General features: G+C 37.9%; 1 protein-coding gene across 2 annotated transcripts; it reads right to left on the bottom strand.

Annotated features, from left to right (window-relative positions):
- Positions 1-24373: 24373 nt before the first annotated feature.
- On the bottom strand, positions 24374-64075 carry PAPSS1 (3'-phosphoadenosine 5'-phosphosulfate synthase 1). Of its 2 annotated transcripts, none has more exons than XM_038135686.1 (12): positions 64016-64075; positions 56498-56612; positions 53216-53451; positions 51698-51836; positions 49480-49598; positions 44721-44834; positions 42687-42798; positions 39549-39754; positions 37332-37467; positions 35687-35955; positions 33712-33941; positions 24374-25405 (listed from the first exon to the last, which is right to left on the bottom strand). In XM_038135686.1, exons 1-12 carry the CDS (start codon positions 64073-64075, stop codon positions 25267-25269), a joined length of 1875 nt encoding a protein of 624 aa, XP_037991614.1. In that variant the 3' UTR covers positions 24374-25266. The 2 variants fall into 2 exon arrangements, with proteins under 2 accessions (XP_037991614.1, XP_037991615.1); XM_038135687.1 differs by lacking the exon at positions 64016-64075 and adding an exon at positions 63985-64007 and having other exon boundaries at positions 24904-25405.
- Positions 64076-72089: the final 8014 nt, after the last annotated feature.

Below are 72089 nucleotides of genomic sequence, written 5' to 3'. Positions count from 1 at the left end.
TTCAAGGGAGCAAAGAAACATAAAAAACACACCCACACAAAGTATCACAGTAGATAAGAATGTTTTCTATCTCAATTTTATACTTAATAATTGAAACCACAAAAAATATGAAATATTATACTGATTTGGGAAATATTCTGAATATTAAAAAAAGAAGATATAATTTACAAAAATATTTTTAAATTGATTTGTAAATAACAAAATAAATATGGAAGGGGAATGGTAGATAACTCAGTACAGCTGTGTAAAAAATAATTGATAACACCAACGGTCAGCTGGAAGAAGGATTTTTCAAATGGAGTTAATGTTATTGTGTAAGTATATTGCAACAGTGCCTGGAAGACCTGCTGAGAACATTGCCCTAATGTATTAGGAGTTGTGGAAAAATAAAATAAAACAAAACAAAGCAAAACAAACAGCTTGAGCTTTGTCCCCAAAGACTTCTTTCTCTGAGAGCAAAGCAGGAAAGCATGGCATAAAGTTACATCATGTCAAGGACCAAAGGGGTGGTCCTCTGCTGTTAGTTATGTAAAAATCACAGCTGTTAGCAATGTGCTATTATACTGAGCCCTTTACAATTAGACTACTGGGAAAATATAATTAAATGGGAGAGAAATTTAGATATTATAATTACAAAGAAATCAATAATAATTAAAATATTAAAAGTAGGGCCTGATTAAAAGGCCTTTTCAATTACTGACAGTGAAAACATGGAAAATGGAACTGAAAGAAATATCAGCAATATTTTTCAAAGGCAGAGAGAATACAATTACATATTATTAACATGAATGTAATGTCACCTACCCTCGAGGGTAAATATCTACAGTATGAGCACATCATAAAGTGATTGCATTTTTTTTTGCTTGTACAACAAGATCAACTTCTTCATGTCCAAGAGTAGGAAATGATAATCACTTTACCAGATAGGTAACATTTCCTCATATGACTTCATCACTGGAATAAAGAAGAAAGCACCAAAATGTTACAGAATCTGCCTCAATCCACACAACATCAAGTAGAACTTACATTAATAGAAATTTGCATTTTTCACACCCTACTATAGATTCCTTTCATTGTGCCTATGTGTATAAAAGCAGGTACCAAGAAGCTTTGCTTAGTTGTCTATTATACAAACAACATATAATTATTTAATGCCTAAGTAGTTTTAACTCACTTTGAAAAGAGCTGTTTTGCTTTTGGAATTTTGTTCATCATAGACTTAGACACTGGTTTAAACAGAGATGTTTGTTTTGAGTTTTACTGTCATTGCAGTTTTTACCCCTTTTAAGCCAGGTCCTTTTTTTTCTGCCAGAATGTGCAATTATTTATAAAGTAGAAGAGCCTGACTTAAACTTGTATCCTCAGTACTGAATTCCCAAGGGGGGATCACAGTTAGACACTGGAGGGTAATTAAACCAACAACATTGCAGCAAGTGCTTGCTTATCTTGTACTTGTCAGAACATATATAACCCAGCTTTCCTCTCTGCCAGGAGCCCTTAAAGCTCTGAAAAATAGGAACCTCCTGCTTCAGCTGATTGTTTAGCAAATTGTTCTTGTAATACATCTGAGAGCAGTTCTTTTGACTGCAGATAGAGATTATTTTTAGAATTTTTAAAAACACAAACCACTAACAGAATTTTTTTATACAACAGTTTACTATTGGCTAGTTGAGTGTCTTTATGCAAAGTCCATTCCAACAAAAAGAGCACAGTTTATTCCAACAGTTTGGATCAGGACTGACTGAAAATAAAAGATGATTATTTGCTGAATTGCCAGTGGTACAAAACACTTCAGTGAGGTCCATGCTCTGATATAATCTTTCATGAATACAATGAACTATCCTACCAAAGTTGCCATTCTGATGCAAGCATGTTATAAAATGGAAAACCTGTAAGAAACAACTCTGAAGTCGACATCAAAGAAATGGGGAGGAGATTTTTTAGTGTTGAGTTTTACCAAAAGATGTCCTTTCCTCCAGTCTTCACTAAGAGGAACCACAGTGGAATTTTTTTCAGAGAAAGCAGGATTGTAACTGCTCTTAGGATCCATAACAAGTTAAAAATGAGTGGGGATTATCTGCCTTGTCTCAAACACTGACAAGACTATTGATGGCTTTCTGGGTTGTGTTGTCATAGATAGTGTTGTCAAATTTCTGAAGAGCACTTCAGTATCTGATAAACTTTTTGATATTTTAATCTACTCTTCATGTCCTTCATGAATACTGTGAAGTAATAATTATTAGGCAAATGGATTAGAAAGCAAAGTATCTGGGATTAATTCTGACCTTCAGTCGCTTGCTGTGCATCGTCAGTAAATGACTTTTTTTCCTCTATTTCTCACTCATTCAGTTCAACCACTGATGAATGTTAAAAAACATTTACCACTCTTAAATGTGTTTCTATGGCAGGGTTTTAGTTTTTCACTGGTCATCCACATTGCATTGTTATACAGTGACACTTTTGGAGACGGCTCTGAATTTCCATAAGGTTGTTTATGATTTTCTCTGCTTAAACATGAGTCCCATATTCCAACATGAGTCATTGAAGACTGGGTACTGATATGATATTCACCACTACTTCACACTTAGAAATGTAATTAAATAGAGTCTAGAAGAGTTAAAAATTATCCATTGAGGAGTCAGAAATAGTATAGTAATTTATTCTCTGCATCAATTTTGACAGAGATGTCTTTTAATTCAACTCCATAAAGACATGATTATTTGTATTATACCATTCACTAACAGCTACAGGAAAGTCATGTTTGGTTTACAATAAAACTTAACATTTAAAATAGAGATGAAAAGATTCCTTCTAGAGAAAAGATCAACAGACAAATAATGCAAGGCTAGGAACAATGAAACCAGAAGGAGCTAGAAGCCAACGAAGGAGTGGATTCACCAAAAAGGCAGAAGCAGTAGCTGTGGTGGAATAGAGAAGCATGAGGTCTCCAGGCTGTGGAAGAGCTGGAACCCACTCAGCTGGACACCTCTGAATATCAGTCACAGCTCCTTGGTCCAGATCACACGGGAAGGAGGCAGCAAAGCCAACGGTGGAGATGCACCAGTAGCACCACCATTCTTCCGAGACACAGTCTAGCTCTTAACCATAAGAGAGCCCATATTTTGGAGGTTGGATTTACTATATTTAGAATAAGAGCAGTATACAAAAACCACTGAGAGAAGAAGCACAAGTGGTAGGACACAGATGCAGCTCCCTCCCTCCCCTTGCAGCAATCATGACTGCTGTCAGAAAGTTTGGGCGTCTTTTGTTTTGGGACTTCAATTTAGTTGGGGAGGGTGGAGGTTGAAGGGATGGTTGTGAGTTGTTGATTTGTTTTTTAACTAATGCATCTGATCCAGAAGACTTCAAGCATTAAAAAGTACAAGAATTCTGTTCCAGATATCATATTTCCTCTGCCAAAAATAAAAAAATTACACTCATTATCAATGAGTGACCACATCAAGAAAATAAACCACTGTGGAAGGTTACTTCAAGTTTTAAGACGGTCTCAAGTTTGTTAAAAACCAAATTAGTACTATCAATGGTATTTTCTCAATTGCTTTTTTATGTGACTACTTTCCGGGTTCCACCCAACATCAGAATCTGGCAAAGATGTTGAAATAAAGCCAGAAGGACACTTTTTAATGCTCTTTCCAGCTCCCATTGAGCTTCTGGCATGCAACTTGCTCAGCTGTCTGTGGGATGAGAAGAAGAAAGTGGCAGTGAAAAGAGTACAGGCATGACAGCTATTGGTCAAAGACAGCTCAACAAGGAGACCATTTATGGCATTCAAAGCACCAGACAGAAGTGGAAAAGAAAATTGCATCCTAGTCTGGCACAGTCATGCTAGATGTGATCATTCTGATTTTACCCATTGTTCTATAGCATGAACCTGCATAAGACCAAAGATTTTGGTTGTTTTGTGAAATGAATGTGTCCATAATTGACATTTAGAAGACACATTAGCGAAGGCCCATCTTGGAAATATTCATAAAGCTGAATCTGCATGGTGCTGAGTGCTTTAGCAGCCCTTGAGTTCACTGTCAGTCAAAAATCTCCAGTGCTGCTTTGGAGCAAGAAGGGCAGAGAATTTGCTTGGAAACTGGTAATAATCTGACACAGCTGTTATGCAACAGCTCATAAGTGGCTTCTGACTGCTCCAAGGAAAGTTGGTAGATAATTATTTAGAATGAACACGTAAGGGAACAATAGAATCATAAAAAAGGCTAAGATAAAAATAAAATAATAAAACAATATGCATACAGTTGTTCAACACAGTTGAGCCCTGGTACAAAACACACTTGATGTTCCCTTTCCTGTAAAAATAAGAATACAGGTGAAAGGAGTTATCTCTCGAGTACAGTGAGCTTATAGTGGAAAAGGAAGTAGCAAAATATTCATTCCCTCTTGACTTACAAGTTCAAGAATCTAGAAACTCAGTTGTCCAGCAACATAAGTAAATCTTCCTCAAATCTAAGCTCCTTCTTCTGCCCACAGATCAAGATAGTAGTTTAATATCCTTTCTCCTTCTCCATGGGAACCATACCATGCCCTCTTGCAAGCTCTTCTTTACAGAAGAAGCTCGTAACAAGAGAAACTGGATTTATGCTTAAACCTTGTGTGACAGACAAGATCATTATTTTCTTTTATTTTTTCTACATTTCATTGTCCCTCTAAGAAATTAGGTGGACAACATGAAGAGGAGTGTAAAAGACCGTGCTTGGCAGACACAAGGCAGGATTAGTGGAAGAAGACCAGAGGGATTATAAGATGCAGCAGGCCAAAGAGTTGCAGCACAAAACTTCATATAAGGGACAGAGACACTGAATTGACAATGGGAGGGACAAGCCTGTAAAAACAGAACAGACAAAAGAACTGAGAGGGAGTGGGAGCAGGGGAAACCTTTAAACCTGTCATGCCTCTTCTTACCAACCATCTTTCATTTACCCAAAAAGTCATTTACTCTGTTTTTATTAGTTAGGGTTTTTTTTTATTTTATTGTAGTAAGACCCTGCCTTGGTCTTAAAAGCATGTGAGTCCATTTAATGGCAATCATAGGAGGTCTAAGGCAATCTTTGGTGACAAAGTGTTTTCTTACAGTTTGCAAGGATAACTTCCTTACGTGTGAGAAAGGCTACAATGAGAAAACAATCAAGTAAATGTTATTTTTCCTAAGTTTTTTTCTGAAGTTCATTTTTTCTTATCTTTTTTCCCTTTTTTTTTTTTTTTTTTGCTATCTACAGATATAAATTAACGAAGAGATGGTAACTCCCATTGAACAGATGTTCCCCACAGCTGAGGAAAGTGAAGAAGTACAAAGATAAATAACTTTGTTGAATTATAGGAGGGGGGGAGAGTTCATCTGGATTTTTTTTCCCAAGATATATCTCTCAAAATGTCCAGATTTTTTTCCATGTGTTAGTTTTAACATTGCAACACACAATTCACATCAGAGTCATGAGGTTTTGTTTTTTTTTTTTAATAAACCCTTTTGTTCTTCCCTTTTCTCCCCCAGGGTTCATAGAATAATTCAGACAGGATCTCTGAAGTTCATCTGATTCCCTGCTCATAGCAGGTTACTCAGAACCCTGTCCAGGGGAATTTCCAATATCCCCAAGGATGGATATTTCACCTCCTTTCTAAGCAACAAGTTTAAAAACTTGATTACTCCTTGCTGTGAATATGATTTTTGCTAATACCTAACAACTTCATTTGTTGCCACTTGTATCTGCTGCCTCTCAGTTCTTGCTATGAACCTGTTTGTCTTCTCTAAACCCTCCCATCAGGTAGCTCTGGACAGACACAAGGTCTCCCTTTAGCCTTCACAAAGGCTGAACAAAGCCAGCTCTCTACTCTTGTGCTTCATGTGCTACAGTTCTCTGATGATACTGGTGGCCCTCCCATGGGCTCCTTCCAGTGCCTGGCCACACTTGCTTCATGTTCTCCTTCATGTTTCCTAGGAATCTCAGGTCCTTTTTTGGAATAGTTGTCACTTAACCTTAAAGCAACAACAACAACAACAACAAACAAAACAAAACAAAACAAAAAACAAAACAAAAAAAAATCGTCATTTTAGGTAGGCACCCTTGTGAAAGATCCTACTGTTTTTCTTTAGCAGGGTCTTATAATTCTGTCAGCCCTCTTCCAGAAAAGCTTATATCTGGTCTGAAATTGTAGAGAGCTGACTGGGCAAAGATCCAGAGAGTCTCAAAAATGCCCTTAGAATACAAAAACTACAGTAACAGCACTCCTGCATGTGTTATTTGGGCTATTCTACCATAAACTGGCATGATGAGTAATAAATCAGGTATCTTTACTTTCAGTTCAATATCATGTCTTAATAATCATATTTCTATGGAAAACTGAATTGATTCAATGTGATTAATAAATAAGGACAAAAATTTAATTTGTTTCATTTACAAATAACTTTGGGCTGAAACAAAACTACTTAAAATGTTGATTTAAAAGGTCAGCTGAGCAATACTTATTATAGCCAAGGGACTTTTAGCTTACATAATAGCAAGACACAGGAGGAATTTATAAAGAAATTCTTTTGACAGAAAGGCCTTCTGGGGAAAAAATTATGCTATCCTCAACATACATGAAAAAAAGAAGTATCTATTATTAAAATATTTAAGCAACCTTTACAATGTATTTTTAAACATTTTCATCTTACATGTTGAAGATTTACATTCCTATGTTCACTTATTCAATTTTGCATGCCATAGATAAGTAAGTCTTCCCAGAGTTAACTCGCATAAAAAACTATGATACTTGTAGTAAAAGTAATGGAGCCAGGTGGTGTTCATAGGAATCTTCGACTTCCTCCCACAACTGTACCTAGCACTGCTTATCAAAATTAATCAAATCACCACCTCAGGCCTTGTTCTGAGGGTAAACAACAGCACAGTTTTCTTTCAGGCATGGAAAGAAAATAGAGGAATTCAAGAAGTTTATAAATCAGAAATGTACTTTGCATTTGTTTTTCATTACAGGATGCCTTATTACCATTACATTTTCTTATCTTGCCATGTTTTCTTCTTGTATGATACTTAAAGGCTGTAAGGTCTGGAAGCAGACTGCTTCCCATTTCACTGTGAAGCACAGTGGTCATTTCAGCAGGCATGTGCAATGGATGGCAGCAATAAAATAACCCCTGAGATCTTTGAGATTCTTATCACCCTCAATAATGGAATGTAATAACAGCACACTTTGGACCATAAGATTTTAAGAAGTTATTTTCATTTCAGTCAACTGAAGGCATCAGTAGGTATGACAACCCATACATCTGAAGGGACTCCCCAATATACAGAACACAGAGAAGAGGTATTTTAAGTTCTTGGACATCAAAAGTATGCAATAGTTTACCTGGATTTTACATAGATTTTTCTTCTTTTTTGTATTTTAGACATTTTTAATGCATCCCAAGACTCCACATTTTTAAGATTACAGTCTGTGGCAAAATAAGTTTCTTTTTCAGAATTAACAGCACATTTAAACATCCATAGTATTCTATACAGAACAGTTGGTACCAGTTTGTGTGTGAGACAACTGTCTAATGGCGGCATCAAAATCCATTCTTCAGAACCCTCAGGATTTTGATAAAGGGCTGTAATTGGGGATTTATTCAATTTGCAGTGTTAGGCTAGCCATGGAAATTACTCAGTTCCTTGTAAACAATGATTTCAAAGCAAAAAAAAAAAAAAAAAGCTTTTGGTTTCAATGGTTTCATCAGTCGGGAAAGGTAGTCTGACCCCAGCAAGGACAGGAATTACTTTTTTTACTAATCTCTGTCTTGCACCTACTTTATACTGCTACTGCTCTCTGTAATAATATCACACTGGCATAACAGAGCACATATATCCCAGGATTTTTATATAAATGTTTACTTTCCACTCATTTTCCTACCACCAGATTACAGTGGCCTAGGTAGGGGCTGGACCGTGTGGCTACAGCAACTCTACTATTCCAAAAGACCCCTGGATGTGCACTTTTAACTTGGGTTATTCCTTCTGAAAGAGAAGTAACTTACCATGAGGTAGTAGAGGTAAGAACTTGCACACATACACAATTTCCAGGGGCCAGCTTGTTCTCTCTCTGTGATAAAGTCATTCTGCTACCAGTCTGTGAGTTTGCACCACTGACCTCTGGGAGTGAATCAACGCTTTCCTTTTGAAAACACTGTACCCCAGAACTTGTCAGGCAGCAGTTCCACAGAAAACCATTAGTAAGAACAGTATGTTAAGAGGGCACTATTTGATATAAAACATTCAAGGATTTTGATATTTTTTTCACCCACAATGGAGAATCATTTGCAGTTTATGAGCAAGGATTTTCCAAAAATGAAGAGTTACAACCCTCTCCAAGCAACAAAACAACACAGCACTCAGGGCTGGCAGCCACCATGATAAATTTCAGCTGGGTAAAATTAGAAATGCCTCACATGTGGGAGCTTTGGAATTGACATTTGCCTAGTAAAAACGCTAAAATTCTATATAAAACACTTGTTCTGAGAGGTTTTAAAGTACCTCACTACCAAAGACATTTATTTCCATCTTTGCAAACTACAGTGAACCTGAATTTTTTCTTCAAGGCTTGGATTCATACTTTGTTACAAGAAACACTAATTTTCCTAACAGTTTTTTTGTGTTTTGGGTTTTCTTAATTTGCAGTTACATTTTCTGTTAGGATTAGGTAAACATCCAACCTAGAATTACCTTCCATCTTCATGTATTTCTTGCTGAAAAATCAAAGCATGCCTCTTCTAGGTTCTCTTGTTTCTCTGATATTCACAGCAAATGGTTGCTGACAATAGACACTGGAAAACAGCAAAAATTGCAGGTGATATCTTTCAAACACAAAGCCAAAGCAGTGTATTAGAACCATCCACACACGTGCATTTCACACTTGCCAAACAGAAGTGCAGAACGGATATTACTGTTTAATAATATGCACATTTTCAAACATCTAACAAGCCATTACCAACATTGGTGGGTAACAAAAATTTAAACTTAACAATGGTAAGCAGCATTATCTTTTGAATAAAATGGAGCTAAAACACAGTTTAGCAGTTTTAACCGTGAAATGAGGTCTCACTAGAACACTCTGCCTGCCTGCTGTTTATGACTTCCATATTCCAAGAGTTTTTCTGTAATGAAGCCACAAAACCACCAGGCATTTACCCCCATTGGCTTTTCTGGAGTTCATAGATGCATAATCAGGAAATAAGTTGTTCCACTTTTTACATCAGTATCCTACTTATGCTCCCCGTCAGCCTTATAGGGAAGAAAAATTTGGTCACATCTCAATGCTGCTGCAAGTCTTGTTCCTTTGTCACTGCAGTCAGAGTGACAAATGCAATCTGGGAACTTCTCATTCAGGACAAATTTTAGCAGACATGAATATTTTCTGCAGGGTCCTTCCTGTGGATCTGCTCTATGCCATTGAATAGCTCCACCTCATACCTACAGTATTTCACCTGGATTCTCCTACATCAATCCTTGTTTTGTCTAAAGCACCTTCCAAAGGCTTGTGGCCTTTTTATGAAACAAAGGAAAAAGAAATCATAGCATCTCTAGGTAATCTAAGTCATAATCATGCTAACTAAAAAATATGCATTCCTATTTCTCATTTTAATTTCTTTGACCAACTGGTGCTGTGTTTCTCTCTAGATCAGGATCTCTGTTCCTTCACAACTTTAACATAATTTGGGCATAACTCAGTTTCTTTTTGAATTAATTGAATGAATTACAGAGCATTTAAAATGTACTTCCAATTCATGTTTGCCATTTTTAAATTTATTTTGATCTTATTTTGATTTTTTAAAAAATTTTTCTCTCCTTTGCTAACCCGTGATAGAATCTAATGCCAGTCTTCATGGTTCTGTGGAATACCAGAATCCCACCCCCCATCCTAACACTGCTCCTGGTGCCTGTTCATAGAAGTTAACAACTGAAGCAGCCAATACAGTCACACTGCAAATAAAGTTGCAACATTTTTCTCACTACAACACAATAATAGATTTTAGTGATCACACTCTACAGCATTTGCATGCTATATTGATCATCCCATTATTTGAACCACAGTGCTTATGAGGCAGAAAAATAAACAGACAGAAAAAAAAAATCCAACAACATAAACCCATAAGATGAGCCTCATTGTGCTTGGCAACTATCAATTATGAAATGCTAAGGACTTCACAAGAGTTTTCTGAAACATAAGAATCTTGCATTTTGTCATTACTCTGTGGAGAAGGAAGGTCAGCTTTATTTTTTAGAAGGCAAAAATCTAAACCAGGGTTATGAAATAAATTACTAAAACTCATAGTTTTGCATGACAGTATATTTCATTTATTCTGAGAAACTTATCTCTCCCAAGCTCTTCATGAAGGTACAAAAGTCTTGATACTAATATCAGCTAAAAGACAAGCTAGAGCAATGGCGTTTAAAAAATAAACCCAAAACACCGCACTCCTCAATTGCCTTCCCTATAATTTTTAGCAATAGATAGAATTAATATCTTATAATCACTTCCATATTCTGCTGCCTTGAGCAATACAGGTGCCCAAAATGCAGATGAAACTTCAAGTTCATACATACTTTCAAAGGTCATGTGTTTTGGGGTTGTTCCTTTTTTCTCCTTTCTAGTAATCTAAAAGACCCTTGGCTATAAATTGTTCCTTCTAGCAACCACATGCCAGGATTTTGCTGGCTATTTTTATTCATTAATACCAGCTGCCTCACAGTGCCTGGATGTAACAGCAAAAATATGTATATATGTTTTAGCCATATGGCAAAAACTGATGAAGACCTTTTATGTAGGATAATCCATATACCCAGAGTGTATGAATCTCTTGTGCAAAGGCCAGACTAAAAGGCCTGTTCTCCACTTGAACCTTCAAGGACTCACATCACTACAAGTTTCTGAGCCAAATCCAAAAGTGCCTGTTTGTAATGCTCCCATGAAGTCAGAAGAACAACTCCAGCTTCCATCAGTGTGTATTTTCTGCTCAAGCGGTGAGCAGAAACTTCTGTCCAGAGGTAGAATTTACCATTGCACTTAAACATAAAAAAACACAGGCTTCTTTCTAACAACCATTTGTCATGATACACTTTGGTTCCAAAAGTGTTCTGCAGCTATCGTTGCTAAACAAATGAAGTTCACTTTGAGATTATCTAATACCAAAGTTTAACACATAGATTAAAATTAAAGTAGATGAGATAGTTGCAAAAATCATGTATTCAAAGCACAGGTTCTAAGAATCTAAAGTATTAAACAGAGTCAAGGACATTAAATGCTAGCACATGATCAAGTACAGAATGCTTTACTTCAGCTCGTAATAAGTTTGCACAAAAGAACAAGCTTTGTACCTCTTAACCACAATAGTCCTGAACACAGAATCATAGCTGCACATCAGAACAAAATAAAAGATCAAATTAGAGAAGCAAATGTGACTGACAAAAGAGTAACAAGAAAAGATGATGAAAAAAGTAATGGACGGGTTTATTCAGAGGTACTAGTGGGATCCTAAGATAAACTTATTCCTGGAAACTACGTTAATTTCTTTTTCAAAAGGTTACAGACTATTCTACATGACTTTTCTTTCCATTATGAACTTCCATTTCAGTTAATAGATTATTTTTTATTCATGACATTTATATTACGCAACAGTAGATCAGGATTTTTTTTGTATGCACAAGTGCATATATTCATGAGTTTTCTTTCATATCAGTCTACCGTTTCCTCCTTTACTACTGCCTCCAGGTATAAAACATTTCTTGTTAATATACCCTACATAATCTCTAGTATAGGAGAAAAGGACATTCTAGCCTTATGAAGTCTTGAGTATTCATTTGTGCTGCAACTTAATTAAAAAAACAGACACTGAGAAAACTCTTGTATCATCTGGGACATATTGTCTTCAAGATTTTCCATTTCTAAGCGTGGGACAAAGTTACACCTACTTGAAAGTCAATTACAGAATCATCAGATCATTAAGGTCGGAAAAAACATCCAAGATCATCAAGTCCAACTTTTGACTGAACACCACCATGTCAACTAAGCCATAGGACTAAGTGCTGTGTCCAGTTGTTCATCAAACACTTCCAGGAATGGCGACTCCACCACTTCCCTGGGCAGCCATTCCAATGCTTGACAATCCTTTCAGTGGATAAATTCCTGCAGAACTCCTCTGTGTTATAGACTAGAATTATTCCCTTTAAATGACACCAAACTGAATTGTAACAGATGATTAAAGGAAAGTTAACTGTATGCATTTTCCTCACCATACTCTCAGTGAATATCAAGCTAATTCAAACCAGGATTCTTCTACTCTGTGTAGAAGAGGAAAAAGTGGTAAGAGCTTTGCTTGAAGCATTTATGAAATCCTGAACAATAATAAAACCTAATAGTGGTGAAAGATTTTTACTTTTGGCTTAGCAGGGAAAGCTTTTCTCAGTGGTATTATCTATTCTCTCTGTGTCATTGTACATGCATCATGAAGTTAAAACGAACTATTGCAAACCCACATTGAGTGTGCTTCTCTGAGCTGGGATGATGTTCTCTTGAATTCTAAAAATTTTCCCTTATGTGTCAAATGTTGGCTTTGCTCTGTAGTGGTCATATTAAGAGGCCTAGGAGGTTTGTCAAGCTAACTTTGACAACTGAAGAGAGTAACCTGAAAGTGCTTAAAATACTATTCTGCATAATCCCTTAATATCCAAGGAACATTCCAACCCTGGAAAAGATACTGTTTGCCCTCCTTCACTGATTTTCATTCTACTGGTTTGCAATACTCCAAGCTTAGTTGCCTAGCAAATATCTTTCCCAGCGGTTAGCAAAGAATGACAGGATCTGAAAATTCATGTTTTACTGTTTCTGCCAAAGACTATGGCATCTGTCCTCTGCACAAAATATCTAGACTAACCAACCACTTGGCTGAGCAATATGGCATCCAGCTCATTCTTCCATAGCTGTGTTAGCCTGCAATCCTAACAGGGATAATCAAGTGGCTTTGTCACTGAAGAAAACAGATGAATTTCCACAGAAACATATGTTGTGGTTAAGACACTTTCTCTCTTTTCCCAATCTCTCTCTCCCTCTATCTCTCTACATGGATACACAAACACTTAAAAATACCTTGGTATTCCTTGAATGGGAACAACATTCAAAGAAAAAAAATGCTGCTCAGTTATCACTTCATGTAAAAAAAATATTAAAAGGCAGAGCTTTATTTTAAAAGAAGGTCTCTTGTATTTCTCAATATGTGATTTCTTTTAAATAACAGCACTAGAACTCTACAGAACTAATTCTGCAAACCAAAAAGCATCAGTAGCAAACTCAGCTCTTAAGCATAAATTAGGATAAAACTCGTCTAGTAACATGATTTAACCATACTTAGTACATCTTGCTCACCCATCAGGCATCTTGTCCAGTGGAAACAGACCAGCATATCTAGTGCACTTTTCCAATAAATGAGAAAAACATCACAACATCAAAAAATTCATGCAAACTTAGTTTGAAAATTGCTTCTAAAAATGGCTGAATATTTATGTCTGGTTTTAATGTTAATTGAAGTGGTTAAGCCACAAGTAAAATAGTTTGGTTCATGGGCGATAACTATAGTTTAGTAGAAATCCAGAGAAACCAATAAACCAAAATTGATGGAGGTTAGTTTGACAAGTTCTCCTGAGAAGCAATCAAAAGCCCTATCAAACTTTAGAAAGATGAGTCTAGTCTAATATTATCCCCCTTGTGCTCTGATGAAATTGAACCCTATAAAACTACATACCCTAAAAATGAAAATGCTGATTTTTTGTTTAGGACTTACAGTGAGAAAAGAATTATTAATTTAATGCACTATTTTCTTTATGACAGAAGTACCCTAATTTCATTACACTGAATGTATGCTTCTGTCAGAAGGAAATGAAACAAAACACAAAAAAAGCACACATAAGATACCTCCTTCTTCAGAAGATAAAATGGAGAGTAAAAAGGACCATGTTGCAAAAGATCTACTCTGATAAATATGACACTTCATGACTGTCTCCATAAAACAAAGCTCAAATAAGCCTGTAATTAAATACTATTCAGTTCCTGCTTTTATATTTGGGCAAAAGATCAGAGCAAATGCAAATAAGCATGTCACATATGAATAGCAGGTCTGGTTGGTATTTAATTTTGAGGAAGATTGATACAGTCCTGCTTATTCAGCAGAACTTTGCAAAGAGAAGATATTTATTCTTCTACAGAATAGAATAATTGTTCAATTCTCTATTCAATAGAGAATGTTCAATTTTACTAACTAAGACAGAAAGGGAAAAAGAAATCCCTCAGCAACCACTAAGTTTTCAACAATATTCTAATCCTCCAATTAAGTCAGTCTAATATACAAGACAGCAAGGCTTGTTCAGCAATGTCAGGAAAACACCAAGTACTGACTCCTGCAGTGAAACCACAATGCACTTTCTTTGCACTTACAGAATTACTTTTCCAGGGACAAGATTCACCTCTGAACATAAGAGGGCATCTGCCAGCACTGGCTGCCACAGAAAGTCCAAATGGCTTGAAAGCCTCCCAAAGCAAGAACATGCTTAAACAGCTGTTCCCGTAGTAGCCTGTTTTCACAGAAATCCATGTAGCATTTTGCACTTCACCCATTAAATTAATCCCAGAGCACGAGCACTAAGGGCAGATCTGCTGTTAGCCCACTGGGAATGACATCTTCTAATTAGTGTAAGGTCAACAGCCCTCAGAGAGGCTCTGACAGAGCCCAGAGACATGCTCATGTGTAATAACCATCAATGTGCAGATTAAGTGTTGTGTTTTCAGGCCGGGTTGAAAACAGTCATGGTACTAGAGACAAAGGAAAAATCTGAAGCATTAAGAAATTTACCACTTTACAAATGCACTTTTCTGTCTTCCCACAATTTAAAAATGTTATTAATTAAAACAAATTTAGTAGCTCTTGGATAACTGAAAATCATTTTTAAAGCAATTAATGGTGATACTTAGTTCTTTGAGCAAGATTAATCTTTCAGCTTTTATGCAATCATCTCTTTAATAAAGAAATCTGATTGAGACAAATATCAGTGAAAACACAAAATTCTCTTAGTATTTTGTCTGTATTGATTTGAAGTTTTTATGCTTTCCCATCCCCTGCACTCACTGCAGGATTGGCATGTTTCTACTTGGAAAAGAGAGAGCTTCTCTTTTGCTCTTTGTTTCCAGTGAAGCCTGTAAAAAACAAAGACTTTTTGCCTATTCCCCAGGTTTTGCATCAGTACCACAGATGGTGTTAGAACAGTTCTGTGAACATTTTGAAAATGAATTACTACTAGATGCAGGTTAATTATGTCATACTGCCAACAAAAAGTCCTTCCTCATTACCATGATTATTTATCATTTTACCTTGAAATACTGAGGAATCATGGCCTTTATGTCAGGTTAGTAGCATACAAGATTTAATCACTTTGATCTATGTTGCTCATCAGAGAAGTATTAGAGAAAACAAAATACAGAACAATGAAGAGATGAGGTCAAAAAATGAAGTATGTATTATTTAGAGACATTAAGAGAAAAAGGTAATTCAGAGCTCCTCACTTTCTTCAGTTCAACTGCTTCCATGTCACTTGAGCTTGTAGCATGTTTCCTCATTTTTGAGGAGAAACCACTCTCATTGTTGTACCAACAAAAGGAATGGCAAGAATAAAAAAACTACAAATAAATGCAGTGTTCTGCTCCCAGATCTGGCACAAGTTCTTTCAGCCGGCTTCAACTATGCCTTGCCGCTAGGTGTTCCACAGATAGAATCTTTTATAACCAGAGCTAGAAGCAATGGAATTAGAGCAGTCACAAGTATTGCAACTGTCTTTACTATGTGGCCACATCAAAAGAGCAGTTTCTGCTGAATATGGAAATATCCCAGGATATCTGGAGCTAAAGCTGTTGAAGAAACTAAGGTTTACTGGGTTTGTTTGGGAGGGAAATACCTTTCTTCACACTAGCTCCTATGACACTGTGTTTTGTACTTGTAACTTAAACAGCATTGTTAGCACACCAGTTGCTGTTTCTCAGCAAGTAGGCTGTTGACTGGAAGCTGGGACATAAAAAACAGCAGCAGAAGCAGAGAGAGATGGTAAACTAGGACATTTTGGTTTATACTACAGTATCTTGTTTTCAGCTCCACATATATGACAAAGGAGAGGGGGAAACCACACGCCCAAACCACAGACCACAAAAAACATGCTCCAGAAATAATAAAAATAGCAAAGCTCACTGAAAAGCATGCTCAGGAAACCCAAAAATTCTGACTGTGAGAGAGACTCAGCAATTGCCACAGTTAGGAAGCAGATGAGCCCAAAGAGAAGCAGTTCCTGGAGCCCCTACAGTCCAGGTAAAGTCAAAGTATGAAAGGTCAAGGCCATCAGGTCCAAGACCAATAATCTCAAAGCAGCCAAGATTAATGCACAACCACATGGCAGACAATGCTTGCTTTTCTAAAGAGAAAGGCAAATAGAAAAACATTAATACTCTACATTTTCTTCTTACACAGACAAGGCTCAAGATATTGTGTAGATAAGACTATTCTAGATGAATATTCTACCAGAGAAATAGAGGTATTTACTTTGGCTCCAACTCAGTAGGTAGTGCACAAGAGATCCAGTCCCAGAGTACGGGGTCTCAGTTCCTCTTTACAAACGTGCTAACCCCTCAAAGACTGCCTACTCAATTTATAATACTTTTTTTTCCTCTTTATTCTTGTTTCTTTGACATCTGTACTTTGTAATTTTACATAGACAAAATTAATGACAACTTGTTAACTGTTCTTGTAGAGCAATGGTTTAAAACTTGTGAGCTGCACTTCCCCGAAGGGTTCATAGACCACCATTAAAAGATGACAGGCTGACTGATGTTTACTAAAACAAACAAAAACCCCCACGTAAACAAAAAAACCCCTACACATCTGTAATAGTCTGCAAACAAAACAGAGACTGTATGTTCCTTTTATATTGACCCTGACCAACATCAGAAACTCCATTGTCACAGAACACCCTCCAGTTCTTTCTCTCAGTTTGCACAGTTGACTGATGAAACTGCATGAGTTCCCTTTTAAACTGTGATGTTTCCCTCAAAACATCCAAGCTGAGAAAATTTTCGGACTGAAACAATGATAGTATCTTATGAGAGAAGGAAGAAAATGATTCAAGAGGGGAATATACGCTGTTACAATATCTGTGAATGTACGATGTTTCGTTAAAACTACACGCGGAGATGGAGCAGACATTGAAAATTCCACAGGAATCATGAAATGCATAATAAATTCATACTGCAAAAAGTCCTCTTCCATCTGGAATTCTTGACATTAGTGGTAGTCTCCCTGGGGAGTATACACAGTCAAAACTCTGGGTTTTAGCGGGCAGACCCTCTTTAATTTGTACTGATCATTTTGTAAGCTGCATTTTTGTCTTTATTTGGCTTGTTAAGATAAGTCTGTTTCTTTGGAAAACCCAATTGTGTCACATTTTAAAAAAAAAACCAGTGGCTTATTCCTTTTCTGTCAAAATAAAAGCTCTATCTAGGTCAACATTCTGTTGCAGACTAAAAGAGAAAAGCTCAGGAGGCTCTCAATACAGTCAGATCAAATTTTTAACAGGCAGACAGATCTTTCTTGAATTTACACTGATGAACATCAGACATGTCTTCCAGATTTTTAAAGTCAGAAAGTGAACATGGAAAAGAATCTACTTCCTCAAGGTCCACAGACATGTAGGATAATAATCAAACCAAGACTGCATAGAGAGGCTGAATTTTCTTTCATTACTTACATGGTTACATAGGAAAATCTCAAATGAGGAATTACTGCATACAGGTGAAAAAAATCATATTTATTTGTTTGCTTGTTTGAAACTGTTTAGCACAGGATTGGTCTAGATTGACCAGTATTTTCAGTTCTTTGCCAGTTCTCATTCAGCAAGTTCTCAAACTGAAGACAATGCAAATGGTTGAATAAGAGAGAGGGAAAAACATTGGTCCCCTATCAAGGAGGAACATTTGCATAAATCAGAACTTCTGTGTTTCATTTTTCAAGGAAATTAAAAATGTGCACATGTTTTAGGTAGAACATGCTTCTTTAAATTTGCATTTGAACCTTAATTGTGATTATAGGAAAAGCACAATATTCTTTTGAAGTGCTGGTTGCTCTCACCCCACCAGTGGGGAGGTTAGGGGTGTACAAAAAGCTGTGAGCAGACACAGCCAGGACAGCTGACCCCAGCTGATCCAAGGAATATCCCATACCATACAGCAGCGTGCTAAGCATAAAAAGAAAGCTGGGGGAAGAAAAAGGAAGGAGGCTTACATTCACAGTGATAGTGGTTTTCTTCCCAAGAACCCATTACACAGGATGGAGTCCTGCTTTCCTGGGAATGGCTGAACACCTGCCTGTCCATAAGAAGCAGTGAATGAATTCCTTGTTTTCTCTGCTTGTGTGTGTGGCTTTTGCTCTAGCTATTAAACTGTCTTTACCTCAACACACAAATTTTCTCACTTTTACCCTTCTGATTCTCTCGCCCATCCAGACATGGGGGAAGTGAGTGAGCAGCTGTGTAAGGCTTTAGTTGCCAGCTGGGGTTAAACCACATGCTACAAGATGTGGGTTTTTATTGTCAGTGCTTGAATAAGGTTATCCTGGATTTCTCCACCACCAAATCACCGTCTTTAAATACACTTTTCTCCAGCCCGTAAAGTATTTGAAAAGAAATCCTCACAACACGAATGAATCCCTGAACCCAAGGCTAATACAAAAAAAGGAAAGAGTTAGAGTTGTTGTAATAGTTGATGAAAATTCCCCAATCTCTACATGAGATTGATGTTTAGAAGACAATTTTGTACAGAAGGGAAAATGATCAAACGACAATAAGCAAAATAGCCAAGAATAATTACTGAGAAAAACTTTAAAACTTAAATGTTCTTTGCAAATCCATTTCATGGCAGAGCTCAGAGTGTCCATGTATTTAAAAATACTCACAGCAAATCAGAAAAACTATGAAGAATCACTGCTATTCTGAGTGTCTCTAACTACCAAGTAAGGAATACACATTTTCTGTTTTCAGGAAGAGGGAGTAATTTTCCTTGAAGAAATTAGGAACAAAGGAGTTATAAATAACTGTCTCTAATGAAGAAGTGTCAATAATACTTAGCATTTTGCACTGTACTTATGATGTTGGCTCTGATGATATGTTTATGGCTCTGCTGTCACATAGTATGATAGGAAATTTTTGCTCATAAACTGAAACACTGTATCTTTCAGACAGTTTATATTTAAACTAGGATGCAGTAATAACACTAAACTTTTTCCTAGTGGAAAGTTAAACATGAACTTGCCTCATAATTGCCTTCATTGTCTGGAAACAATTGAATCAAATCATTAAAATATTGTTTTTCACAGGTCGTAGATGAACTATAAACAAGGCAGAATTCAATAACACATGAGCAATCCTGCAAATAACCTTCCATTGACTAATCAAGTACAGTTTTCCATTCTACAGCAAGCAGCCCATTTGAACCCAATCTTTAAGGGTAAAGGAGTTTCTTCTGCTTCCACTTAAGTCTTTGAGAGAACTGTCGATGAAATCAAATTAATAAAACAAAGCCTAAATAATTTCTCATTCTCTAAGGAGCACTATTGAAATCAGAGAAATGTTTCCATGTTAAGAGTAGGTTTATCCTGAAAAAACTGTCAGATTTTGTAATAAATAAAATGTATCAACAATGTTCAGGGAACATTTACACATGGATACTGGTGTCTCTCATCTGTCTCATCACAATTGTTGCAATGAACTTTACTGTCAAGCATTACAAAAATAATTGATTTAGACCCCAGCAATTCAGGCACAAGTCATCTGGGTAGAAAGCCTGGGGATCTGCAGGTGCTCAGCAATATATAAAAATTCACAGCTTGGACTGGAAGGGTTTTTTTTATATGCACCATAACTGCTGCAATGAGATGAAAATAAATGGATATGGCCAAAATATTTGTATTCCTCTCATATAATGAAATTTATAATGATGAACATAGGACTCCACAGAAAAAAAACAGCTTTGCTTGCAGAAGATAAAAGCAAAATTTGGGCACTATTTCCAGCCGAGTAAAGTTTATACTGAAACTGATATATTTTCCTCACTTTATACATAAACAGGTATCACTCTTCAAAGCATTGTATAGATGGATTTTAACATGACAGTCGGGTGACTACTCTTTTACTGGATCCAAGACTACTTGAGTTTTATGGCATATAAAATCTCTGTACTCTCTGCTTAAAGTTGGAGCCACTAACAGTCTAAGAATTCCAGATGTGGCTTTAAAGCTGTGTTTTCTAGCTTTCAGTGCAGTTGCCTTTCCCCCTCAACTTCAAAATTATATCAAGATGAGGTTTGTAGGGCAAACAGTTCTGGAAACACTGAATGCATGATTCTGGCTCATGAGCATACATAACCTCCATAGAGAAGAAAAAAAGTGATTTTAATAAAGACTAAATAATGAAAAGGGATACAGGTAAAAAAAATTAATACCACAAGAACAGACACAGAGCTTGAAGGAAAAACAAAGAAACCCCTTCAATGGACACTTCAAAAGCCTAGTAAAAATCCAGCTATATTCAAAAAGTTTTTTGTGAATGAAAAAGCTAATTTAAAAGAGGCACTGCTAGTCCAGCCCTCAGGCTTTCTTCAAGGCAAAAACAACACAAATGAGCAAAAACTTTTGCACAGTCACCCTTTAAAATCACATGTTTACCTGGCACTTGTTTAGCTGCTATCAAGGAACTCTCATATCCATATAATTGGAAATTTAAATTTCCCCTTAGCAGTCTAGCTTCTCAGCTCCATCTGTAAAAAACCAAGCATAGGGGAAAAAAAATGGAACCAGAGTCACTCTTCTCTTTAATAGCAATTAAATCAAGAATTTTGGTAAGTAAGTTTCAAAGATCAAATCAAAGACAAACAAAATACTTATTCTGAGCTGTCAGTTGCTTTCATTGCAGTGTTTAATTTGGCCAACTCACTCCAGGCTGAAGTCCCTGGCTTTTTACAGGTGATGGTGAAGGGATTCTATGTCAGGTTTGAGTAGAATACCATCTCTACACATTTCTTACAAAGATTCTAACACCACAGGAAATCTCATTCCTATAGACATACATACAAAGTTAGATGAAGATCCAGTTTCCATCTTCTTTCTTCCCTATCAATTCTCCCATATTAAGTGAAGGATTAGTTTTACCTTTCCCTGTTTTTGGAGATGGTGCCATAGATGATGTAACAGATCTTCTGACTCACAGGGAAGCAGAGATGAGAGTTTTTTCTGTGCTCCTACAATCTCTAGCATGATAACTGTAAGGTTCATGGCTAGAGATAAAAGTAATGTTAAAAGTTACACACACACACACACTTGTTGAAGCTGTCAGCATTTACAGGGAAAGGCTGTAATACACTGGTTAGCACCTTTAAACACTTGGGGAGGAAAAATAATCTGGACTACACTGTTAATATTTGTTTATGACGCTCAGAGTAACTTTTATTCTTTATCTAGCATGGAAAGACAGGAAGTTTCATGCTTTGAATGACCCACTTATGAAACTTATTAAAATTAGGGAAATATGAAATGCAAGAGAGGGTCAAATTCAGGCAAATTACAGTACTGACTACATAGGTCATGGCCTTGTCTATTTCCACGACCACTATGCCAAGACAGCCTCTCATTTCTTTCCCCTTCTGATTTCTACTGCATTATTTGAGATGTAGAAGCTTGATTAGCTCCAAACTGCATCTGAAAAACAACTTGGGACCTAGTCTGCATTCTCCATTTTGTATCTCTAATGCACTACTGAATTGCTAGTGCTTAGATTCCCTATTGAAAGAAAAAAATCAGAAATCAGCCTCCACGGCATTTATCTACTATTTTTACATCACAACCTGTAGATCTTTATGTGAAAAGTTACCCTGAATATTCATATCAGTCAAAAAAAAGGCATAAAAGAATTCACAAAGGAAAAAAAATGAATTCTCAGACATGAAGTCCTTTAGAAAAAGTTTCTATTTTCTTTAGTTGCTTATGGGACTGCAGGAATTACTTCACCTAGGAGATGCAGTAATTTTGTACTATTTATTTTAAGGTTTAGGGTTTGGTAATCTCCACCTACCTTGTTCATGTTGTAATTTGAAAAGCTGACTATGTTTGTATAAGCCTTACGGATCAAGAGTGTTACTACTTTCATAGATCACTTGCCCAATACACCAGAATGATCCTCTGGAAGAGAATAATCATCTCAAAACTGTACAAAAAGTACAGGATAATTGCCATAAAATATCCTGTACAACAGTAGCAGGTAAAGAACCATTTATAAGGTAAATTAATGTAGAGGCAGAAAATATGAGGCAGGGGGAACACTTTGACATTTCTCATCTTAATGAACAGGGTAAAAGTCTTTGTGACTGCTGAATAACTTTTAGAAAGATTACATGCTTGGAAGTTGGATTTTGTTGCTCTTTGTAACAGCACACCTATACAACTGCTTAGATACATGATTCTCATACATAGCACTATTTTTCCAGTTTAAAAAAATTGTTTTAGGAAATGAAGAAGCAAGACCATGTAGCTTTTTATTTTTCCAGCTGCAAAATTAGGTCCTGCTTACATTGATCAAATGTAATCCTATAAAATGTAGTCCTATCCTCATATGAGATCACATAGTGATCCATGGATCACATTATTTCTGTTGCATGGCGTGTCCTGATGTCACTGCTCTTTGGTGCCAGAGCAGGTGGGAAGGCACGTGTTTGGTGCAACCACTCTCACCTCATTAGTTCTGCTGCTGCCTCTGGAGAACCCCAGCTGCTGTCTCAGAAGCACCTCAAATGCCCTAGCACCCTTAATGAAGCTGAACCTACTGCTGAAAGCAGAATGTTAGGACTTGTCACTGAGAGAAGGCAGGGAAAAGCTAAAGAGAGACACTGGCAAAAGAATAATTTTTGGTAGGATAGGCCTTTCTTGTAAGGATGGCTTCCTCAAGTATGAACTCTACAGTGAAAACTCATATAATACAGGAAAATATTGCTGTATAGAGCATGTCTTGCCTACAAATTGATCAGATGCTCCTGTTCCAAATTAGCATTATGCTGGGAATACTGTGGCTTTAAGTTCACAAAAGACTGCAGCTTCTTTAATACAGAGCCCTCCAAGAAATGTTTTGCAGAAGCACTATAACAACAACGTGAGTTACGTCTAGAAAACGAGATCTGCTTGTTAGCACTGTGTTAATCTGCTTGAAGGCATTCCTGCTTCTAAATTCACTTCACAGGATGATTCAAATTCACTTTCATCACTTCCATTTGTTTTCCAGGCTTTATATAGCATTTTAAAAACATAAACTTCTGTAGACATTCACCTGTGTTTGCTATTCTGTCAAAATATTATCTTTCATCACAGCTAGCAAAAGAATCAAACCTGACAGCAAAGAGCTCAAACTGCAACTTCCAACAGCAAATCCCATTTTAGCAGCTGACAACTCTAGTTCACCTTCATGGTTAAACTTGAAGTTTTGCATGAACAGCTGCACATGGATGAACAGACTCTTCTGGATTTTATTCATCCTATTTATTGATACAACCTAAAAAGAAAGCCAAGTTTGAAGAAAATCTGTTCAGTGATTCTGAAGAAATAAGCTTGACACTACTAAAACCCAGTCTTAAGCAATTGTGGTTTGCTAAGAAACAAGCCTCTCATTTTTTCCCAATTCCACCTTACTGTCTATTAGAGGAAAGAATTCCACTAAAAAATACATTCTACATCTCTTCAGAGACAGAGGAAGAAAAGAGGTCAGCCTCAAAGAATTTGTCTTAAATGCTACTGTGAACAAGTAAACAAAGACTGCAAGTAGCATTCATCCTATTCATTACACAGATCCCCTCATCACAACCTTCCTGGCATCAAAAAAATCTAGATGAACACACGCCTCATCCAGTATCAACATTCTAACAACAATTTTGAGCTGGTTCTTCCTATATACAGTGTTTAACAAGAAAAAAGTAAGTTTCTGTGACAAGGTTATGCCATAGTTTCTAGCTAATAGAGGTTATGACTGTTCCACTGATTACCTGCAAATGCTTGAAAAGACACCAATAGGTCAGTGTTACTTTACACATGAAGAAGTGTTTTACTTCTAATTTCTTATGTTTCTTCAGGATTTTTGAAGAATCCTAAAAGAACATGTGCTTTGTCTTTAAAGCAAGCAAAGCTGCCTCACAAGATTACTCTTTGGAGACCTTGAAAAATAGACAGAAAATTAATATCTGAACAAAGCATTTTTACCACAGGAAATGCCAAAATCTAAGGATTTTCTTTATTTTTCTTGCAATAATTAAATGTGAAATTAAGTGTGGGCTATCATGCTTTTAAAAAAGTTTTAGTAGGCTTATTAAGTATATCGGGACTCAAAAAAGTTACATCAAATGAAATAAAACATACCTTACTGACACCTATGGCAGCAAGCATATACAAAAACAATATGTGAATTTGTTAACAATTGAAACTGAAAATTAGATATTTTCTTTTATTCATTACTTGGCCATCTTGACAGGTCCAAAGCAGAAGAGAATCAACGTACAACTCAATAAACTCCAAAATTAAACAAAGAAAGCAAAATTTTAATTATGCTACATAAAAAAACCCTTCTGCTTTTTGATTACATATAGTCAGAAATAAATTTTAAGTGCTTCCGGAGATTATAATGATGAGATAAAGATGAAGACACTTTTACAGATATTTTGAAACATTCGTTACTTTTTTGATTTATAGATAATCTATCCATAGTTAAAGGATTAACTCTTACATTTTCTCCTACAAACTACTAAAACCAGACACTACCCAGCAGCTTAAATAACATATGAAAAAGCTGCATCTATTTAACAGCTGCAGAACTCAGGACAGAGGCAGTAAAATATAAAAAAAAAAATACAGGAGTTAAAAATCCTACTGCAAGAATATTAACTGTAATAAAAGAGAAGACATTAAAACCAGCAGCTAGTTAGGTGCCAGGACATAATAGAACCCATAAGGGCAGGCAAAGAATGATGCTAAGTTAGGAAGAAAGAGTCTGTTTTCAGAGAACTTCCTGACAGACACCACAACAAAGCAACATCAATGGTGACTGTGTGGTCCCCTTCTCGTAAATAAATCAGGCGTCAAAGGTTGATCTGCAGTTAATAAGAGGCCTAAGCCTTCTCCAAGGATTTGTAGTATTCTGTCAGCACAGTCCAAGCCTTGGGAGCCATGAAGCCTTCCGGTGGGTTTTGTCCTTCCCGAGCCAGCCTGCGCATGCGGGTCCCCGATATAAAATCAAAGTCTTCATGGCTGAGAGAGTAGGGGTGGAGGAAAAGGGAGGGAAAAAAGAACATACTTTAAAATCAGGCAAAGTTGCTCATATTCCTTTTACTTTCTTGATACTTTATACATTTTTTCTTGGGAGCATAATGCTCTATAGCAGCTGTCATTTCAAGGCCAGCAAATGCCAGTAAATCTCAATATAAATCCTCTACAATATTCAGCTTTGGTAACTCCTGAGGTTTTAGCAGCATGGTGCAACTGAGCCCCTGTGGACTGAATTCAGTCTGGGCTCCCATTGAGCCTGGCTTGCCCTCTGTGAGGAAACAAACTCCTGTTGAAGGAGAACCATCTACTCTGCCTACTGTCTGAGCCCTCTGCCAAGGCAACAGCACCCATCCTGATTTACACCTTGCCTTGGCAGAGCAGGAGACCAGCCTGATGAGCTGGCTGAATGTTTCTGTGCTGGTTCAAGGAGGTCATTTCAGAGCCACTTGAGAATGTGTAAAAAAAAATTGTACATCTTAGTGAGGGACTGTTTGGAGAACAGAGAAAATAAAAGCCTCAGAATCTAGAGGCAACGTTCCCAGCTGTGCCTCTGCAAGACACTGAGCACACATATACATATTTATGCATATCAATAGCATGGCATATACAATTCAAAATAAAGAGAAAAGCAATGGAATAATAAAAATACCTTCCCCATAAGATACCTTTCCCCTAAAAAACAAAATTCAGTTGGACAAATGCAAAACTGAACACAGATCAGGATTGTTTACCCTTGTTAACTTAAGATTGTAAATTATTATTAACTTCTCAGGTATGTAGTCATAAGCAGCAAAAGCTCCACAAATTAAATTACTCCTCACAGGACTGAAAAAGTAAAAGCAAGACAAGAATGCCAGAGTTCTATCAAATGCTCCAAGGGAAAAAAATATGTATTTCTAAATTAAATATGCAATTTTACTAATGCCATTCACTCAATTTGCAACATGTATGCATTACTCATTCTTCACTTGTCTGTTTGAAATAAAAACCAAGTATTGATCTCAGATGTACATGCCTTAGACAGAGACAGGAGCCAAGTGTGCACATCAGAGGGCAGAACTTGGCTCTAAGTGCTGGTCTGTGCTCAGTAGGGTATGGAAGTTAGCAAGATGCAGAAAGCATTCCACAGTTCCCTTTCACAATAACACTAGCCCCATAACTTTTTGATTTGGACTGTATGCATTTACACACCAGCACTGTCATACATGCTCTTTTCTTGTTGCTCTAAATTTGGGACTGTGGGTTCCTGAAGTGTCACAAGACAAAAAAACCCTACTGTGCTTTAGTCCTGCAAAATATAAATCACATAAAAATGAATATTTAAACTTGGTGTAGCTCCATGGGAGAAAAAGTTGGCACTGCTATTTATAACATCTGAAAATTTTATTCCTTAGCAGAGAGATGTCTGCTGTTCACTAACACTGCCTGAAGGTAACTTGAGTGCTTTGCAAAGAATTATTTATATAAAATATATGTGGGGAAGTGATAAATCTGGTTAATTCTGTCAAAAAATACCAAATCTTCAGATGATCAGGAAGAGAAGAATAAAGCAAGTACCATGAAGTGTCTCCATGTGCATTTTCTCCACATGAAAGTTGGAGCATTTTAAAAAAAAAAAGATGCTTTATTTCCACTTGTTTCTTAAGTTTTCAGAAAAGCACTCAACTTTGTCCCATTCCCTGGAAGTGAAATAATGGTACCAAACTACTACATTTAGATATGTCATAGAGGTTTGCTTCAATAACACATACAACTCCTTTAGCTGCTTCTTATCCCTAGTTGCACAAAAAGCAGGTAAGAAGCAGAGATACCAAGGAAGAGAGAAACATGAAGCTAAAGAGATCTATAGAAACTACAAAAAAATGAAACAAAGAAAGTGAGTGAGCTTCCTATCAGAAACAGAGTACATTCAGCATGACATAATACTTCTAGAAATGTTTCCAAAATGCTATTAAAAATTAAAAATGTACTAATGATGTCCTCACGTTATCCTGAAGGTCTATTTTGAAAGGGTTTTTCTTCAAAAAAAAATTACTTCAATTAGTAATTGCTAAAGTAACTCAAATGGAGCCTTGGCAATATACACACAACACGACAGTATTTTTTGCCTTTTTAAAAAATTATTGCATTTACAAATTTCAATAAAATTTCAGAAACTGAGATTCCTGCTAAGGAGAAAAACCTTATCAGTACTGTGACCACTGTGACATGACGTGACTCACAAGCATTTTGAAATAAAACCTATCAGTATGAGTAATTTGCTTTAGTAAGAGATAGTAAAAGGCGTCACCAAGAAATTTCATTCAGAGTGAATTTTGAGGACATTAAGAGTTACTCTTTATAAGGTGGATTTGAGTGCAACATGAGAGGGGGAAACATTTGACCATTAAAGATGCTATAAAAAAAGTCATTCAAATTCCATTCTTGTCAGATTTGAAATGACCCTCAATGAAACTTACTACAAGCCTTTTCTGAGTATGGCATTTAAGTGCCTTTGAAAATTTTACTCAGTAGCTGCTGGAATCAGCTTTCTTTTAGCCAAACTGGATGCTACTAAATACTTGTAACATTGACTTGACTTTTTACTGCCAACTGAGTTTGACTGGTACTAACACAATACTTTGTGCCACTGTAAGTAAAAGCATTCTCCAAAAAGAAAGAGGAAAAGAAGGCAGAAAGAGAACCACAACAAAAATTTGTCAACAGAAAAACAGTCCTGAAACATTTCACATTGAGGACTGGTATTTGCTCTGTGGCATAGCATCTACTACACTCACAGTGTGGAAAAAACCATACCTACACACACTGTGAAACTTTCTTACTTATGAAGGACAGGGATTTCGGAGACCTTACAAGTCCTGTGACAAAAAAAGGACACCGTTAGCGTGCAAGTAGGAAGTGACTGCCACAGGCCTACAGGGAACCTCCTGTGCTGGACCTCTGAGGTGTCAATACAGTGCATTGATACAGTAACTGGAGAGAACATTTCTTCTGCTTCAGCATTATTCCCTACGAATTTAATCTAAGTATAGACAACATTACATAGTAGATTTTTCATCTGGGAGCACTAAAGATCAGTCATAATCTTGGGAACCCTGACCTCTTCTCAAGTATGCGCAAATGATCTTCTAGGAATTCCCATTCTCTGTGAAGGGCAATGTCTGGTGCTCTCAAGGTCTTAAAGAATTACTCTTGAATACAAGACTCATGATAAAAGTACAGACCATTCATTAACAGTTTCGCTTTTTTTTTTCTTTTTTTAGGCAAATAGAAGAATAGGGAAATAAAACAATAACATGACTTATTCACCCTGGTTTGTCTTCAAAACAACTGTGATGTTCTACTCAGCTAATAGACTTCAAACTAATTTCTGGGACAATTCAGTCTCCTTATCTGGGATCCAATTCTAACCTTAAACCCTTTCCAGAAGGACTTTCTCTGAATTTAAATCTGCCTTTGCAGCATCAAGTCATGACTTACACTGTAACTCTTACAGGAAGTCTACATTGTACCTTGGGAATCAATGTCCCATGATGCCGACTGAACCAGCTAGTGCCAGCTAGGTTTAAATCCCAACCAGCCAGGAACAAACTGTTTGTGAAATTAGAACACAATATTGTGATTAATATCAACATATGAAAGCAAATCCTTTCCTAATTCCTTTCTGACTGGCAGGAGGGTTTAAGTCTCCTGGCCTGATGCAGAGCTTCAGTGTATCCTACGTTATGTACTAATGGCAATTGAAAAAACATATTTTACATAACTAAAATGTAAGTGTGCTCATTGCAGCCTCTTACTACCACTTTAGAAAACAAATTTGAGAAGAGTATGTACTTAGTTGGAACAGCTCCCCTATAAGTATGATTTTATAGTATTAAAGCAATAATGGCAACCATATTAAGGTCCCGGGAAAAAAAGATATAAAGTTAAAATCTCTCTCCTTCACAGATACCCATGCCTCCTTTACATTTTATAGATAGCATGAACAATCTGCTCCAGTCACATTACTTATGGGTTTCTTTTAGCCAAAATGTTCTCTTTGGTTTTCTTTCAGGAAAAAAAAAAAAAAGTAATTTAATTCCAGACACTGTTGTGGCTTTTTTAATTGCCAGACTAATTTCCTTTCTTAATTGAGTTTTTTCTCAGCAGCAGTCTGTGGCTGCATTTTATAGGACTGATCTTCCATAAAGAATTGGGAATCTCTGCTCACAAAACCAACTTCTATTATTAAGCTACCAATCCAAAATTACACTTGTCTGTGGTAACTGTTTGTGAGGCCTTTTTGGCTGAAGAAGCACACTAACTGATTTTCTGAAGGAATTTCAGGAATTTTCTGAAGGAATTGGGTAAGCATTTTTTTTAAAGGGGGGGTGGGTAGTGGTGTTATTTGTTGGTTTCTTGGTTCTTTGGTTGTTTTCTTTACACTTCACTAGTTGTTCACAGGTCAGATGTTCATTTTTAATTACTCCATTTTAACTAGAGTTCTTCCAATAAACTTTTTTGAAACACATTTGGATATATTCAATTACAGATCAAAAATTTTTTGAAATCTAAAAGTGAAAAAACTGACAAGGACTGTAACAATATTCATGCTAGCTTTTATATGCATTAATTCAGAATTCTATGCAAGTGGAAATGTTCAAGCTTCCCACACAGAAACTCAGATAGACTTTCTATCTGACTTGAGCAACAGCAAAAACGGCAATTTTATTTTTATTATCTTCATTTTGACTAAAGGGAAAAGAAAATTAAATTAGCTCTACCTGTGCTGCTATACATCACTTCAAATGCATCCTCAAATCACTCTCCTAGATCTAAGTTTCAGACAAATTGTTTTTCAAGAAATAAGTTTCAAGAGTTCAGGTTCATGAGGTGCTAAACCTAGTTCTAAGATGTCCAAGAAAAAAATGTAAAATTGTGCTGGCTTCATGATGTAAAACATGAATATAATTCCAAGTCATTGGTTGTTCATATGGCTTAATATTCTGAAGAGTAACTTTATTTAAACAATTTATAAAAGTTAAGCTTTGTGCATCACTTTGCAACTATAGTTGCTGTGCAGCTGTTACAAAGGCTTTCAGGTCAGCCTTTCCTTACCCCCTTTCCTCACAGACAATGCTCTGTTATCCTGAATGCAACCAGGATATTTTTGCCTTTCCTCCCTGACAGGGGCCAAGTGACTTCAGCTTCCACACAGCACCACAGCAGCTCAGCACTGTTAACCAGCAGCACAAGGTCCTGACACCCCAAGTCAGCAGTCTCCAGACTGGTCCCAAGCAGCCACTGGGTCAACTGAGACTCCACGGGCAGCACAAGTTCTGCAGGGTACTCCCAGAAGTGAGAAACAAACCTATACCAAAGCACAAAACTGTGCTTGTGTGGTCACCTTTGGGAGCAGAACACCTTACGCACAATAACCTCTTGGAATCACAGGCAGCACACCAGAGAAGTGAGGGCCTTTGGCACTAATTTGGAGGCAGGGCCAGTGTAGGCTGTTTGGTACTTCCCAGACTTGCCAGCAAGGTCATGAGCAGCTCAGGCACAGCCAGATCTCACACAGTTGCCCAGCACCTTACTGGAGGCAGCTGAGCAGTGGCAGCCCAGCCTCTGAACACCCACCCCCACAGGCATACAAGGAATGCTATCAGCAAGTGTTACACCTTTCTCATAAAAGCTGGCTAACTCTATGCCACTGCTAATTCTGCAGCCACAGCGGCAGACAGACATCCCTCTGGCAGCTGGACCAAGATTTTGGTAACCTCTCACCATAAGCCAAAGACTCATCTACCACCATTCTCTTGTTAGGACTTCCTCAGAAGCCAAAAGGTATTTCACTAACAGCAGCCAAGAGCCCAGCTGCAATAACCTCTGCGTGTCTTTGCTGCCAAGCCAGGTGTGGGTGTGACTCTACCAAATTACAGAGACACTCAAGGTAGCAGATGGGGTCTACTGTGGCTTCTCACAAGCACCTTCTCAAACAGAGGAGTCCAAGAAGCCTAAAAGAACAGAAGAGATGATCACACGGGGAAAGAATAACTACACCCAGCAGCTAAGACACACAGCCAGTTATAGCTCAGTCCAAGGGAAACCCCCTTGCCATAAGCTTCCACACATTCATGAGTGATGTAAATTCTGGTATTGCCTAGTTGGCTGTCAGGTCTCCAAGCCTCAAAAAACTGAGAAAGGTGCAAAAGATAGATACCAAATTACCCTTTTCTGATACAAGTCACAGCAATGCTTCTAAGCATACAACCCTCCTTCCCACATTTTCATGGTGTTTTTTTCACCAAGTGAGCTCAGGAAATATTTCCACAAACATCACTATTTCAAATCCAAGGGTCTTCCACCAGTGCTGATCATCTCATGTTTCCAGGCAATCCTCTCTTCCCTGCCATCCTCCTTGCAGAGTCAAACACCACATGGTCCAGGAGTCTGCCACATTTTCAGCATTACACAGACTATCTTGAAAGGCAGCCAGCTGCACCCACCCAGGCTCTAACTCTGTCTGGAGCCTACCACAGTGCTCCGTCTGGCAGGCAGGAGCAGCGACGGGAGCCTGCACGTGTCCGCATTGCCATCTAGAGGATTGCTGCCACACACCAGTCCATCTACAAACAGCATCCACGGAAAATGGGACAGGACAAATGGGCTTACATCCTGACAGCACCAGGGCAGAACTGCACATTAGTGGCAGCATGGCCTTTTCTCCACGACAGTTACAGAACCAGGGAAAAAAGTGCCCCAAACCAAGGCTTCATAGACACATTGAAAGGATAAAAGGGTGCACATGATGCAGTCTGTGACAGAAGGCAAAATCTGTTCCCATTGCTTTTCATAAAAAAAATCTCAAACAGTTGTTTGGGTTCTCTTTAATCATTTGCTATGGCTAATGACAGAGGTATAATTTTACTTGATTCAAATCACATCTATCCTGCTAAGAGTACAGTATCGATGATCAGAGAATTAATATTCTGAATTTTGGCCTGTCAAATTGCTACTCCCTTACTATTCTAATTTAGTAAGAATTTATATACCAATAAAACTACTTCACTTTGATCTTTCTGCATTGAAGCATGACCAGCAGGTCCAGGAAGGTGATTCTTCCCCTCTACCCCACTCTGGTGACAGCCCACCTGGAGTACTGCATCCAGACCCTAGGGACTTCAACATAGTCCATGGATCTGATGGAGTGAGCCCACAGGAGGGCAAAAAAATTTGATCAGAGAGCTGGAGCACCTCTCCTCTGCAGACAGGCTGGGTGTTGTAGTTGTTTAGTCTGTAGAAGAGAAGGCTCCAGGGAGACCATACAGCACCTTCATGTTCCTAAAGAAAGCTACAAGAGAGCTGGAGAGGAACTTTTTGCAAGGGCCTGTAGTGATAGGAGAAGGAGGAATGACTTCAAACTGAAAGAATGTAGGTTTAGATTAGATATTAGGAAGAAACTCATTCCTGTGTAGGTGGTGAGGCACTGGAACAGGTTGCCCAGAGAAGTTTGCATTTCAGTACCAACTTCAACTGCACTTTAATGTAAAACAAAAGTACATTTCAATAATCTGAATAAAGAGGGTTAAATTAAAATGACAAGTTATCTTCACAGTATCAATTGTTGCCACTAGAGCAACACATACACAAAGTTTTGGACACTGCTATCCCACACAAGGGAAAAATAACAATGAAGTATGCATACAGAAGATGAAATTAACTGTTCTGTAATTGGATTAAAAGTAAAAACAAAAAAAAAAACCAAAAAAAAAAACCAAAAAAAACACGCAAAAAAACCAGAACAGCTGAAAACCCTGGGACACAGAATAGTCTTAGAGCATCATTGTGTTTTATTACTAATAGAGAAAATACATAGCTATTTGTCACCCCATCTTGTCCACTTTCTTTTCCATGCTGCACACTCTGTGTCTCTTCCCTCCTATCTGATGCACACCTGACACCTGAAAAGCTTATTTAGAAAGACAAAGCAGTAGAAAGCTAATCTTACCATTATAATAAATAATAATATCTTTCTCTGGATTTACCAATCTGTGACATTATGCTCCAGAATCAGAGAAACCCCAGTACCTGGGGAGCCTTCACATGGCAGCAAAAGTTAGATCAGGTAGTTGGACTGTGAACCAAATCATGCTGAATTCAAGCCACATTTGTCTAAAAGCTACATAGGGCATCTAAACACTGCCCTACTTGAGAGAATGAATTTAATTATAAACAATTTTTTTAATGTGGTCAGGGGTAAGAGCCGCTATTGCTCAAAATTTTCTTAAAATGAAAATACAACTTACTGATCAGAGTCATAATAATCCATGCACTTCTTTTTTTTATTATAGGCTGCGACCCTGAAGGGTACAATTTCCAGTGCTCGGAGGCCTGGAGCCATTGTGAGCACTTTGGCACCATGGGTTGGTTCATACAGATCTTTCCCAGTGTCAGGGTGTGGCATCCCTGCTGGATCGCGCCCTACAATGTAGAAGTTAGCTCCTGCAACCATCCGGGATCTGCAGTGCCACTGAACCTACAACAGAAACAGGAAAAACAATTAACAGGAGAAAAGGCTCCAAAGCTGCAGCTCTCAAAATGGGCATGCACTCTGTAACTACCATATTTTCCTTACTCAGATGTGACTTTTACTATGGAGCCACAACATAATAAAGAACCAGTTGAGTTGATCACCATCAAACTTACAGCTAAAACATACTATCCCCTTTTTATCTGCACAGTAGGTAATCAGAAAGTTACTTCAGCACACATTCAGAATGAAAAACCACCCATGTTCAGCATTTTCAACTTGTACATGCGGCAAGGATGTTGTTCAAGGCAGAATTAGCACTTTGTCTGCGTGAACATTAAAACCCAAAGGACACAAACTAGGTACACACCGCACATGAATGTTTTTAACAGACTAACTTTCCTAAGCAAGTTTTGATAGAGCTTTGCCTTACAGAACTGCTTCTTTTCTTCCAAGGCACTTATCAGGAATGTTAAAAATACAAAAAATGCTAAACTGATATTAAACTTGTCCATTAGGATTTTTAAAAACTGGAAGGAAACATCCACCTGTAGATAACCATATTACCAGCTGCTTGTTCTTCGGTAAAGCACTTGTGCTACAGAAACAGATCTAGTACCAATGACTTTTAAATAACCTATGGAAAATTATTAAAGAAAGAATCTCTCTTATTACTTGAACAAACATTACTGTCAGGTTGTACTCTGGGGCCACTGGAAATTACCTCACAGGTCAAAGGAGGAGAAAAAATTTATCCTGTTCAGAATAAGGAATGTGGATTTTGTTCCTCCTCACACATACAAGAATGAGGTAGAAGATTTCTGTTAATTCTCACAAAAAGCCTGTGGAGAACAGCAGAAGATTCCCCACATTAACTGACTCACATGCCTTAGCCAGATCTGGACTGCAGTTTTTTCTCTGGACTGAAAGGCAATAAAAGCTCTGTTTGACCAGACAACTGGCCAGCAGAAAATAAGTGGCATCTGCCTAATTTAAGTTCACTAGCAAGATCTCCTATCTATGAAAAAAGCTACCCCAGAGTTAACCTCAGAGCCTAGTCAGAACTTGAACCTCCTGTGAGTCAAGGTGAAGGCTCGCAAGGAGGTGAAAAAAAAAAGGAATGAGATGGAGAATTAACATCCCCTCAAGGAATTGTCCTCAACTGAGAACATTTATTCTTTCTGCTGCCTCCCACAAACCTCTAGGGACTCCAACCCAAGACCTGGCTCCTAAATAAAGTGTTGCCAAAGAATTATTTCATACAAAAGCCTCGAAACAATTCTCTCTGAATTAAGTTCGCCAAAAAATAAACAGACTGCTTTTTTCTTATTATGTGAATGTCCCTCCAACATACAAATTTCTTGCTTAACAATCATAAAACTGAAGTATTTTTAAAATTCAGGACAATCACTTGGTATGTTAACAGATCTTATAATTCCTTCTGAAAAAGACTGTAAAAAAAGGAGGAAGGATTAAATTATTATCATATTCTTGTAACTGTAAAGAAAGGAACCTATAAAAACAATATTTTTTCCCACTATTTCCCGCAAAGTCCTCCAATATAGAAGTTTCTTCAGAAGATAATGTTTTGGTTGGTGACGGAGACTTGATAATCTACTTTCCCAAGCAAAATTAGTCTCCTCTCTCCCATCATTAAAACAACACAACACACAAACATCAGACGTCACACAAAATATTTTAGTGCACTATCAAAAGGGTTTTGTTTCACTTTAAATTCCTGCTGTATTTACCTCAGTTGGTCCTGCATACATCATGGGGGAAGGGAATATAGCTACCACTGTTGTTTCTGGATTCAGGATTCCCTCCTCCAGCACTGCAGCATGCTGCTTCATGCGCCACATAAGAGGAACATCGTCCTCCTTTGTCCAGCCTCCAAGGGGGTGCAAGAGCAGAACCGGGCGCCGGTAGCCACGTTCCAGAAGCTGCTTGTGAGTATCCTGCATTAAAAGAGCGTGCCCATTGTGCACCGGGTTGCGTAACTGGAATGCAAAAACAGCATCTGGGGAGGGAAAAAAACAAGACAAAAGATATAAGGAAAGCAAGTTATTTTATCAGAAGTTGTACAGCCAAAGAAAAATATACAGTATATGCTTTTCTCTGAGCTCTATTAAACAAGTGTAATAGCAGTGCTCACAGGTCATTAAAGAATTCTCAATTATTACAAAATCACTGTACTTAGTAAGAAAACTAATAAAAAGCAACCATACAAAAAAATCAGCTTCCTTAACTTCTGAATTTTCTGCAGAATTACTCTGGTTTCTCCAAGAGCTATAATCTTCTATTTGGATTTTTCACTTGCATAAGGATATTGTATTCTAATAAGAAATAAAACTATGCTACCTATCTTAAAGGCTAAATATATCATCAAGAGAACAAATGGACCTGTTTGGAACAAAACTAATAAAAGGGAATTTAATGTTCCTTACTAAGTTTCCTTCACCTTAGTTTAGAAGATTTTAACCATAGTAAGAACAAAGCAAGACTAACTGCAATTCCCGAGTATTACAAACCCTTCAGTGAAAAAGCCTGCCACAGGATTTCTCTCTCCTGTAAATTCAGATGAACTAAAGTGCCCTGTAAGACAGCAAAATCACTGTAACAAGAGATTTTCCAATATGGAACCAATGAAACCTAGAGAACAGGTTTTTTTTTTTCAGATCTCAAATGTGTTTGTTTAGGGATTAGCCAAAAGACTGATATCGCAGACCTACAGCTCCTACACAGAACCTACAGACCACATAGAACAATGAAAGGAGCTCAGAACAGTTGTGCTTTGCATTCTCAATGTTAATCTCTCTCCTAACATTTACAAGTGCAGCTGCCTGCCAGTCACTGCCACAATGAAAGCAGAATGTTTGTTCTCTGCTTTATGACATTCCTCAGCCTCTTACTTATCTGCCTAACACAACCACTTTTGTGAAAAAAACTGTTTTATTTCTTGTGCTGAAAAGAAATTTGGCACCAGCCTACCTACACTACTTTCATAAGACTTGTTCCCCAGAAGCAGCATGGAACAGACTTAAAAAGAGCAGAGCACAAAAGCTCAGCATTCAACCATACCTCTGTAGTTTTGGCCAAACATAATCTTTAAATCACAACTTACCACATTTTAACACTATCTTTTCTTGCATTGCTAACGTGTCTACAGTGCATGGAAAGGTAAAGTTCAGAACCTCAGGCATTACCAGCTTCTGATATGTATTTAGGCAATGCAATTCCTGAGATCATAAAAGTTATTTCTATTAAAAGCCAAGAATGCCACCTACCAGAGCATTCAAAATTTTCATCCTTGAAACAATGCCAACCACAGTGGTAGCAGTAGACATTTGGATAAGCCTCTGCAGGAAGAAAGAAAGCAAAAAAAAAATTACTCACCAGCATTCATTTCCTTGAATTTCTGCCTTAGTTCAGCCGGAGTGAGGCGGTATTGATCAAGTCCATCATTCCAATAAATACGATCAAGGACCTGTAGATCTCCACCTACAAGCCAGTTCCCTTGCTCCATAACCATCTAAGAAAAAAAACAAAGTTCATGTCAGGATTAGTTATCAGCTTCTCTTGAGTATCAAGAACATTGCAATGGGGACACATCTTTACCAAGGATTGTGTTCCAGGTTAATTTTATCTGACAGTCAGAAGTCAAGCATCAGTGTTAAAAAAATGAAAAAAAAATTCACTGGAGCATAGTCCAGACATGTTATACTGTGATGCAGGAGAGATACACAAACCTTCACTAGGCCTTTCTTTCAAAATTGAGATAATATAAAGAAATGCAAATAGCCAATATTCTTAACCAACACTGCATGACAAACAGAGTGTCTGGAAAGTCTTGTCTATTACAACTTATTTAGCATATATTAGTATATATTTTTATTATTACATGTTTAAAAATTTAATTACAATATAGCAATACAATGAAGTTGCACACTTTATAGTTATTGGTCAAAGCAAATGCTACTGCAGTATCACTCTGTAGTTTACAAGATTACATCAGGAACAAAGTAACAAACAAAACAATTCTGATTAACTACTCACCCACTTTAATCTACAAATAAAATCAGAATCATTGAAGTAGAACAGCTTTTGGACTTGTTTCATGGTAGCAGTTTACCCAAGTAACAGATGTTGGACAGTCACTACTTTTTTTATATATTTAAATATCACCTCATGCTTTATCAAAAAATAATTATGGCAAGCTGCTTCACATACTCTACAAAGAGCCATAGACTTACTGTGAAATTTTTAATTTCTAAGAATGCATTTTCTTTTGAAGATGAAATCACAAAAAACTTTCAAGTTTCCTCCACATTTCTGATAACTTTTTTTGCCGTATGCAATTCAGAAATGACAATAAATCTGGATATAACAGAAGATAATACATACTAAACCTAAAAGCCAAGGCGTGAAAATTAGGTGTGAGTTTTTCAATTTATTTTTCCTTTGACCTGCAGGAATTAAATGATGCCACAGTAACCATTCCCTTCTGGAATGCCAGAACTTGACATCTTACCAAGGTGGAGGGAACGTGTGATAATGATGCAAAGATGAGAAAACTCTGCACTACACAATCTCTCAGGTACCCAAATATTTCTGATTAAGAACAACCAACAAATTCATGTGCTGTCATCTTACTACTATAGAACCCAGTACAGGCATAAGAACATACATAGTCCCTTATCTTCTACATAAGAAGTCATTCAAATTTTGTCTGCACGAGATTTTCTTAGAATTTATTAGATCTCTGTTAAGTTTTCAATAAAGGGATAATCTTATCTTCAACATCACAGAACACATCAAGCACTTTAAAAATCTTCTATTAGTCATACAGATGCTTTTACAATATTTCAAAAGCTTTCCCTTTCCAAAAGCAAGCTCATAATTTGAGGTTTGTTTGATTTCTTTTTACCTGATTTTATGTCATACCTGAAAACAAAAATACCTCAGAGACAAATGGGGAAATAAACATATTTTGGCTCTGCAGAGCTAAGATGTAACATTCACATCAGCTTGCATAAGCCAACACAGCATTGTGGTGAGCATGTTACAATTAGAACATTTCAGTGTGACATACACATAAGGCCAAGATAATAAAACATAACGAACACAATGGATGGGAAATTACTCCCCAGAGAGTTAAATGATGAAGTCTCCAGGAATAGGGCCTGTTTGAAAAACATCTAAAGCAGGCAGGTCTCACGTGCACCACATGCAGGCAGAAAAGATGCTTTCTATCCTTCACAATGCATATATCCACTGATTAAGGAGCTTTGATGATCCATCTGGTGATGAAGAGGGATGTGTTTTCTAGGCACACTGGAGGGCAAAGTTCCCTCTTCTGTAGCACAGATTCTACAGTACATTCTAAATTCATTTCATGTGTACATATTGACATTAGATTTTCACGCTAAGTACAGACTATTCAACAGCTGCACAGAAAAAAAATTACCTTTGTTTCTGCTCAGATATTTTAACTGATTTTCAAAGTAGTTTTTTTTGTCTAAGTACATCAATCATAGACATGCACTTCAATAAATTTGCAGCTCCACAACAGTACAGAGAACAGGACTAGATTTTCAACTTTCAAACACACACCTTGATATAGGGATGTTCCTTGCATGTGGTTCCCCACTGCCTAGCACAGCGTTCCTCTTTCCTGTGCTCGTAGAATTCGGGATTACGGAGAATGGCAACGCGGCGACCTTCATACACCAATGCAATTGCTGTGCACCCATCAAGCCTTTCTTTGTCTTCTTGAGTAGCTGTTAGCACTATAGGCACTGACAGATTAATAACTCCTCCTGCAGAGGGAAGAAGAAAAGCCCTTTATCCTTAGTAACAGTCAACAATGTTGTTATGAAAAGCTACCTAATTAACATGTTACTTTTAAGGCTGTAAGTGTATTACATGACAGGTAGTTGAAACACTTAATTTAACAGGGATTAAACAACTTTTAGAATGAACTCATACTTCCATAAGATACATGCTATAAAATTGAGCAAACATTGAGGTTTGAGAAAAAGTGAACACAGTACTGAAACTACAGCTCAAACACAATATGCAGCAAGTACTTAGAGCTGCACAAAATTATTTAAACTGTGAGGATACTGCTTTATGGGAAACTGAGTATCTTTCTTAAGAATCTATATAGAAAGTATAAATACACAAATAACATTTTAAAATAGATCATCTAAAATATCAGACAAGATTGCTGCTGGAGTGGATAATTAGTAAAAAGGAAATTACATTCTCAAAAGACACATTTTGGCCCCTAAGAAAAAAACCAATGCAATAGGAGCAGACAAATGGACCTAAGCAGTTAACACACATAATTGAACTATTTCAAAAGGTAACTTTTGTTGTATACTTAAAACTGTATTCAGATTCAAGCATTTACCTTCCAGAAAAAAAAAAAAAAAAAAGCTGAGTCAGGCAAACATTCTGCATAGTTTGTTCAGCTGAAAGTTCACCAGCTACTTCACTTCTAAAACTAAGCCAGTGTAGCCAAATTTTAAGGTTGTGTGGTCCTTCTTTTTAAGCACCTACTTCACTGCCAGATGCTGAAGTCTTGTTTTTCTTTTCTGCAAGGCTGAGATTTGAAAAATCCAGCGGAGTAAATATTGTAAGTCTTCTACAAAGGCTTGGGTCCTAAACTTTTGTGTGGCCTCCAGGAGAAAAGTCATGGACCATTTAAAGTTAATGGAGGTTTTGGCATTTGCCAAGACTCTAAAATAAGGCTAATTTTGCTATTATTTAAGCAATAAAATAATTAGGAAATTAAATTTCTTAGGAAATTAAAAATTATAAAGCTGGATGAAAAGTTTAAGCAATAAAATAGATCCCCCTTCTTTCATAATGCAAAATGTATAATACATGCCGTGCATGTCCTCCTAAGTTCAGTCTTGGTGCCCAGAGTTATTTTCAAAGCAACAAGGTCATAAAATTGAATTTGGCAGCAGTCACAGAGAGTGGTTCAACACCCCAAAATGGATAATTTAAAAAAAAGTTTTGCTTTGCAGACAAGTAAATCTACATTTCAAAAAGATGTCAAACCTGCTGATTATTTTGTCCATGACCAGCAAATAAATACATAATATCTTCTACATTTTTCTTCAGCGACTGCACAAATAAGAAACTGAGGCAAGGCAGTGAAGCAAGTCTGTTAAATCACAGATGAGCACAGTGTCAGGATAAGACTTTTTCAGGCAACTTAATCTTTAAAGGAATACTATCAACACATCTGCACTGATCTCCATAGCTCAGAAGTCAGTCAGTATGAACCCTGCTTTTAAAGCCCAAAGGATGAGATGCATTGCAGGTAATATAAACCATTTCCCTCTCTTCAGAATCAAAGCCCTGCAAAATGATTGCTGCTGTAAGACCCAGAATTAACATCCCAAGCAAGGAGGAAACTTCGTGGATGTTGTTTTGACTTAACTGTTGCCATTGCTGCAAGTAGCAAAGCAACTTAGGGCAATCATATTTTTCTAAAAAGATTTACACATGTAAAGTGCTGTAGTAGATCTCTAAAAACAGGAAATCAGTAGCAGGACATCTAGAGGAACATTATCTAAGCTTAGGATTGAAAATTGTTTCCATCAATAAGTTGCTATTTTTCATTACTCATATTTTTTGTAGCACAGACGAGATGCTCAAAACAGCAGCAAAAAAGTATAAAAAATTGTTATATTGTTATATCTGAAGCACTCACCTATACAAGGTCCTAAATGCCCTATAAAAATCCTGATTTACAGAAAATTACAGGACAGGACTAGGACCTACAAGCTATTTTAGCAGCTGAATGCATTGCATGTCATTTGCAGAGGACTTTTCACCTGGATGGATGTACAGAAGGCAAATGAAATGAGAACAAAACTAACAGCCCAAAATTATACTGCAAAGTAACAGGATGGAATTATGCTGTCTAGGATAGCACCTAGACAAAAGGGAATTAGGAAATATAAGAAGGATGACAGATGTCTGTATTACAGAATTGAGAGAAAAGTGACTTCTTTTTGTTCTGCTATTTGGTCTCTAGCAAGACAAGAGTGATGCAAAAGGAAGCATGAAGATAGGAAAAAGGCTGGAGTAAAACAGCCTTCAAAGAGGAATAAATGAAAAATGACTGAGGATCACAATCAAACTCCAAAATCTGAGGATGTTATGACTTACTATCTTAACAAAGTTGTTAGCCAACTGGTAATGCAAAATAAAATTTATTCATTTAAATCATCCCAGAAGTTACTAAATCATAGTAATTCAATCACATGCGACAATTGTTCATACTCTTGATGCTTTCACACTTCCAACAGCTCCAGCACTCAAGTCAGTTTATTGTCCTTTCCTCCATTACTAATACCAAACAAATCTTCTGGTCACAGAGCTAAACAACAATTAAATTGCAATTCCAAATTCTAAGATCAATTTCTTCAAAACAAAATAGTAAGTGTGCATTTTAGAATTAAATGTTTTTCAGAAATTAAGATATTTTAAAAAAATGTAAAGGCAAAAAGACAAAATATTCAAATTCTAATATGATGGTAGGTATAAAAAGAATAAAACCATCACATTTAAAACTGGTTATTATAATATTCTATTCCCTTAACCCAGACCTCAAGTTGTGCACAAGCCTAATAATGTGTAACCACACCACCACTAAGAAGCAAAGCATCAAAAATGTTTTGGAAGTATGATTAGTTTGCTCAGTTTTATAAATGGTGTGTTTTATCCTACCATCAAGGAGACAGTCAAAGTGAAGGCACTGGAGGTATTCTCTCTCTCTCATAAAGCCATTCAGGGGTGTTGCCCAACCTTCTGCTAGCACTTGTACCCACTGCATATCCACCTTGTAAAGAAATGAAGAGATAGACTTAGAGCAGATAAAAGTTGCTGCTTAATTACTGGCATCAGGTATTAATCATAATAGATCATGCTTTAATTCTAAAATGCAGGACAGTACAAATGGAAGATTTCTCAGTGTACCATTTTTAATCACAAATAACTCAAAGTTTCTACAAGTAAGGAAAAAAACCCAACTTGTTCCTCACTGTTCATATTTTTGGCTATTTCCCAGTCCCTACACTGGATGAAATTCACATGTGTTAAAAAAACCAAACCAACAACACACAACAACAAATTTTATTTGTAAATCTTGATAAAGTCCATCTTAACAAAATTAGAGAATCCCACTTGCCTTTATCTAACAAAACAAGATAACAAAGATGTTAAAAAGAAAAAGAATAATAACAATACATACAATTACCACCAAAAAAATCAGGATTATGAGTGTAAATATTAAGAGGTCTAATCTTTAAACAAATGAGAAATAATTTTTTTCATAAACTAGTGAGACAATCCAGAAGTAAAATTCTCTCTGGCTTAGTACTTATTTTAGTATGAGGTATCAGTTTACACAGAATTTCCTTCCTTAGCACCCAGTCACACTATGACTTAGTGTGTGGTCTCCATTATTTCTGCATGTGCATTACTAAGATTTGGTCAAGTTTTTGACAAGGACAGGCTTTGCTTGTGGAAGTCTCTTTTGCAAAGGGCATGACTAATTTTATTACACTGTTTAATTATACTGAGGCAAGTACAAAACACAGTTTATTCCCAAGCTTACATGAGATACTTGTTTGATATTTAACAAGCCAGTGGTTGGGGGTGGAAGAAGAAATTATTTGTTTTTCTAGATAGGGAGCAATTTAGAATGGGACACTACTGAAGTTTAATACAGTGACCTTAAGTATTTCTTCCTCAACAAAGCAATTAATAGTTTTACACAGATATATGTGGAAAAAAATTAGTAAAATGTGGTGAAAGGAAGTATCAATATTCATTACTAGTAGAAGACCAAGCAAATTTTACAATTAGGCAGCTCAATGCTTAGTATGTCACCCCAATCCTTCAAAGTCTACTCACAACAGATGCTGAAGTCTGAGCTTAGTCAGCTCCTAGATCAAATGCTTAGCTTTAAGTTCTTGTAATACCATCAAAAAGCCAGTGAAAAAACTCATGCACGGTATCTGTGTTTAGGCTTAGTTATTCAGAAAAATGAATGAGGTAGAACAAAAACACATCCAGAAGCAGCTTCCTCTAATTAATCTGTGTTGAAAAATAATGCATTTAACCAAAATAAGAATAGGATTGATCAAATTGTTCCATGCTTTTCCATATTCTCTCTGCTGGAAACTAGAAACATAGCACAGTATGTTCTAATGAGAAAAAAAAAAAAGCAATGAAGTAGATCTGGTCATATCTTTGCAACTGTTTGGGTTTGGTATGTATATTAATGTTGATCAGCTGAAGGCTACCAACAGGAAGGATCAAGAAGAAGTAATTGATTTCCCCTGTATTTCTAGGCAATTACAATTCACAACAAAATGGTTTCTGTAAGTAAACTAAAAAAAAAAAAATGTAAGCAATCCTTCTAGAAACAATTTCTCATACAAGACATTCCAGGCATGGTTTCATCCATGGATCTGGGGGGAGCGTGGGAGGAAATCACTGTAAATTTTTTCTCTAGGATGGGAATAAACTAAGTAGCACTATACCAGACATTATTCATGAAAGTAGGAAGATCAATTATCTCTGGTAAGTAAACAAAGAAACCACAGCTGCTGTTGCTTTCACTCAAGGAAAGAGGGGAAAAGTCTATCAAGGTGTATTCTGTAACCAGCGCAGGTATTTCAGCTGCATCTACTTACACTAAGCAACAGATCAGACTGTCCTTCAACTGCAGCAATGAGACACCTGAACACACAATACCTTATTTATTTCCAGGGTTAACAGAGACTCAGCATCAGTTTTGGCCAACTGTAGCTTGTTTTCTGGCACATAAAGCTCTTTCACCTCATAAGAGGCATCCACTGGTACAATGTCCTGTGTAGAAGGAATAAACAGAACTTAATGTTTGCTTAGAATGCCTCTTGGGCACTGAACACACATCAAGAAGTGAAATTCTAATTTTGCACAACACAGCAGCAAGAATTTATTAATTATGCAATTTTTACTCATCTAAAAGCCAACACTGTTCCAAGGTTATGATATATTGCTAGTTACTCAAGCCAGCAGACTGGCTAAAGTAAAACATTCTGACAAAGAGATTTTTTCCTAAACCTTAAGTAACCCATATAACATTTATCTAGTAAATATTTAACTATTGAATTGTATGAAGTTTTTATGACTTATTAATGCCTACATCATCTACAGTAGAAAGGCAGATTTCAATGCTTTTACACACGCCGAAGAAGTAAAAAAATATTTAGAGACTAAGCATTTATGAATTTAAGTCACCCACTATACAAGACACATTAGAAATGGTACCATGAAGGCAAAATACACAAAGCTCCTTCTTTACTGAAAATTAATAAAGAAGTACACATTAAAAGTATTTCCTACAGCTAATGACATAACACCAGTATTTTCATCTATATTATAACTCTTAGAATATTTAAATGTGACGTCATCTGGGCATTATTATGCAATGAACCAAAATCTAGCTCTATGACCAACATATTTTTATTTGAAAAAAAATTAAGTGCTCTTCCATGTGTATTAAACAAGATATTCTCACTTCACAATGCTTAAGACTTTAAACTTGTTAGAAGAGACCAACACAAAGATAAAACCATAATTAAAAGAAGAGAGAAGGTCATCATGATAAAACTGTTGAGTCTCCTCCAACAAAGGATGGTGTAATATGTCAAAACCCAGTCAAATGTGAAATCACATTTCACAAGTGATGTTCAGAAGCAAAAAAATCAGTGAAAAGAGGCTGACTATTCTTTCTAAAACACATTTTTCAGTGTTTGAGAAACTTTTGTAAAATAATGCTTTATTTTTGGAGAAAAAAGCTCACTGCTGGAGCAACAAACAATAATTATATTATCTTTACTTTTCCGGTATATGCAGGTCAGAGTAAATAGGCATGCCTGTAGAAAACACAAAGTTAGCTCAGGAATTTTAATGCATTTATCAGACCTTAGGCACTACCTCTGGAAAGTAAAATAAAGGCAACAGAATGCTGACAAGTGAGAGATAAAATGACTAAGGGAGCAACAAGATGTGACGAGTCTCACTGCCTGTTGCATAATTCATATCCTCAAAGATGCATTAAAAGAAGACAAATTAAACTTTTATAAGGAAAAGCTTGGTCCATTACAGATCAGATATCATTTTGGGAGCAGATTTTAATACATTGTTAGGCAAAATCAGCCTTTTGTTTTCTCTGCCTGAGCAGATGCATGACAGCCCAGGAGAGCTGCAGCAGACTCTTGTCACAACAACAACCCCAGAATCAAATGAAGGTATTGCCTCCTGTAAGCAACACTGTAATGATGCACATTATGCTGCTTCAGATTTCCCTCTGGACCCTAGCTCATTACTAGGCTAGGATGTTCTAATTTTACAAACCACCAATAGCTTAAAATAAATGCGCCTATTAAAAAGATCTCTTCAAGTATTATCCTGGTTTTAGTGTCCCACTAACAGGCAAAACAAAAGTTTCACAATGCAGTTTCTGTCAACAACCTACTTCATTATACAAATGTAAACAGCTTGAAGACACTTCTAGCAAGTGAGTCTGACATTTAGAGAACTTGTAGGATTAGTAAACCTAGACTCCCTTGCACACATGAAAGTGGTACTTAAAACATCAACTTAGATTAAAAAAAATCAACAAAACAAAAAAAACCAGCAACAAAAGGAATCCATGCATCTTTAAACTGCATGAATTTTAGGAATTTGGAAGACATTAGGCTAGCAAGCCATCTAGTGACCATTCTAAGGCATCAGTTTTACTGAAAGCTTAATTCTAGCAGAGAACAAATTAAAGAATATTCCATGATATTTATTATTTCACAAGGCATTCACATAAAAAAATGCCAAAATAATAAAAAATAAACTAGATGCATTATGGAAACGTGCCTCCTCACACTGGGGTGGTGGGTTCTTTGCTGGTGCCTCTGGAGGTCACCTAGTCCAGCCTCCTGCTCAAAACTGGTCCCACTACAGCAGGCTGCTCAGGACCTTGGCCAATCAAGCATTTAGTATCTCTAAAGGACAGAGCATCCACAAACACTCCAAGCAACTTGTTCTAATAATTGACCATCTTTATAGCAAAAGGTTTTCTCCCCTGTGTCTAATTTTAATCTCTCATATTTTATCTCATGTGTGCTGCCCCTCATCCTACCCTTGTACACATCTAAAACAAGTCTTCATCAGTCTTCCCTATACTCTCTGACTTGGATGATAGAAACTGCACCAAGAACTCCTTTAGCCTTCTCCAGGCTGAACAAATCCACTTCCTCTCAGCCTCTCCTTGTGCAGTGACATACTCCAGCCTCTGACCATCTTGATGACTTTCTGCTCAGCTCACAGAAGCTCACCAATGTCTGTTTTCTTCTGGGTGAAGCAGAAGGGCACAAACCTGGACAAGGTATCTACACAAGGTCTTACAAGTGCCATATAAAATTGCAAAATTGCTTCTCTTGAGCTCCTGGCTATGCTCTTGTTATTTACAGTAGAGCATGCAGGTAGTCTTCTCTGCAGCACAGGCATGTTTTAATGCTGGCAAGTGTCTTTATAATGCTGAACAATGTATTTCACAGAATCATAGAAGCACAGAATGCGGGGGTTGGCAGAGACCTTAAGGATCATCTAGTTCCAACCTCCCTGCATGGGCAGGGGCACCTTCCACTAGACCAAGTTGCTCAAAGCCCCATCAAACCTGACCTTCAACACCTCCAGGGATGGGGCGTCCACAGGTTCTCTGGACAACCTGCTCAGTGTCTCACCAGGCTCATAGTAATTAATTTCTTCCTGAGATCTAATCTAAACTACATTATGTTAGCTTAAAGTCTTGCCCTCTCCCTTAATGCCCTTATAAAAAGTACTTCTTCAGTCTTCCTATAAGCCCACTTTTTCAAACTACAGGAAATCTACAGAAATCATATTCTCAAGATAGCACTGCATTAATATGGTCTAAAACCAAGATGTGCCTGTTTAGCCTTGCCTCGATTTCATTGTCTCCCACTGAACTAAGCAATCACTAAGATATCTTGCCATTCATTAGACTGTTAACTTCAAAGAAGAGGAAAAAAGTGCTAGATGTGCCTTAAACAAGGCTGACTGGGCTAGGAGCCAGCAGCCAGCACTGTGTACCAATGCAAGCCTTCAGGGATCATTATCTTGGCACATGTGACATAGGTTTCTCTAACTATGAACTTTTCTGAGCAGGAGGCACATGGCTCCCCCTGTCAGGAACTGCCACCTCTCATAGGTAGGACTCCTACACAGCTCGCCTGTTTTCTTCCAAAAAAATGTTCAGCTGGGGATTTGGGCAAAAATTCTCTTATGGTTTTCTGCCTTGTCTTATCTCCTGAGCAACCCTGAGCAACCAGTCATCCTTGAGGAATTTTCTTGAAAATTTCAGTACAATCTCTCCAGAGCAGTACTTACACAGAGGGTTAAAATTAACTCATACTGGCTGCATGATGAGGTCTTTTGCTTGTATCAACTTCAATGCTTGGTGGAGCTTTATTTACTCCAACTACTGTCAATACACAAATTTTCCAGAACATCCAACTCACATAAAAAAACACGAGTTATTATCTGCAAGAGTATCTCAGTTAAAAAGAAACAGTTATCTGGAATGTCATCCACTGCCTACAGATAAGAATGTAAGGAAACGCATTTATTCTACATGAGGATTAGAAAATTCTGGGGGCATGGTTTCAAGAGCATAAAGCCATCTCTTCACTGCCTTCACTTTTAGTGTTGGGTTTGGGAGTTTTTTGTCTGTTTGTTTTGTTTTCCATGTGGCATTTGTTGGGGGTGAGGTTTTTTAGGTTGGGTAATGAGCCAAATCTACTTATCAGGCAACAGGAGAAGGCCCGGAGACTTCAAAAGGGATGATGTAGACTGCAGGCATGAACAAGGAAAGAGATCTACCTTTTCAGAAGCAATGAACCATAAACTCAACTCAGCCGTGTCAAGAAGATCACCTTTCTGAGCTGGTCATTACACAATTGCAGGACTACTTTTACTAGTACAAGAAAAACAGTGGAAACAAGGGAAAGCAGACACAAGCACAGCAGCCCCTATTTAAGAGAGATCAAATCACTGTGTAAGTGCACCCTTGTCTCTTCACCTCTGCAGTATATATCAATTTGTACACTACAGAGACAATGTAAAAATTCAGACTCTTTAAAATTGGTTGCATTTTTAAGTCAGCATTGGTTGGTTGGTTCTGTAACAACTGAGACAGCCTCCTCTCCCTTCCAGTTATTGATATAAATTAATTTGCCACTTGTCCAGATCTTATTTCACTTGGAGATCAATGCTGTGCATTGTTTAGATTTAAAAAGGAAACACATAATAGGACAAGTTTAAAAGTTTGAATTGAAAGATGCATAAGCCTTTATGTCTCAAAAACTGTCTTTGTTTTTCCCAGCACTTACATTCAGCTTGCATGTACAAATACTTGGGAAAAAAGTTGCTAAGATATATCTCCATTTCTGCTCACCCTCTCTTGAAGAAGTTCCACAACTTGTTGTATACAATCATTCACATCACAGGAATCAGTTTTTAGCACAAGCTCTGGGGCTTCTGGTTTTTCATACTCAGAGTCAATCCCAGTAAAACCTACAGAACATAAAAATATTAGGTGACTTCTTCCAAAAGATGACTTCACTTTAATGCTGTTCACAGACAATTTTCTGTATATAAATGAACACAACAGGCAAGAACATGGAGTTTTAGCTCCTTAATACAGGAATTCTGGGGGAAATCAGCAGGTGTTTTCTTTATCAGACTCTTTGCTAACATAGTATCTGACAGCATGAAACATTAGCATTCTGCAGTACATACGTAGCACTTATTTGTTGGTGAAGCTATTTGATTTTTACTGGGAATAAAAAAGAGCACTGGCAGAAGAACTGTGCACATCAACCCAGAGCTTGTCATGCTATCAGCTGATTGTTGCTCTTAAAAAAATAAATAAAAGGATGAAAAAATACTACGAACATCCTGTATGTATGTAAATTCACACGCATACCAACAAGCAGTACTCCGAATTAAGGAATTTCAACACCTTTTACATTGGTTGAGCTAATATGCTCATCTCAAGATAGCTGCTAATGTAAGATTGATGACTGTGTTTATCATAATAGCTGTCACAGACTGTACAAGCTACCAGTGACACTTGTTCTGGCCTACTTAGCTTGCAATCTGCTTTGATATCGTGGAGATTCTACCACCCATGCATAAACAAGGAAAAATCAAGCCCAAAGGCAAAGAGTATCAGCACTACAAGTCAAATCTGCATTAGGAATATCACCTGGGCTTCAGCAACTCAACACCTGCATCCTCCACAAGCGCAAATGCAAACATTAGAACTCCAGCTTTTCCCTTTGGATTTAAATACCCTCAAAATTAGTAGTTTAGTTCCTCATCTGAGAAAAGTATCAGTTACTGCACTACCCCATGTGATAAAGAAAGGCTGGTACCTTTTCCAAAACCTGTATACTTTAGAAGGTTCTGATTACTGAAGGAGTGGGAACAGAAGACAAAGAAAATGTCTTATTACCATTTCCAGAGAAAAATATTATAACAGTTGCTGACTTTCCTTATGAATTGGCAAGTTTGTTTAATCTTCATCCTTCATATATCATGATAGGTCATAAGATACAGCCACTGCTACACCCACTTGTATCTTGCTCAGGCACTGTTTTCTTCACTACCACTTCTTCAGGAACACAGTTCTATTATGTGGCTTGTAAAATTAACAAAATATTAGGGATGTTCACAAAATAGGCATAAATAAGGATTCTGTACATAACTGTATCTTTGTATCATGTAAGCTCAAGCTGACGTGCTTTGATTTTGAACAAATATTTGTTCAGCTTTATATATTCCTGGTGCTTGCACTAAATATTCTATAGTACTAGAAGTATCAAGCAACCATTCCTACAGAATATCTTAGATTTCTTGAATTTTATATCACTTCTGATTAAAATGAATTCATACAGCATCGGCAAACTCCACCCCCAGAAGTGATTACTTTTAAAAAACTGCTTTGCTCCTAAATACAGAGCTGTCTATCATCAGCCTCTGTAAACTATAATGTAACAGATCAAAGCAGCACTTGAAACAATACTTGCAATGAATGATTGCGTAGCTAAACTTTTTTTATTGCAGGTTATACTTAAATCTTGACCTGAGGCTGGGAATAGGAAATAATGTTCACGGGCACAAGAACAAAACACAGATTTAAAAGTAAAAGTCAGTATCTTCAGAAGTGTTCTTAACGGTCTTTACAGGCAGTCAGTGGCCATGTTTTACTTTCTGGAAGAAACTAGCAAGTTTTATGAATGCAGTTCTTTAAAGACTTTAGAAAGAATCAGGCTCTTTTTAACTGGTCAATGGACACACAAAGAAGACAGACTAATCCTCAATCATTACGTGGTTTCTATTGCAACCGTTAACTTGCTCAAGGCTTTTTCTGTGTGTGGTTAGCCACTTCCAACCTTTTACTGTCCTACACACTCAAATACTCAGTTCCATGAGTTAGAAGTCAATTTCTGTTTTCTTCTCAGTCCTGTCCTGAACCCATGCTCTTTTTAAGAGTGATACACTCAGACTTGAGCACATACACTTACATGGAGTCAAATTACACTAGTGTTTCACAAATTACACCAATAATTACACTTATGTAGAAAGGATGTGATTACATCTAGGTTCACCTTTAATTTCTCCAGCCCTGGCTTTCTTATAAAGTCCTTTAACATCTCTCTGCTCACAGACGTGCAATGGAGCATCCACGAATACTTCAAAAAAAGGTAAACTTGCTCCTTCATGAATTCGTCTGGCATTATTACGATCCTGCAAGAAAACAGAAGAAAAATCCTAAAAGGTTGCTGCCATATATTTTTACTGGTTTTTGCCTTTGAAGTTCATTTTAAAGAAGCTCACAGCCCAATGTAAACAAGCTTTCAAAGTTTGAAAAAAGAAATGTGATTTGATTATCTGATGCCCTGCAAGGCTCATCACTTTGGCTACAGTACATCACATGGTAAAAGCTGACAGGAAGATGTGAGATATTTTACACTAAACTTGATTTATAAGAAAAACCCACAACCAAACCCAGCCAATAGAATGCAGGATTTTCTATACCCATACATATATGTCTGAGGAATAACATCTGCCTAGTTGAGTACAGCAGGGAGAAGTTGTTATCTGCTGCCCTTGATAAAACCATCCTTCTGTCCTAAGCACCAGTTTTCCCTACATTCCTTAATCTGACAAGACTTGTGTAGTCAAAATATTGTATTATTTGCATTATTTTATCATATTATTTTTATGGCTTGCCAAGCATTGGAACAATATTCATTAATTTCATTGAGAGAACAAAAAAAGGCTTCCAAAATCCACTAAAATATTCTCTTACTAAATATTGTTTATTTTGATAATTATTTTTCTCATATCTAGAGACTTTTGTTATACTGTAGGGTTTGAGTTCCCCAAACTATGATCAGAAGTGTTTGCATCACTCTAACCAAAGAAACAACACATTCTTTTGCTGTGAAACACCTAAGCTTAAAGTCCCTGGGTCATTCTTCAAGATACTTGAGTGTTCACATATCCTTTTTGTCTCTCCTCTCCAGGTTCTTATGCACATATGAAAACAGTCTGCACACAACAATGTGAACATGGATTTATGTTAATTTTCAGTATTATATAAAGTCATGTTGCATACACAACATGAAATAAAGTAAAAAGAACTTACCGGCAATTAAAACACTTTTCCCTTAAGTCACTTGGTAAAAATAAAGCTCTTACCATTCATTCACTAAAAAAAATTTGCTTTTAAATGCAATTCACCTAAGCCTTCAGGTTAGGTGTACACCTAGTCTTCATATTTATAAAGTACTGGAATCTACATGGATCAAAAAAGATATTGCAATTTTCAGAATCTTTCTTGGAAAATCATTAGAGCTTGTTTGTATTATTAGAAAAATAATTCTGTCTAATGGACTGAAGGATAGTTCCAGTTATAGAACTAATGTAAACATTTTATATTTTAAATTAATATTTCTGTTTTGAGTAAGTACCTCTGTAAAGCATAAACACCACAAAAAAAAAAAACCCAAACAAGTAAGTATTTGATTCTGGCTACACTCAGGAATGGATTTCTGTAACTATGATTCTGAATGATATTTTGCATTTTCCCTACATTTCATCTCGATGTTTTGCACACTTACCTGAGCATAAGGAGAGATGAAACTAGTAATGCACACCAAACCAGCATCTGCAAACAATTTAGCAACTTCAGCAATACGACGCACATTTTCTTCTCTATCCTCTGGTGTGAAACCCAGATTCTTATTAAGGCCTTGGCGGATATTGTCACCATCCAGTGTGTAGCACGGAATACCATGGCACACTAAATACTCCTCCAGTGCCATGCTCACTGTAGTCTTCCCAGCACCAGATAGACCTAAAATAGACAATAATAATATAAATATTTAAGCATAGGAACAAGTTAAGGCAAGTTGTAGTACATGTGTATTATGAAAATCCCAAAGTGGCAGGCATCAGCAGCAATGCCTTCTGGATAAGCTTACTTGGAGTATAAGCCAAGTGGATTTTGCACAGAGAGTGGGTAAAGAGAGAGTTAGGTAAAAGTTAAGTGTACAATTTGAAGCAGGTAAGAGTTTGGCCTTAAGCTCTGCTGCTGCTTATAGAGATGATGCTTTTTCCCCAGTGCTAATGGCAATTATTACTAGCTGAGTAAACTTAATTCAGAAACCAAACACAGTTAAGATGTTACATTTATACGAGAAGGGGAAGATTGACGTGAATTGACATGAATTTCAGTCAACAAAAGAAATGAGATCAGGCCAAACTCGCACTCTGTTCTTACTCCTTGCAGAATAACAGCACTGAATTAGACACCACTGACTCACTCAAGACTCACACACAGCAGTGATGCTCCACTAAATGGCATGTGTTATTAACAAGAAAAGAAAACTGTACTATCAAAGTCTGGTCTAATTGAGAATCTTTGGCAACAAACCTATGCTGGCCCTAAAAAGTCCACTGTTCACTTTCATTTGGAAATTTATTTAAATAATTTTTCCAGACAAGATTTTAATTTATCTGGAGCACGTGCTTCTGCTTCTACCAAGAAGTCAATTCGTAAATGGAACACAAACTCAGATCTTCATAAGATGACATTTACCCTTTGAGTGAGAGGGAAGAAAAGGGTAATGGTAGTATAAAAAAAGTACTACTGGCTGAAGAAAAATGTTTTTATTAGTGGTGATTAAGATTTATTCTAACTATCAAAGAATGGAGAAAAAAAAATCACACAAAACAGCAGCTTGTCTACTTCCAAGACATCTATGGCAAAGGATAAGCAATCATGCTAGGAAGTGTGTCCCAAGAAAACACTAAAGTGCAAAGGAAACCTTGACAGCTTGGGGCGCAATTTGAAGAAAAGGAGTCATTGCATTTCTTCCTCTGGTGCCCCTTAGCCAACTCAGTCTGTTAATCTCATCCCCTCACACACTCATGGGGTTTTCTCCCTTTTTCTCCTACTTGTGTACATAGGGGGAGGCTGTGGTAAGTTCACTGATGATTTCCTAAGTTGAATCAGCTCAGTGTTGAGTTGGGCAAGAGGTACAGCCTGTGCAAGGCAAGAGAAGGAACACAAGGCAGGAAACAGAACAGTCTTCTTTTGGCAGCAATTCAGTACACCCCCATCACAGAAAATAGGCACAACAGTCCAAAAGAAGATTTCAGCAACTTCATCATTTACTTCTCACTGATGCAGTCTTGACTTGCCATTTTTGTCCCCACATCTAGCTCGCTATTCACTCACACGCTCTGTTTTGTCACACATTATTTGGTCTCCAACATGTAATGAATCACACAAGTTAAAGTTATACATTAACGAATTTATAACATTCCTCAAGATGACAAGTTATTTTAAAAACTTCCACTCTAAAAATTGAATATTATTTTACACATGAAAGCAATGTTATTTTTGCTAAATTCCTCAGTTTTCTTTACTAGGACTCTCTGACTCAACATTCATTAAAATAAAGCTCTCAAATAAAGGTTACCTTGAAAAATGAAAGCGATCCCTGAAAGATCTTTCTGTACACTCCCACTCCATGAGTGCAGACAAAGTGAGAGAATCTTGGAGTGCCCCAATATTTCAGCTTTTATTCTAATACCTATTAGAATTTTGAAACTCATATTTGCACAGTTCTAGAATGGCTAATATTGCTTACTTCAATGCCTACAGTCCTTTTCACCCTTTCACATTACTGCTCAAACATCTTCAATAACCTAGCTTCCCACACATATTCTTAAAATCTTACCACCACCCTCCTTCCTGAAAAAAAAAAGGAAATTAGGCATTAAGATTACATTTGTTTAAAAAGGAACATTGACTGGAAAATGTTGCCATGTAGATAACTGAGAACACATTTTTATCATGACCTTTTTCAAAATTAGATTAATGAATTACCAGAAGAACCAGAAAGGCAGCCCACCAGATCATTCAAGCATTGAGAGAGGTTGGAGCTGTGTGATGGAAAGAGGGAGAGAAAGGGCTCCATTCTTTTCCTAAATAAATACATGACAGCAAGCAAATCTGCTTGGAATGGCTCTCAGCAGTTTGTTATCAATGACTGCTTTACATTTCACACACAATTACTAACACAAGTGGAAATCAGTTTTACTTAATGTAAATGTAGCAAGTTTCCCTAATACTCTGTGAGGATCTTTTATGTTGCAATACAACGTTTTAAATTATTTACAAGCCAATTAAATGACATATTTTGCTATTTTTTAAATTACCAGTTTAACTAAAAAAAACAACAACACCTTTACAGGAAATAGTTTAAAGCTTTCAAAAACTCTGAAAGACAGAAAAAATTTCCTCACTGTTATGAAAGAAAAAACATATTTCAGAATGTATTTATCTTCTCTATTAAAAAAAAAAAAAACAAAACCACAGAGGTGACTTCAAAAATAACAGCCAGTATGCATTGCCTAAACATGCAATTGCTGTCCAATGGCACAGGTTTATGTTGAAATGTTATTTCAAACCCAGGAGACAATAACAATCCAAAGAGAAGAGGCTTTTACAGAAAAGATCCAGAAGTACAGACTCTTAAAAAAAAAAGCTGCACTGCATTTAATTTCTAAATAGATTAAATGGACAGTACAAAGAGATGGAATTGGTTAAAGAAAAAGAAAGGAAAAAAAGCAACACACACCAAGTCAACCAGATTTAAGTAGCAGACAGCATCAAAAAACAACCCTCTCAGAGCACTGAACAAAATACATTCTCAAGTTACTATTTGTCCCAAAGCAACTTCCTGCTAGTCTACCTAAAAATAGTAATAAAATTGCATCAAGGCCTTAGATTTCACAAACATTAAACTTTGCATGTAAAAAAGAGCTGCAGCTGAGTAGCTTTTCAAAGAAGTAACTAAAACGAAAGGCTCCTCAGAAATCCATGGCTGTACCTGTTAACCAGACTGTGCATCCACGAAAACCACTTCTTGTTCCTACGACTTGGCCTCTCTTATTCCTGCTGACGTGATGAGCTTGGTAGGTAACATTGGTTGCCCGTTGCATTCCCTGTAAAAGAAGAAGTCGATTAAATCTTTGATAAGGGGTGAGTTGGCAAAGCAAACAAATTCATCCACAGGCACAAAGAATGACTTGAGGACAGAAAAATGGAAGTAAAACCAACACCCATTCCATCAGCTCCAGCATGGATCAAAGGCGGCACAGGAAATTAGAATAGCCAGCCAGAGACAACCACACCCCTTGGGCTACTTCAGGAAGCTTGGGACTGACAGGTTAATCAACTACTACTTTCAAATAAAACTTGCTTAAGAAAAATCAGCTATAAAAAAGAGTGATGAACTGCTACAGCTGCTTGACTTGACTTCTATTCAAGTAATGTTAGGGATCTGCTTGGTAGAGTAACATGGGATAAAGGCCTGAACAGAACAGGGGCCCAAGAAAACTGGTTAATGTTCAAGGACCACTTCCTCCAAGCTCAGGAGTGATGCAGTCCAACAAAGAGGAAGTCAGGCAAAACCAGACAAGAAACCTGCATGGATGAATGAGGAACTCCCAGACAAACTCAAACACAAAAAGAAATCTCATTGAGGGTGGAAGAATAGGGAAAATGTGGGATCTCTCTGGATGGAAAAGGGAGACATGGTTACCCGAGACATGGAAAAGGCTGAGGTTGTCAATGACTTTTTCTGCCTCAGTCTTCACTGACAAATGCTCCAGTCACACCACCCAAGTCATGAAAGGCAAATGGAGGGACTGGGAAAATGAAGAACCATTGCCCAAGGTAGGAGAAGACCAGATTCAAGAGCCTGAAGGTGCACAGGTCCATGGGATCTGAGGAGATGCGTCCACAGCTCCTGAGCGAACTGGTGGAGGATGTGTCTAAGTCACAATCCACCATATTTGAGAAGTCACAGCAGTCTGGAAATGTTGAAAAAGGAGGAACATACGCCTGTTTTTGAATAGGAAAGTAAGGAAGACCTGGGCAACTACAAACTCACCAGTCTCTCTTCTCTGCCCAGCAAGATCATGGAGCAGAAGATCCTGGAAACTATGCTAAGGCACACAGAAAACAAGGAGGCGATCTGTGACTGCTAACTTCGCTTCACCAAGAGCAGATCATGCCTGTCAAATGTCATGGCACTGGCTCTTTGGCTCATTTTTAACTCCTCAAAGGCCTTTTCATTGCAAACTATGTATGTCTCTTCCAAATTTCAGTTAAGCAAGTGCCTTTATGTAGGGTATCATCAGTCTCCAGACAAGAGATAGTTATCACAGATACTCAATTCCTAAAGAAAGTATTATTTCAAGGAACTTTTTAAAGAATTTCTTTTAAAAGATGGGGGGGGGGGGGGGGGGGGTTTAACATAATTTTAATTAAAATAAAGCTGGTTACCAAGTTTCTTAAAACTATTCATCATAATAACCTGCTCTACAAATCTCTTCAATAAGATGACCCTGCTGTCAAACACATTTCACAATCTCAAGTGAGAGAGCCCACAGGAAGATCAGCCTTGGCATCATCCCAGACTTTAATGGTATCTGGTTATATGAACTTTGTTTGTGAAAGATCAAGATCTTAGATTGTCAGACCATGCATGAATAATCAAACAAAAAAAGAAGACTTTAAAAAAAGAGGGAAGGGCAGGGGATGAGAGGGATTCATGGTATCTTTAATGCTGCTTTGGCTTCCCTTGCTTGCAAACATATTGCACTATCTTCTCTTTCATCATTGTATCAGTGTCAGCCGAAAAAGAAAACATGCAGTATATTTAGCATAAAAGAAAGTAGGGACTATATTCCTCAACAGAGTACTAGCAGAGAGTTGTTCATAGCTTCAGAGAGAGACACCATAAAGCAGAATTAACAAAAATATGGTATCTACTTGTGGCTTCAAGGACTGCTGCTACATCATTCTTCTATTCAAAGGTTTATCTAAAACTTATTCAGAAATCATGAAGTTGTGTGACTGTATGTCCCCACTTCTAGACACGGCTGGGCTCATAGTTAGCACAAACAGAAGCTCAAGGTAAGAACTTATGTTCAGGTTTTAAACACAATAACTCTGCAATTCAGTGGTGATAGTCCAGCAACTAAAATTAAATGAACACTGAATATCAACCTGGAAGAAACCACAATCTGCAAGAGGTTATAACCATATAAAATGACGTTATCCTTCCTGATCATGCTACCTTAAATAATTTATCTCCCCAAACAAAGGTGTTTTGTGCACAAAGTCACTGCAATACAGCTAACTAAAACCAAAAGTCAAAAAATCAAAATCTTTCTTCTGATAGTGGGAACAATTATGCAGTACATAAAATTGGAGATCTCAGTGAGCAAATTGTGGAATTAAAACCAACACAAATAATTGAAGTGCTTCAATTAAAAGCTATATAGTGCATAATGAATGTACGCAGCCATTCAAAGTAACACAGTAATAGCTACATTCTCTCTCATTAATTGCGGTTGTACTGTATTGTACCAGGCACTGGATAAACAGCAGTCTCAAAGCACAAATCCCATGCCACTGTCTCAGCAAGCTCACTTACATTAGGACATAAACCCACACACATGCTTTGCTTTTGATTCCTGGCAACAAGTCTATTATCAGACTCATACATTGGACGTCAAATGTCTCATTCAAGGAGACTTCTTCCAGTCCATATTCCATAAGTTACATCAGCTTCCTCTCCTTTCTAGGAAACGAGGAACTAGGAGAGCAGCAATGAAACTGATCAGGGTATTACACTAGGTTTACAAAGCACATGAAACCCTGGGGAAGAAGGCTGGAGGGATTCTTAAAATGATGAAAAAGCACAACTTTTATGAAAAGAAAAAGTATTAATACCTACTTAGCAGAGATGAGAAATCACAGCAAGGAGAAGGCCTTGCTAGAGGACAAGGCACACACGTGCAGTGGAGCAGCCAACGAGCTGAGCAGAGGGACAATAATCCACCTACACTTCAGAAGCAGGCACCTAAGACTAAAGGTTAAAGCGCCCAAAGAGTCTGCATGCACTCAAAAACACACCTGCCAGTCACCAGCTGCCCCACCTTTTGTATCTGTGTACAGGCACACAAACAAGGCAGCTCAGTACTAATCCTGGGCAAAGCAGTACCCAAATCCCTCTTATCTTCCGAAAGAAAACAAATTTTATAGAGGTGCTCTAAAAAGTTAATAATTTAGCAAGTCATTCTCTGTTGCTGGAAAAAAAAATAGTTCCCTAATTATGTCGACTTTCCTATTAAATAATTTGCTTCCATATGATTTGCCCACATCACTGAGCATAAATAGCTGAACATTGTATCTTCAACAACCTGGGTTTTTAATTACTATCCCTGACATACACACTTACTACAAATATTGATGTAGCACAAAAAAATACTCACTGGCACATATTGTTTGTGCCCTTAAATTATTTAGCCAGTCTTCAAATTCTTGTACATGAAATTTGATGACTATCAACTGATGAAATTAAATGACCGACCAAAATGATAGCAGACATAAAGAACAGTAATTTCCTTTCACACTGTATCAAAGCATCACCTCAGAGATCTATATTAACAACGTTAAAAGAAATGAAACTAAGGAAACATGGAATAGAAAAACTCAATGTGATGAGCAAGTTCTCTTTGAAAAAGCTATTTTAAAATTCTAAGCCTAATTACATTCACTATAGTAGTCACTGCTGAAAGGACACACTACATTTTTGTAAAGGGGCTAATGAAAAAAAGGGCATTAATCACCAAGGTTTATCTGATTTTTAAACAGCCATTGGATATTTCCACTCTGACATCCCCACAAAAATACGTCTTCCACCCTGCAACACACTGCTTTGCATTATGTAGACAAACACTGCATCTTGATATTTTCCCTCCTACTTCACCACATTAAACAAAAATAATGCTTCAGTCCACGCGTTTCATTATAGCAGTAATGTCAGCTGAGAATGCTGATATATCCCTCCTTTCTTCTCCCCCACTATGCTGGTTCATTTCTCACATGAAATCTAAATTGCTCCAACAGGCAAACATCTTGGTATTGAAGTAAAAAAAGAGTACTAAAGAAATCCTTTCTTGGATGCGCACTGGAGAGCTGTAATGATAGAGAAGGAAAGATAACTCCGCTGTTTACTTTTCCTGGCATGAAGGTAAATTTTAGCTTTGCAGGTAGTTGTCCAAGGAAATGAATGATTACATACACCTTGGAACCACAAGAACTAAAGAAAGAAAGAAGATGGGGGTCAAAAGGAAATACTAACTCTGTCAACTTCTCTATGTACAGACTTCCTGAGATGCCACTTTTTTTTTCCTCTTTTTCTTGATGTTTTGCCCAGTTACAGCTATAATTTTTTTATTGCCAAAACCAAATCAGACAATCAGTGCCAAACACCTTTGATGCAAGAACACAGACAGGCATCCAGATGACGGAAAGCAAACCAAAGTTGCAATGCCAAGATCAAAAGACAGCCAAAAGAAGAGATTATATCTTAATTGCTTTATGGTTAACAGACAAATGGCATGTACACTGGCATAAGCTGAATTTATTCTTCATTACTTCCAAGCAACAATAAAATATTGTACTTCTACGATCAATATAAAATTTTAAGTTTTCACAAAGCAAGACCTATGGAGAAGGAAGTAAATCTTTCCATGGCAAGCTGAGACTCCCCATCATAAACTTGGGACAGCTTGAAGCTGGAAGGATCAGAAAACAGACATGGTTTCCTTATAAACCACATACACTGAAGAAACTGTGACTGTAATTCCATATCCTTCTGCTCCAAGATGACAGTGTTGGTTCCCCAAGCTACGAACTCCCATAAGCTAGCAAAAGCAACACAAGCAGCCTCCCTCCTGAATTACTTTCAATGCCTTTCTCATTTCCCAGTCATAACAGAAGTTCTTTAGGTCATTTGTTAACTTGCTCACCATGTGTCTCTTATAAACCAGTGACTCCCTGATAACAACACATTTTTATGACATTTTTTATTCAGCACTGATAACCAATTGATAGTTTTCTTTATATTCCCTGCAAAGTGTTCTGCTCAATAGCCAAACAGCAACTCAAGCACATGGAACAGTGCCCATCTTTTCTGTCCACATACAAACACAAGCAAGGAAAACAGACATGGTTCCAACACAAAAATTCAGCTACCACAGAGCTTATGCCTACATATTTATATGAGATTTCAGGACTAAAAGATCTGTTAGGAATACCTTCCATTAGCTACTTTCTCAAATTCTGGTTTGAAAACCTGTACTTTGATTCAGACAACTGTGCTTGGGAAGGAAGGGCAAGCCCAGAAATTATATCTGAGCAATATTGTCTTTTACTTTTTTAAACACATAACAATTCCCCAATCCATATTCTGCCATAGCCTATAGCATTACATTTTCTCCCATCTACAACAAGAATTCTTACTTGGATCCTTACAACAGCCCACTAGAAAGCAGATTGCCACAGTGATACCAATACAATAAGGCACTTTTTCCAACACCTCTACATAAAGCACCACCCAAGCTACAAAATGTGTGCTCTCCTGCCACTGACACAGACTAGCTCCCCTCTGCCAGGTGCTCTAAAGTTGGGACAATTTGAAAGACCAAAGCAGCAGAAATCACGCAGAATCTTCCCCAGTACTCTGGATACAAGAAATTCAGTGCTAAAGATATTTTAAGGAGTATGTCTTTGCTTGCCACCTGCTGCCATACCAGTATGACCAAAGGCAGAGACAGCTCATTGACCCGTGCTGGAGGGGACTCACTGCCTGCCATCAGAGGGGATGGATAAAAAATGAAGCCAAAATTACCCTACTGAATATGCTCTCAGAAACAAGAATTGGAGCAAGTTCTCATTCGGAGTCACCTGCAAACTGACACAACAGCTCAGCCATGTTAAGAATCCAAGCCACTCTACAGAAAGTGTTCCTCATGTCTCCCTATCAATCCATGTTCTCCACACTTAATGGCAGTGTCTGTGGCTATGCTGTGCCCTGTAAATGGGGAGTAACTGCTGTGCTCAGAGGTGGGCTTGGCAAGAGCATTTCCACAGGCAGAGGTGTATTTTGAATCACACTGGAAGCACAGAGAAATTCTGAAAGACAGGGCTCTGCCTACTCTCCTAGGGGCTGCCAAGTCCATCAGGGTGAGTTGCTTTGACTTCACTCTCAGCTGAACAGATGCAGAGCCAGAAGTGCCAGAACATTTGCCTGTGGAGCATGTGAATCAGCAGCACTTTTGTTCCTGGTGGAGCTTATTGGTTTATAGAGAGCATTTCAGTTGAGGACTTCTGAAGAAAAAGGGAGAAGTGGAAGACTTCCTCTGCTTGCCACGTAGCATAGAGGGGGTTGCCAACCTCAGCTGAACTCAGCAAACACTTAATGGCCATTAAGGAATTGCCCCAGTTTGGACAAACCCATCTTGGCTTTGCTTATGACTAAGGAAATGATACAGAGTAACTTTTGCATACACTTTGTTAACCCCACACAGATGCCGTCTATTTCACTATCTTATAAACATCTGATTTTGCTTTTTCCTAGTGGAAATTGAAAGAATGTAAATTGCCAGTTACTCTCTTACACGAACAAGTTTGAGCTTGTACACGGTGGAAGAGGCTTGGACAGGCACAACATCTACCCAACACTACGACAGCAACTTCCCCGTTTGTCAGGTAACAGCTGCTTTTATCAAGAAAGCTGTGGCCTGCACTACTCACAGCAAGACTCCAAAGACTTATTTACACTCTAACATTCATATAAAATGTTTTCTGGATCTTATGTCTTGCCTGTTTCAACTCAGCATTGATTGAAAGAAATCATACTTTCTTTTTAATTTCTTTTCGCTTGTCTTGCATCATCAGAGGTATCAAATGTTCTCAAAGGCCCGCAATGTCTCTTCTAAATAGCTGCATTTTGGTCTTTGCTGTAAACCGATCTTCCCCCATCTTTATGAACAAGAATGAAGGCTTTGGTTAGATTTTTTTAAGCCCAGTCTCGACAGTTTTCCACATAACACCCGCTATACAAAGAACCCCAGTCTCTGGCCAACCCAGGTTTATGAATGGCCACATTGTACATCGCATTCTTAAGTCTTCCTTCTTCCAAAAAGCTGGAAGCCGAGGACTTAGAGCGGAAGAGGCAGGGATGAAACCTACAGACGCCGGGTCCCCTCCGGAGGGGCTTCCTGCCTTTCCCCACAGCCGCCCCGCGGGGCTTCCCGGCCGCGCTGCCCTCGGGGCCCCGGCGCTGCCTCTCCGTGACCGGGCTCGCACCGCCGCGCCTCCGCCCCGCATCCCTCCCGGTCCGGGCGGGCAGCGGCGCACGGAGCCCCCCGTCCCGGCTGCGGCTGCCGCCCACTGCCACATCACCACGGCGCTCGGCCGCTGCTTCCTCCCGCTCCTCTGCCCCCGCACGCCCACCTGCCCACCGGCGCGCCGCCCGCCCGCTCACCCAGCTCGGCACCCTGTTGCTCAGCTTGACTTTCTTGCACTGGCTCTCGGGCAGCTCCATGGCCGCGGGGGCAGCGAGAAGAGGAGGCAGGGGAGGAGGACGCGCCTTCCCGACTGATGCTCGGCGTGGATGGGATGAAGCCGCTGCCACCGCGGAGCTCAACCGTCTGCGCACTCCCGCGACTCGGCCAAAGGTGGTGCAGGGAGGAGCCGCGGCCCGGCGGCCGGAGGGAGGGACGGGGGGAGGGAGGGAAGAAGGGAAGGAGGGAGGCGGCTGAGGGGAGAGGGAGCCACGGCGGCCGCGCCACGCGCCTGCGCCGCGCCGTGACGTGCGGGGCCGCCGCCACTTCCGCCATCGCCGCCTCTGCTCCTGTCCCCGTCGGTGGCCGTGTCCTTGTCCCTCCCTATCCCTGACCAAGTCCACGTCCCTGCGACCCCCCCGCGGCCCGGCCCTGCACCCGCGAAGGCAGCTCGCCACGTTCAAGAGGACATGGTCCTAAGCTATGACGAAAGGAGACAGCCTGAAGCTGCGCCAGGGGAGGTGCAGGTTGGGCGTTGGGAGGAATTTCTTCACAGAAGAGGGAATGAGACGCTGGAATGGGCTGCCCAGGGAGCGGATGGAGTCACCGTCCCTGGAGGTGTTTAAGGAAAGATTGGATGTCTGGTTGACAAGGAGGTGTTCGGTCACAGCTGGCCTCGACAATCCCAGGGGTCTTTTCCAGCCTCACTGATGGTGCGCTTCCCACCCGCTCTGCGCTCCAGCGTTCCGCTCGGCCGGCATCGCGGAGACGTTCTCTCTTGAGTGTGTCCTCCCCACCTTCTCCACTTAATGCACAGAGTAGAGGCTGCTACGCCCCTTGGAAAAGCTCGGGTCGGGGAATGTGCGAAGTGGCTGTCGCATTATTCCGTGACAAAAATTTCTCCAACAAGTAAAGCTCATCCTGTGCAGCCCTCTAGGAAATGTCTCTTACTGAGGATTTAGAACCAGAAGTTCTTAGGTTCTTATTTCCAGAACGGAACTGGTTTAGCAGTTAGGTGTTAATCTTAAGGTGGAGACGATGCCATGCTAACGGGAGTGGCGTTTACTGTATAAATATAAGTCCATTATACAGTCCTTTATATAGTGCATTATACAGTCCATTACTGTATAAATATAAGTCCATAGCTCAAGAAAGGAAGTACTTTAGCACTTAAGTTTTACAGGTGGAAATGGTGCTGTAATCACAGGAGTTGCATTTACTGTAAAAACATTAGGCTAATCAACATCTGGAGCGTGTTTGTTCACTGACAGTTTAAACAGGAAATAAAAATCTCTCTTTGTAGATCAATGTTTACTCCTGCTATATCAGAAAGACATCCTTCCAAAGAAAAGAAGGTGTTGGCTGAAAAGCAGGTATTAATACTCTGATTAAAATCCTTATGCAAAGTAGATAATGTCTCTAAAATCAAGAAAAATAGTTAGAAATGCTCTCAGCCAATTTGAAGGTCTAATAAAATTAACACAAAGTAACTAAGAAATTCAAAAATTGCAGTTATTTATTTAGGCTTGACTTGAATATTATATAATATACTTGCCCTGCAAGTAACTGTTCAACAGATGGTCCCTGACTGTATTCTGATCATGACAAATAGTGACAGAGCCAGGGAAAAATCTCCCATGCAATGCTCTCCCAGTTATGGAAGGAGAATCAGCACGCTGCTGTGGAACAGTGACTTGAGAGCTTCCACCTGCTGACTATTCAGTTATGTCTAGGGTGGGCTCAGTTCGTGTGCTTTCTCAACATGGTTTTACATGGCTTAAGAGTAATTCTCAGTGTTATTTGTGGTCACAATCTTTTTCAAATTCTACTGTTATTTTATTCTGATTGTATTGATATAGGTTGATACTATTCATTCTACACTCTGAGATACAATAGTGGGAAAGCAGTAGTTTGCAAGAGTTGTAAATTAAATCCAAAAACAAAGGCAGCAGTAAATTTTGCAGCAGTGATTTCTTACAAGTCCATTGGGCTCCCCTGTAATACTCACACATAGGCTGGGAACAAAACACTGGATTTTTTTAAATAGTCTGCACAGGAGTTTAGCCTTGGTCAGTTCTTCGACAGCAAGAAGTCCCATCCCATCACAGGATCTTTTCTGCTACCTGCTTTCTAAAGAAATGTTGCATTCTCATTTGAAGGTTGAGAAAACAAGGCGTTGAGTACTGATGAAGTTTTAGGCAATCGTATTTACAGTTTAAAAAACCACAAGAGAAGAAAATGCAGTTCTGTTGATCAGCCTGTATACACAATACTGCCCAAACAGACTGAAGGTGGGGAGCTGCACGATTCCTTCCAGAAACTGCTGAAGAAAGGCTGATGAATGAACTATACACAAGTGAAATGTGAAGTATGTCTGCAAGTGTGGGCACTAGTGGTCAGACAGATGACATCATCTTAGAGGTAATAAAAAAAAACATTTCTGAACGGCAATTCCTAAACCAAATCACCATTTATGATTACACATATGCATATATAGTATAGTAAAATATTATAGTAAAGGCACACACTTGGATGAGGTATATCACAAAACTGGTAAGTCTGGAAGGGAACACAGGTGGGCTCATCTGGTCCAACCTCCCTGCTCAAGCAGGGAGCACATGGCACAGGATTGCATCTATATGGTTCTTGAGTATCTCCAGTGAAGGAGACCCCCCCTCCCCCCCAGCCTCCTTGTTCAATCTGTTAAGTGTTCACCTGCACAATAAAGTTCTTCTTTATAGAATCAGAATCACAGAATGGCTTGGATTGGAAGGGACCTTAAAGATCATCTACTTCCAAGCCCCCTGCCACGGGCAGGGACACCTTTCAGGGACCAAGTTGCTCATATTCAAGTGGAACTTGTTGCGCATCAGTTTCTGCCTGTTGCCTTGTGTCCTATTGCTTGACACCACTTGGATCCATCATATTGGCATCCTCCCTCCAGATTCTTACAGACACTGATGAGAACCTCTGAGTCTTCTCGAGACTGAGCAAGCCCAGCTCCCTCAGCCTTTCCTCCTCATAAGAGTGATGCTCCAGACCTTTCACCAACTTAATAGCTCTCCACTGGACTTGCTCCAGGAGCTCCATGTCTCTCTTGTGCTGAGGAGCCCAGAAGTGGACACAGTTCTCCAGATGTGCCTCACCAGGGCTGAGCAGAGGGAGAGGATCACATCCCTCAACCTGCTGGCAGTGCTCCTCCTAATGCAATATATCAGACAATAACCAACATATTTTACAGAGGCTATTGTCACAAGCATAGGTCACATTTCATTAGCTCTTGTCAAAGCTGTTTCAGTGGAAATGTAAATGTAATTTCATTGTACAGGAGTTTGACATGTAAGTCCATCCAGTGCTGCCCACACATTTTGCATCTTTAACTTCTTAACCTCAAACTGTTAAAGAGGGAGATGAAAATAACCTTTCTTGAAACATAGGAAGCAAATATATATTCATTTATACAAAGATTTGGGGAATGAATTCTTTACCTATGAATTCTCTGTAAGGTAATGTGCAAGTTCTGCAGGGCTATTAAGGGGTAGGTTCCAATTCCACTTTCCTGAAATCTTTCAAGATTGGATTGATTTTGATATGCAAGTCAGGTGTTTTCTGAACTTTAAAAGCACATTTCTGTGGGAGCCCTTAGTGAAATTTGGGTCAATATGAATTGCTGCTATTTCTTAATCTTCATCTAAGATGAATTCAAAAACTATTCTCATGACAGTGCTCTTGCAATCCCTCTCTAAGGAGCTAATAGAGCTGGATGTGGCGCAAAGGCTGGGCCATTACGAAATGTTAAATTCTGCTCAGAGAATGAAGGCAGAATTGAGCTAAAAGTTCATGAGCTATATTTCTGGCTAGTCTAAACCCCCAAAAAGAAGACCAACTCAACCTCTGAAAGAACCACCAGGATTTAGTATCCTTGAGCTGATTTCGATGCTGAATACTTCTGTCCAAGAGCTACGCTGTCACATGACAATAATAAATATGGATTTAATGTCTTGCAGGAGCAACAAACCCAAAATATCCACTGATTTTGGGCTTAGCTTCAAAGAGGGAAATTACATTAAAATGGAGTTACTTGCTAACAACAAAATGCTAGAATCTTCATAGCCAGCAGAGGGACTAGTTAAAGAAACTATTTTGGATTTTGATATGAAGGTTGGGAAAAAAATAGTCTTTGAGCACTGATAAGTTTTAGGCAAAGCTACATGCACATAATATCCCTGAAGAAGAACTCTCAGCCCAGAGTAAACTGTACACATGGACACGCTAACCAGACCAACTCAGGGAAATCCTTTCAATCCTACATAGGGCCACTTACACAGAAAATAATTTTCTGCTGAGTTAGCTTTTGCATAGCCAATTATACTATCTAATACCAATCAATCCCAAACATATAGTAGAAGTCCCAGTGTGTATCATTTAAAATTACTGAGGAGACACATGGTACCATACAGTCCACTAAAATCTGAGCAACTGATCACATTAGGAACAAGACAAGAAGATTTCTTCTTAGGTTATATTCCAAAGAAATGTGCAAGATTTCAGTGGAAAAATCAGCATTTCAGAGAAAAAAATATTTAATTACAATACTAAAAAATTATTTTGTATGATACTTTTTATTACAGTGTTTCACCAAACAACAGAGATAAATCAAGCTGTTTCAACAGAGATAAATCAAGCTTTAGATGTTCAAAAATATTGGGTATTAGAAAAAAATATTTCGAGTAGCTTCTAGACATCAATTCTAACATAAAAAGAATGTCTGAATTAGAGTTGACTGGAGACTAGAGACAAACTATTCTCTAATACTTTGGTTTAATGATTAAAGACTGACCATCTACTTGCACATGACTTGGTATACAAGCCCAGAAATGCCTGAGCTATAAATATTACCTTTAAGATGCATGTCCTCTTATTTCTAGGAAGAAAAAAATATTAATGAAGTATTCTCTAGAATCCACCTACTGTTGTCACATACAATAAAATGAATGAGAAATGAGGGAAGAAATTCCTTTAATGCTGGAATTGCTCCTCTGGTAAGCATTCTGATCAAATTGTGATGACATCTCATGCTCATCTACAGATCTGTTCTTTTGTTGTTTTTTTTTTCCTTGCAAAATATCCAGAGCGCTAAAATTCAGGCAGTCATACAGGCTGTTCACAGTTTTGCTCCTTTTTTTTTTTCGAGAAAAAACCCCATCTTCAATGTAGATTATGCTGCCTACATAGAAACGGCTCATCACTGTCCTGTCAGCATAGTTTCCAAACTCTATTTCTCATATAAACCATTCTTCTTTAGACACTATTCTAGTAAGCAAGAATGTCAGAATGCCTTTTAAACAGATTAAACATTTTGTTCAAGTTCCTCTCAAGTATCTCTTAATACTGGAAGTAGGGCTATGAAATAATCTCTAAAGGCTTTTAACCATAAATTCCTTATTCACTGATCTTCTGTTGGAGGTGCTATTCTTACTGTTACCAGGTTTGTGTAGTGGAAAAGATGACTATCAAAAGCTGCCTGAGATTAACAAAATTATCATATGAATACTTCACCTGTAATGCAGCTTGCGTTGCAGATATGATATGCTCATTTACATAAAAAATAAAATAGAAGAAGTTCTGTATAATATCCATAGTTGAGAAAGATAGGAATAGAGGAGATATTTCTCAGAACCTATCTTCTGTCTTTTAATTAAAGCTTTTATTAAATTCTTTAATATCTGGACTGATATGCATGTCCAGCAGAACAATCTGGCCCAACTGTTTAAAGAAGCCACAGAAAGATCAGCAGAAATGCTGATAAAACCCCTGAGTGATGACAATACCATTTGTTTTCTAACATACTGCTGAATGTTTAACTCAGACTTCTTTTCATGTCCCACAGTACTGAGGATTAGAGCTCTCTTCCCGATTATATTACAAGTATTAAATCTGCTGAGTTTGCTCTTCAGAGAGATAAGCTCGCTCCGTGTGCCATCTGTGTTCAGAATCAAGTGTCTGCTTTGGCCAGCAGTGAGAGGTGATGCTTGGTGGCCCTTTTCAGGTAATACAATGATGTTATGAGAAGCTGAACAGAGGTTATCGAGGTAACAGAATACACTCAAGGCTGTGTTGGACGACTGAAGGGTCTCTGACAAATTTCAAAGCATCTGAGGGAGATTTCAATGACTGAGGGAGGCACTAGCTAGCGAAGAGAAAACAGCAAGGAGGAATGCAGGTGCTAGAACTCTGGCTTAAAACTCCTGCAGAGTTCCCAGGGCTCACTGTATAAAGTGAAATAAAAATAATTTTAACAGTGCCAGAGATAGAGAAAAATTTCATAACGCACAGTTTTGAAAAGAATTGATTCTCATGCTCTATATTTCACCAAAAAAGGCTTATCATGTTCCGAGCTGGCATTTCAACTGCTGTAAAAGCTGTGATGAATGACCACTAGAGGTCATTCAATGAATAAGAAATAATTCAGGCTTTCTGTTGAGTGATGTCCTTGCTTGGGTTTATTTTAATGTGTTCTTTGTCACTAACAACATAAAGAATTAACTTTACAAGAGAGCTAAGCAGTACAATTGTGAAGATAAATGACTCTCCGTGTGCTCTGTAGGTACACAAGGATTATAGGTAGCCCTATGTCACTGCTGACACTCTCAAGTGCTATTGAATTTGTTTGGGAACTAGACATACACTTAGAAACCTGAATACTTTGCTGTGTGCTCCTCTGTGTATTTAGGTAATTAACACCCCAAAAATCCTAATTCCAGTGTTCAAAGCTTCAAAAATACTTGTCTGTATGACAGATACCTTTTTTCAATATGACTTGGTCTATTTTGAATTTAGGTACTACATAGTCACCCTGTCTTTGGCAGATACAGGAAAGAACGGCTGTATTTTTTATTTAAACAGGAGTAAAAATGATAAACTCTAGACAGAGGGACCTCTAGTGAAGCAGAACTAAAGACAGTATAACTTTGAAGGTGTTTTCTCTCCCTATTCCTATTAAAGCCTTTGATCAACATTTGAAGAAAACTGTTCTTTTCCTTTCTTTTTCTACATCTTTGCACATGACATTAGGTGGGGGGAAAAAAGTCTTGTGGCAAATCTGTAAATAAGCTAAACCTGGTGGGATCTCTGAAGTAGGAGTGGAACAGAAGAAGGTTATCAGGCAGGAAGATCAGACGTTGCTTAGGGAAGACAACAAGGAGAGGAATGAGCAGTTAAAGCTCCTGTCAGATGAGCAAAAGATGAAGAAATTATATGTGGCAGTTGTTATCCTAAAGCCAAAGAAGGACTAGCACTTTTTATCTATGATCCTAGTAGGAGACACAAGCTGAGAAGGAAAGTGAATGTGAGCTATCAGTTTGTTTTCTTAGGAATGAAAATATACAGAAGACTTTCATGCCTGTCAACAATATCAGGATATCATGTCCCCAGGGCTGTTTTCACCAAATCACAACTGTTGAAAAGGAAGTTCCATCCAGGAGTAGATGGTTTTCAATTTAAGTACATGTATTGTATATAAATATTTGGAAAGTAATTTCTAATGTTGAATTTTGTTGAATTTTGTTGAATTTTCTATTGAATTTCTTTCTTACCAGCTAAAAGGTTCTACCACTTTGTTTGCTATTCACTTCATACATCATTTAACTAAATGATAGTTTTTGTCATTAAAATTCAAAGAAATTTTCTTTAATGAGGAAGACCCCTTTTTCAGAAGTATTTGTAGTACAATTTCAATTTTTTTTATTTGTTACAAATGAGAAGTGAACTATTAGAGCGCTTTTCAATAATTTATTATTCTCAACATGCATATCCACCTTCTAAGAATAATATGTTTAGGACAAAAAATATATATCTCATCTTGAAAAGACCTTTGGACTGTTGACTACAGGACTTTATCATATGAACACCCACCAGCTGCAAAGAGCTGTAGGAGCCACACTATCTGATTGCCAATGCAACCGTGGCATATGTTGAGAATCTAATTGATATTTACCCCAGGAATTATTTATTCTAAATAAATTTGCAGAAAAGTTGCTTTGGTTTGCTTTAGCA

This window comes from Motacilla alba, chromosome 4, assembly GCF_015832195.1.
Source record: "Motacilla alba alba isolate MOTALB_02 chromosome 4, Motacilla_alba_V1.0_pri, whole genome shotgun sequence".
NCBI classification, from domain to species: domain Eukaryota; kingdom Metazoa; phylum Chordata; class Aves; order Passeriformes; family Motacillidae; genus Motacilla; species Motacilla alba.
Note: the sequence above shows the minus strand (reverse complement) of the source record. Positions and strands in the feature narration are given on the sequence as shown.

Coding starts and splice junctions, on each gene's coding strand:
- PAPSS1 (XM_038135686.1), bottom strand. CDS start 64,075: ATGGAGCTGCCCGAGAGCCAGTGCAAGAAAGTCAAGCTGAGCAACAGG. Junction 49,599..51,697: donor CAGGGCTGGAGAAATTAAAG/GTGAACCTAGAT, acceptor TATGTTCTGTAG/GTTTTACTGGGATTGACTCT. Junction 42,799..44,720: donor TAACCCTGGAAATAAATAAG/GTATTGTGTGTT, acceptor TTTCTTTACAAG/GTGGATATGCAGTGGGTACA.